This window comes from Urocampus carinirostris, chromosome 11 (assembly GCF_059441175.1).
Source record: "Urocampus carinirostris isolate Australia breed hairy pipefish chromosome 11, RoL_Ucar_1.0, whole genome shotgun sequence".
NCBI classification, from domain to species: Eukaryota; Metazoa; Chordata; class Actinopteri; order Syngnathiformes; family Syngnathidae; genus Urocampus; species Urocampus carinirostris.
In genome coordinates, this window is record NC_142359.1 from 40,997,257 (window position 1) to 41,069,345 (window position 72,089).

General features: G+C 41.2%; 1 protein-coding gene across 3 annotated transcripts; it reads right to left on the minus strand.

The window, feature by feature from the left end:
- Nucleotides 1-18,275: 18,275 nt before the first annotated feature.
- LOC148357382 (monocarboxylate transporter 2) lies at nucleotides 18,276-53,272 on the minus strand. Of its 3 annotated transcripts, none has more exons than XM_088347426.1 (6): nucleotides 53,131-53,272; nucleotides 37,309-37,549; nucleotides 28,847-28,990; nucleotides 25,165-25,953; nucleotides 23,566-23,827; nucleotides 18,276-18,435 (listed from the first exon to the last, which is right to left on the minus strand). In XM_088347426.1, the coding sequence occupies exons 2-6, from the start codon at nucleotides 37,523-37,525 to the stop codon at nucleotides 18,417-18,419; spliced, it is 1,431 nt and encodes a 476-aa protein (XP_088203552.1). In that variant the 5' UTR covers nucleotides 37,526-37,549; nucleotides 53,131-53,272; the 3' UTR covers nucleotides 18,276-18,416. The 3 variants fall into 3 exon arrangements, with proteins under 3 accessions (XP_088203552.1, XP_088203551.1, XP_088203553.1); XM_088347425.1 differs by having other exon boundaries at nucleotides 37,309-37,554; nucleotides 53,131-53,254; XM_088347427.1 differs by having other exon boundaries at nucleotides 18,276-23,827; nucleotides 37,309-37,554; nucleotides 53,131-53,254.
- Nucleotides 53,273-72,089: the final 18,817 nt, after the last annotated feature.

Sequence of the window (72,089 nt, forward strand, 5' to 3'; positions counted from 1 at the left end):
TCGGACATTTTATTCTGTAGAACAGGAGTCAGCAACCTTTTAAATAAATTTGTCACACCAAGATCAATGACTCGCACGACAATTTTTTTTTAATATCTGACAGGGCTGTAATTTAATGGCACCACGGAGCAGTGATTAGTGCGTGTGCGGCACAGGTCATGAGATCGAACCTTACTGTGTGGAGTTTGCATGTTCTCCCGGTGCTTGCGTGGGTTTCCTCCAGGCAATCCAGTTTCCTCCCACATTGTCAAAAAAACCCATGCATGTCAGGTTAGTTGGCCAGTCCAAATTGTCCCTCGGAGTGAATGAACGTGTGAGTTGTCTGTCCCTGTGTGCCCTGGGACTGGCTGTCAACCAGTTCAGGGTGTCCCCTGCCCACTGCCCGAAGACAGCTGGGATGGGCTCCAGCACCCCCGTGACCCTACTGAGGATAAGCGGTGCAGATGATGAATGAATGAATGAATGAATGAGAGCTGTAATTTCACACCAGTCCAAATATACAACATGTATATACATTGAATCGTATAACTGACCAATTTATCTTCCACTATCCTTGTTCATCAATAAACTAAAAAATAAAAGTGAGCAACATGTGGAAAGGCTTGTAGATATCCATGACTTTTTACCACAATTCTTCATCAACAATGAACTACAATCAAAAACAATTGATATGTACAGCTACCATACAATTCATCAATTAAATCTTATTGCTGAAAATATCAAAATTTGAAATAACAGCAGCAAGGCAGAAAGCTGCTTGAAATATGTGCAACAGAAATAACAGCTTATTTGGTCGCAGATATAATGGGTTTCCCGTGCTTTGCTATGCAGTGAGCAATGTGATAACTTGCTTCAGTGGTGGTGTTTTTAGCAGTGACAAAAGTTTTCATGGCCTGTGTTTGTTGGCCGTACCTGGACACAGCGTGTTTTAATGTCTCCGCCTTGTCAGACTCATCCTTGAATTCATGTTCATGTTTTGTCTCGTAATGACGATTAACATTTGATTTGCGAGGTACAACACTCTCGAGGCATAATACACAAACAGCACGGTTATTTTTTGGCACAAAGCCCCAGTGATCTGTCCACGCTGGCTGAAAAGAAAGATTTTTCTCTGGAGGAGCCGTCATGATTCATTCATCATGCACCAGTGTTTCTGTGGCTGGGTTATAACAGGGATTTTTCCTCCTCTGCGAGGCGTGGCACAGACACGCTCTCACACACTAAGCAGAGGAGGAGGGGCGCTACCGTAAAGCCCCTAAACAACACAAAACGCAACTGAAAATGTCTTAATTTCAGGTAAAAATACGCTTTTATAAAAAATAATCATAATTATTTGTATTATTTTGCCGTGCGCTCGCGTGCCAGCAGTGGAACGCGCGTCATAGGTTACCAACCCCTGCTGTAGAACAAACCCAGATAAAAAGCTTGAAAAAATAAATAAATAAAGAAGCAACTCTTTGGCATTCAGAAACACTAAAGGAAATGAAAACAAACTTGTGGTGGTCAGTAAATGCTACTTTCATAGACAAAGCACAGGGAAAAAAAATAATGAATCATTCAATTCTGAGGAAAAACATATGGAATCATGAAAAACAGACCAAGAAATAACAATTGAAAAATATGAATAGTATTTCGGAGCAGACCTTATTGCCTCGCCCCAAAACATAAAAACAAGATGCAGGGAGATCTTGGCGGGAGAGGGAGAGCAGTTTATTCATCTTCGCCAGAGTCCAAAACAGAGTTTTCATTTGTCTAAGAGACAATCAACTTTTTATATCCTCAGACAACATCTCATGTGACTTAGCGCGTCCCCTCGCGATGACGCACTTGTTTTTACCTCAATGTGCATGCTTTTCGCGAATTGACAATGTTTTTTCAGAATGTTTTCGTACTCTTTCGATTTTCTAAAGTTAAAGAATTTCTAAGAAACTCGGTCGGCCTGACACATCCAAATTCCTGACTTGACCGCTTGTTCCACACCAAGCAGAACATTATTACTTAGTGTTATTAATAATAACACTCACTGGAATTTAAACTCGGGAGAAACAAGCCTGGAATTTCCCGTCTTAAACTAATGTGTTCTCCTTATGTCAAGCTCGACTCCAATAAACCACAACAAGTATTTAGTTGCACCACCTTTGTCTTTTATGACAGCTTTCAGTCTTCGAGGCATGGACTTGATGAGTGACGAACTGTATTGTTCATAAATCTGGTGCCCACTCTCTTTTGATTGCAGTTGTCAGATCATCTTTGCAGGAGTGTTGCTGTGGACATTTTTTTTCAATTTCCACTACAGGTTTTCAATTGGGTTGAGATCTGTGCTATTTGCAGGCCATGACATTGACTGGATGAGTCTTTCTCCAAGGAATGCTTTCACAGTTTTTGCTCTGTGGCATAATGACAAGTCATCTTGGAAAATGAGTTCATTATCCCCAAACATTTTATCAATTGAAAGAATAAGAAAGCTGTCCAAAATTTCAATGTAAACTTGTGCATTTATTGCAGATTTAACCACAGCCATCTTTCCAATACCTTTGCCTGACATACAGACCCATTTCAGTAAGGACTGTGGGATTTTTAATGTTTTCTTTAGGCAGTCTTCTTTGTAAATCTCACCGGAACGGCACCAAACAAAAGTTCCAGCATCATCACCTTGTCCAATGCAGATTCATGACTCATCACTGAAGATCACCTTCATCCAGTCATCCACAGTCCATGTTTGCCTCTCCTTAGCCCATTACAGTCTTGTTCTTTTGTGTTTAAAAGTCAACGATGGTTTCATTTTATCTTTCCTATATAAAAAAAAAATCACGTTTCCTTTTGGCCATTTTGCACAGTTCTGTCACATACATTGACTCGAGATTCCTCCCATTTCCTCTTTATTTGTCTTGTGAATTTTCTGTTTTCAAGACATATGGCCTTTAGTTGTTTGTCTTGACGCCTACATGTCCTCCTTGGCCTACCAGTATGCTTGACTTTAGCAACCTTCCCATGCTCTTGTACTTGGTCCAAATCTTCAATACGACTGACTGTAAACAACCCACATCTTTGGCAACCATACGAGTAGACTTACCTTCTTCAAGAAGTTAGACGATCCTGTCTTTGGTCTGACGAGGCATCTCTCTTGTTGGAGCCATGATTCTTGACAATCCACTTATCCCTCCAAGGTTTGATAACTACTGTTATTAACTACAGACTAACGAGAAGATTTAAACTAAGCCAGGTGCCCAATCAAGGAAAGGAAATTGAGTGGGTGTGTCCTTATTTTCTACTCAAAATGCACTGATTCCATATTTATTTCCTCAAAATTGGGTGATTCCATATTTATTTCCCTGAAGTTGCTCCAAAAAAGTAACATTTACTGACCATTGCAATGTTTTTCCTTAATTTATTTTTGTGTGTCTAAATGCCAATGTGTTGCACTTTGAAATGAACTAACGATGGTTTCATGTTTTTGATCTGAGTTTTTTTTCTACAGAATAACATGTCTGAGTGAGAGCTTGCCCAAGACCCGAAGGGGTTGTACATGACCCATTAATACCCCATTTCATTGCCACATTGACAATCAAAACTAACAAGGTATTATGACCAGTCTGTGACATTTCTTGCCTGCCATTGGTCCGTTGCAACATGTGGATTGCCTTTGAGATACAATTGTGCAAAGTAGCTGCCACCTTGTGGTGGTTTTGGAGAACCACGTTGATTGATTTTTTTTTTTAATTTTCACAAAGCCTGTCTTCTCTTCTTCCAGGAACTGTTTGAAATTTCTGTTCAGCCCAATGGTCGCAGTGTTACAGTAAATTTTATAGCGCTTATCAGACGGGGCACCAGCGCCTCCATGGTAATAAGAGGGTTAATCGACAAGCATTAGCGATTAATCATTCATCTTTCTAAATCATGGTCTAGTTGGGTGTTATTTATTCTAAATTACGAACTACAGACACTCCCCTACTTACGACAGTCCGACATACGTAAAACGATAGATATATTTTTTTCTGGGATGCCAAAATATATCCGGACATTGCTGTAAGTTATATTTTGTATGTGTGCACCTTTTTCCGAGTACAGGATATTACTGTAGTGCTTCTTTCCGCCGCTACCGGCGTGTGGCGTTGTTTGAGGTCACCCAGCATCCATCAGGAAGTGAAAAAATCCGCTCTCTCTTCCTAATTCGTATGTAAACATCTCTCCTTCACCTGCTCGTAATCCCACCGCTGCCACCAATACAGGGTGTCGTTTTGTGTGGGTAATGGATTGCTCATCGTTCATGAAAAAATACTCAAAAACACTTAAGGTCTCTTTGTAAACACACTAAACTCTCTTACTCGCCTACACTCTCGTGACATTCGTCGCCCTACTGACATCATTCATGTGCACCTCACATCCTACGCCTCCAGTGTGCAAAAACTTTGACATTTTTATAGTTTAATATTTTGTGCATCCATTCAATATGGTCGGTGTAAATTGTCAAGGCGAGCCGTTTCTTTTTAAATTAAAGCGGAAAAAGAAAGCTTGATGCAGTTAGGAAAATGGTCGGATTAATTTTTCTCTGCAAATTTTTTACCATGGAAGAGGACCTTTTGAAGCGCATCTCTCAAAAATAAGTTAAACCTCCTTTGATCTATCTTTGTACAGCATACATTATGAAATGTTAATTTTTTTTTGTACAAAATAATACAGGTTACTTATACAAGCCTTGAATATACTTTTATAAACCTTAAACATAAAAAATATAGCACTGAATTGACTTACGAACAAATTCAACTTACGAACAATCATCCGGAACCTAACTCATTCTTACGTCGGGCAGCGTCTGTATTGACTAACTTTAGGTGTGGAAATACATACATACATACATATTATACATATATATATATATATATATGTATATATATATATATTCGTTTAATTCGTTTTTAATTTTTATTTATTTTAGGCTACACTAATAAAAAAAATAAAAAAACGGGGAAAAGCATGAAATCATTCTCAAATCCCCAGAGACCCCATTTCCTGCTTCCTAACATGTTGCACGTCCTGGAAGAGCAGTGCTAAAAGTAAGATAAAAGCAGATAGGTAGGAAAATTTAAAAAAGGCTCTTTAAACTCAGTTGGACGTTGTTAACACATACTTAGTAGAGGAAAATATTCAAATTTCAACTTTTTAAGGACACCTCAAACACCAATCCTACCTGTAATTTGGAAAATATTGTTATGACATGTTTTTAATAACAAAATGACTACTACATATTTTCTGGTCTGCTTTTTTATGCCAGTTTTTTTATATATGTTTTTTTAACATTTAAATATAACCATGTATATTATGGACCAATTCAAATTAACCAAGTGTTTCACAGCAGGTTTTATCATGTGTTATTTTTTCAATTAGCAAATATTCCGAAATATTTTGAAATTACTGCTATGTTATTTAATATCTGTTTTTAAAATCTGATCTTTTGATTACAAAAAAAATTCTACTTTCTGGACCCAGGAAAAATTACCATCCATTATCTGCACCGCTTAACCTCACTAGGGTCATGGGGAAAAATGTTCTTTTGCACCAATTTTTTGTTTTAAAGTGTTTCTTTAAAGGACAGTGTTTTATATTTAGTGGTTCATTCAGGCAAAAACAAAACAACAACAATGGGTCGGTCGGATCCTTTAACAACTATGTCATGATTGCCGAAGTGAAGACACCTGTGGCAATCGTTAGGCGCGCTAGAGCGCGCTCTCTGATTGGCTGACGTTCTCTTATTAAGCGGTCAGCGTCCAGACAAGGATGTCAGACCGTACTTCTGTGTTCCTGTGTGTTTTGCCAGATTACCAAGTACCAAAGACTATTCTCCTGTTTTGATTCCTGCATTCGGTTCCGACCTGTTTCTGCCCCGCGTTACGATCTACTCTCCTGCCCTGGCCATCCACCTGCCCGCCAAGCCGTATTGATTCTGCCTACCTGTCACGGAACTGCCGTTCCGTCCAAAGCTGCTAGCGACCGACAACCATCGGCTTCCAAAGCCAGCTCTGTCAGCTCAATCCAATAACGATTCCTTTAAAACGAACGCAATTGAATCCGAGATTCCATTCTGGGTCGTGACAAACTAGGCTTGTGGTGTGTCTTGGGCAAGTACAGTCTGGTGGCGCCCATCTCTCCCGAGGTCAACATGTTTGAAGACTAGACAAAAATGCATGAACTATCACATAGATATTATTTTTTATGAAAAATAATTGGTCTAGAAATGTGTTTCTTTTACATAGCAGAATCCTTACCTATAAGTCGCCACCATGTTTGTCTGGCATCTCACGAACGAAAGACCAGTGCCACAGAGCATAACGTAGCAGCTTAGACAACAATGCCATCTAGTGTTCCAATATTACGCACTGTAGCTCTAGGAATTGGAAAATAGCATTTATACGTATTCCCGGATCAATGAAAATTACCTAAGTGTTTTCTTACAAAGTGAATTTAAAATTAATACTCAGTTTTATGAGAGCGTATGAATTTTAGATCATTCGATCTCAGCACGGAAGTGGCAATACGCCAAGCGTAGCCTCGGGCCTTTGGCCAACTTGTGACGGCTTTGGCTGTCAAAACGTCTCGCTTGGGAGCGAGCGCTTGACACAAAAGTTAAATGAAGGTTAAATGGCCGCACTTCAAAGTCGACCGTCTTCGCAGGAGGAAAGACAAATTTTATATATATATATATATATATATATATATATATATATAAAATGGCATAAAGGTCAATGCGTATCTTGTTGGGACACGGGCGCCATATCTAGCTTTTGGGTATAACAATGCGAGGTTCCACTTTAGGTCAGAGCTCCTCAGGGCTGCATGTTTATTGGCACCGGGAAAGGAAGGGATGGTTTGTCTGCATTTTCTCTTCGAGGGAATTAGCAGTTCGAGCTCACTGCTCGGGTTAATTTCTTATCCTTTTAACAAGGTAAATACCTTGGCATTGCCAGAGCAAAAAAATATTGGAGTCGGCTGCTTGGAGTTGGCAGTGGTCTGTAGATGCAGTTAGGGCTCCATGATTGTGGGGAAAAAAAGCCCAATTGTGATTTTTCAGACGAGTATCACAATTTTGATGTGATTTTTAATATTAAAAGAAAAGTCAATTTTCTGTGCTAGTTTTTTTTGGGTGGTAATTACTTTACCATTGTAGCATGATCTATTACAAAATAAGTTCTTCAATGAATTAGGTCGAAAATTAGTGGGGAAAAAATAAAAAATACTGATGGCATCATGCCACGAACATGTTTAATGAGGAATACCTGGAATATGACAATATAACAATGTTTTATTGTTTAAAGATTTTGAAGAATAAAAGCCCAAGGGATCATTTTTTATTCCCTCATGGTTAATATTAGTGACAGGGCCTTCAGATTATTGAGAAGCAAAGATTGCTGGGATGGGCTCCAGCATCCCCGCGACCCTACTGAGGATAAGCGGTGTAGCTAATGAGATGAGATGAGATGTGTCTGTATGATGTTACAAGTCACTAGTCCCTTTGGGTTCTTCAAGTGGGGATTTTTGGAAACGTACAGACATGACCTAAGAAAAATGTGTAAACTACTTAGGTTGAGTTTTTTCAGATTGTGATCAAATTTGACCTGGGACTATGTAAAGCTTTATGCTTTTTTCTAGCTAAGATGCCCATGCTACACTCATCTGCAGGCATGTGAATGCAGAAAAATAAAAAAGCAAAAAAAATAAAAATAAAAAAATAAAAAGAAGAAGCAACAATCAAAAACATCTATTTCTGTGTGTTCCAACTTATATTTCTATATGTAAGTAGCACTTACACTGATTATTTCATCCATCCATTATCTGCACCGCTTATCCTCAGTAGGGTCGCATGGGTGCTGGAGCCCATCCCAGCTACATCCGGGCAGTGGGCAGGGGACACCCTGAACTGGTAGCCAGCCAGTCGCAGGGCACACAGACACAGACAACTCACTCGCTCAGTCACACATAGGGACAATTTGGACCGGCCAATTAACCTGACGCACATGTTTTTGGAATGTGGGAGGAAACCGGAGTGCCCGGAGGTCACCCACGCAAGCACGGGGATTTCAGTTGGGGACAAAACTTCCCAGTGTTATCTTTCAAAAGAGACCAAAGTTGTCCAAATTCTACAAATGGTTCAACAACATTAAATTTACTTTCGGTATGTCTTCGATTGGGACTTTAATTTTAGCGGATTCATTGCGTTAAATATAAGTAAACAGCGTCCTCTTTTAGAGACCTTTGTTGGAGTTGCTGTCTATAAATCCTTGAAAAAAAATTACTTGCAATTACACAAAAGTAATATGTCACATTGCCGTATCAACTAGATTTTGGTTAATCCTGTACCCTAGCTACAGTAACCAATTATCATATCAATGTCACCACACTTTTTAAATTGAAAATATCGTGCTTGTATGGGATTTATTTTTTTTAATGCATGGAGTAGGTATATTTCAAACTCTGTATGGAGTCCATTAATGCAAAGAAAAAAAACACAAATAATACACACAGTTCCTTTAAAGTGTGGTACGTCATTTGATGTGTCCTTTTATGTGTCCGTCTGGAATACTGTAATGCACTACTCTACGGTCTCCCGAAGTCCAAAATCAAGAGTCTTCAGCTAGTACAAAATGCTGCAGCGAGGCTTTTAACTAAGACAAGAAAGTTTGATCACATTACCCCGATTTTAGCTAACCTGCATTGTCATTTTAGCTTAAGATGTGGTTTTAAGGTTCTGTTGGTAGTATACAAAATCATGCATGGACTTGCTCCCTCATATCTTTATGATTTAATTTTCCCCTATGTTCTGATCCAGAGCCTCCGCTCTGAAAATGCTGGTCTACTAGTGATCCCAAGAGCCAAGAAGAGATCCGCAGGTTCAAGAATGTTCTCCATTCGGGCCCCGGCGCTGTGGAATGCTCTCCCCCCTGAGATTCGATCTGCAACCTCAGTGGAAATGTTTAAATCTAAGCTTAAAACAGACTTCTATTCTATATCATATGAATAACCTATATTTTATGTTGACAATATCTGGGTATTATTTGCCCTCATGTAGGTTTTAGATCAGGGGATGGTGTCATAATAGTCCGTAGTTTGCAATAGTCTTTGATCTGTGCAGCCCTTTGAGACTCTTTGTGGTTAAGGGATATACAAATAAACATGAGTTGACTTAAAAATGTTAAAAAGTAAAATATGTTTCCTTTTTTTTCTATTCAGTATGTGTTAATGGAATTGATTGCTTTTCAAATTACAGTAACAACAAAATTTAAAGGGAAAAAAATACGCTAAATGTGGTAGATTTTGTTCCCATTGTACTTTTTTGCTAATTAAATTGCATTTTAATTTTTATTAATTCAAATGTTTAAATACATATTTTAGTCACAATTTGGCTTTAGTTTTTTTCAACTGAGTGAAAATGTCAATGGTGAAAGAAACTTCCATATCCCTTGCACTTAGTTGTGAGTAGCGCCATTCTCATCACTGAGCCACACGGGAAATAGAAACTCTGTTTGAAGGTCATGTTCATACAAGGCCCCCATCAGTGTTGCTGTCCCCCTTCCTCCCTCAGGGCCCGAGGTCCATCTGATCATATAGACCTGCAGGAGCTATTGTTCTCGCCTCCCCAGTTGACCCTTACTGTCCCATTAAAATCTAGCCTCAAACTCTGCCTGAGGGTCTCCAGCCGTCATCTAGGTGCAGAGGCAGTGCATACAAATGAGGGAGAAGAGCGTGTTTTTTTTTTTTTTTTTTTGCATCTTCTAAAATGTTAACTGTGGCTCACGGAGGTGAGAGGTGGTCACCGGGCAGCATTACTGACAGACGGACGCTTGATTATTAGCCAGTTTAATGCAGCCAAAGAGCAAGAGAGTCAGACTTTGAGTCTAACAAGAGTTCCCTGTGAGCTTGTGAGAAGACTCTTTTGGGAATGTTCTGGTTCATGACGATGACGCGTCACTTACAATTAAATGAGCGATAGTGTAACACAATTAGGTCTTAAATTTGGTTTATCATCGCTCTGAGGCCACAATACATGGACTTGCTCCCTCTTATCTTTCAGATCTGATCTGCCACTATGTCCCGGTCCGAAGCCTACGATCTGAGAGTGCTGGTCTTCTGATGATCCCGAGAGCAAAAAAGTCTTCTGCTGGTTCGAGAGCGTTCTCCATCCGGGCACCGGTGCTGTGGAATGCTCTTCCCCCTGAGATTCGATCTGCAACCTCAGTGGAAATGTTTAAATCTAAACTTAAAACTCACTTCTACTCCATTGCATATGAATAACCTACTCCTCTTGTCGGTTGAAAATAGTTTGTGTAATATAGTGTAACAATCTGTGAAGCCCTTTGAGACTCTTCGTGATACAGGGCTATACAAATAAAAATGACTTGACTTGACTTGACTTGACAATTATGCATTAGGCCAGAGGGGGCAGTCAAGAGTAAAATGACAATCAGTTTAGGGACTTTCAAAGTACAGTAATCCTTTTTTTTCTTGTTTTTTTTCAGGGGTTGCATTCAATGACAAAAAAATATATATATAAAAAAGGTTAGTTAATTAAAAGAAAGCACAATTCTGATGTTTTCCAATTCAAGAAATCCTAAATCCAAGGGTATCTGTAGTTTTTTAAGGTTCATGAGTCTGCAGTCAAGATGAAAGGTGTAATCCAATTTCTGCAACCTTGATCACCTAAACCTAAAAAAACCTATAAAGGTCAATAGTCAAAATCCATGAATTAGAATCTTTTGTTTTTGTAATCATTTATTAAACACCGTATTTTCCGCACTATAAGGCGCACCTAAAAGTCTTAATTTTTTTCAAAAGCTGACCATACGCCTTATAATACAGTGCACCTTATATATGGATCAATATTAAGTCGCAAAGTCTTGCAACTAATGCAAGCAGCCGCCGTCTAGATTTTCCCCCGAACGCGAAGCAGACCGCGGTGTATGCTGGTATTTATATACCGGCGTTTCATTGGCTAACCAATGTGTCAATCATAATTTGAATCGATCACTATTGGCTAAACTTATTCGGAGGTAAAGGGGGCGGATCCTTTTTATCATTTACAGGCTCGCATAGGCTAAAGGGGCAAAACAAAGCCTGCAATTGGCCGAAAAAGATGTGTCAATCATCAGTTGAATCGATCACTATTGGCTAAAGTTATTCGGAGGTAAAGGAGGCGGATGCTTTTTATCATGTACAGGCTCGCATAGGCTAAAGGGGCAAAACAAAGCCTGCAATTGGCCGAAAAAGATGAATGTGAATAGCACGTTTGGTTGTCTACGGCATAGAGCAAACATGTTTTACCATTCTGTATTTGTATTATATTTTACTCTCCTGGATTTACTACACTCACGGATATAAGAGGACCATGGTTGCACATTATTATTGAACGTAACGACTTCGGTGAGCTACTCCGGCTATATATTTTCCCAGTATCTTGTTTCAGAGTGATCTAGATGTTTCTGTGATGGGTCTTTTTTTAAACTAAACTCAATTCCAACTGTTTATTGTCATATGCACAGTAAAGTTGCGAGCGAAAAAGAAAATAGAAACTAAGGAATGGTTGGCATTTATGGAATCCCAAGACTTTAACCTTCCGAATTATATTTAGAACGATGCATTTGAGTGACATTGTACGGACACCGCATCTGCACGAGTCTACAACACGTATTTGCTTCTTTGCAAGCTTTCGGAATGTTTAGGGGGTCATAAGTTTGACTGAACTATCTGACTGTTTTGTCGACGTTGCCATTGTAGCGCCTTATAATCCGGTGCGCCTTATGTATGGAAGATATAGGACCAAAAACTATTTTTGGGGGGTTTGCCCTATAACCCGGTGCGCCTTATAGTGCGGAAAATACGGTACTCTTCTCGAGCATTAAAATTGTTAAGGGCTTAGAAGGGTATGGAGAAAATACCATATAAGCGTATAAAACACACACACACACACACCTATTCTTAAAAAAAATAAAAATATGTACAGTGGAACCCTGGTTCTCGACCATAGTCCGTTCCAGAATCCTGTTCGAAAACTGATTTGTTCGATCACGGAAATCCTTTTTCCCATTAAAAATAATGTGAATCGTTTTAATCCGTTCCAACACCCTGAATGTTTACCATGAATGTTTAACGTAAACATAAAGCTAACCCAGGCTAATCGTATGTTCGCGTTATCGTAATCTTCCATACGAAAGATTACGCTAACATGAACGTGTAAAAATAAAAAATCAGGTCGTTTACAAGTCATTTAGCACAAGCGGTGAGCGGTTCATTGGAAAGGGGGCTCGCTTCCAACACCCTGAATGTTTAACGTAAACTTAAAGCTAACCCAGGCTAATCGTACGTTCGCGTTATCGTAATCTTATGAATAGGATTTCTTACCTTTGTGGTGGTCAGCAGAAGGCGCTCGCACACCTTCATATTTGGCTATTATTTCTTTCTTAAATGCAATAGTTGTACGCACTACTTTTCTTTTTTCACCTGTAGCAACTTTGCTGCTTGCACTGACTTTCTTCGGAGGCATAATAAGGGGCTAAAACACCCGTACGCCGCTCAGTATCGCACCCTAGCGTACGCACCTACGCATTACCGGCGTTCGAACTCCGATTTTTTTACCGAACAGCGAAGCAAGAATTTCTCGAAATTTTTGGTCGGACTCCGATTTGTTCGAACTGAGAGGCGTTCGAAAACCGAGGTTCCACTGTATAACATTTTGTTCGACGGTTAGCGCGTGTGGCACAGTTCTGAGGTCATGGATCGAACCTCCCTGTGTGGAGTTTGCATGTTCTCCCTGTGCTTGTGTGGGTTTCCTCCGGGAACTCCGGTTTCCTCCCACACTCCAAAAACATACATGTCAGGTTAATTGGCCGGTCAAAATTGTCCCCAGGGGTGAATGAGCGAATTAATGGTTGTCTGTCTGTGTCCCCTGCGACTGGCTGGCAACCAGTTCAGGGTGTCCCCTGCTCACTGCCCAATGATAGCTCGAATGGGCTCCAGCACCCACGCGTACCTACTGAGGATAAGCGGTAAAGATAATGGATGGATGGATTTTGTTTCTCAGCTCAAAGAATCGAAAGTGACAAATGTTGTTGAATACATGCAGCCATGTTTCAAATTATTTATTGACAATTGTATTGTGTTCATATAACATGAAAACATATTCAAAATGAATGAGAAGACAGGCGATACAAAAGAAAATGAAAGTCATTAAAAGAAGTTTAATGACGTATATGTACCAGCTTCACTGCAACCACTGTGTTGGACGAGGGAATACCTGTTTGCTTGCCATGTTTAAAAATGTTGACAGCCAACAGCATGACGCCAAATTAACCTATGAATAAACATCAATTCACAGAAATCCCGAAAATAAATGAGACACACTGGTGAAGCTGAAGTTAACAGAATGGTTCTTATCAAACATAATTAACTAAAGAAAAAATGTGTTTGAAAAAATGAAAAATCTCCGTACTGTAACCTTAAAAAACAACAATTAATAGTTGAAATATGAACATTTAAAAGGGACTGTGTGTTATTTAGTGCCTTAAAGTGGTAAAAAAAACTTAATTCATATAAAAAACATTGCGTACAAAAATACACTAACTATTAAATGAATTTGTTTTTATTAAAGTATCAGTAGATTGAGAACTTTGCATTTATCGAATCTAAACTACTTGACAAATCCCAATTTGTGTGTGTGTGTGTGCTTGTACAGTGGAACCTCGGTTCTCGACCATAATCCGTTCCCGAACCTTGTTTGAAAAAAAGTAATGTGAAATCGTTTTAATCCGTTCCAACACCCTGGATGTTTACAATGAACGTAACCCAGGCTAATCGTACGTTCGCGTTAGCGTAATCTTCCGTACGAAAGATTACGCTAACATGAACGTGTAAAAATAAAAAAATCAGGTCGTTTACACGTCATTTAGCACCCGGGATTCCACAACAAGTGGTGAGCGGTTAAAGGATAAAGAAAAGATTTATGAATAGGATTTCTTACCTTTGTGGTGGTCTGCAGAAGCCATGCTCTATGAAATGAAATGAAATGAAATGAAAAGAAGGGAAACTCGCACATTTTCTTCATATTTTGCTATTATTTCTTTCTTAAATGCAATAATTGTACGCACTACTCTTTTTTCACCTGTAGCAACTTTGCTGCTTGCACCGACCTTCTTCCGAGGCATAATTAGGGGCTAAAACACTCCGTTCACGATATTAAAAACGAAAGCAAAAAGAAGTGCGCGCTCACGTGACAACAGTTCTTCACGAGGGGTGGGGGCAATCTACACCGGTACGCCGCTCAGCATCGCCCCTAGTGTACCGGCGTCCGAACTCTGATTTTTTGAACGAAAAGCGAAGCAAGAATTTCTCGAAATTTTTGATCGAGAACCGATTTGTTCGAACTGAGAGGCGTTCGAAAACCGAGGTTCCACTGTATGTGCCTTCTAGGCTTCAAAATTACTCAACCGTTAAAATTTACATAGTTGTATTTAGGGGTTCCGCAAGTGTCTTTAGGTTTTGTGTTAAGACACCCATAATAAATACCAACGAAATCGATAAACATCTTCTTTTGTGGTGTCTTTGAGTTTTCTAGGGTCCCTAACACCCTCAGGCGACCAAATTGGGTAGTGAGGCACCTGACCACTCAAGAGCAGCCGAATCCAATCATATATCGGCCCTGCATGCAGGCTCATTTTACTTAATTCATATTCAGTAAAATGAGAGGGAGGTGTCCACTATGTTGCTGCTAAGGTTACCCCCAAAAACAAAGACATCCTGAAAGGCTGGGGGGGAAAATGAGAAGAAAAAGGGCTCAGTTTGGGTAACTTCGAATTAACTTAGTTTGTATTGTTTCTTGTGCCTTTTAATGCTAATTTTTGGTTGCACTACACTATATAGCAACATCTTTCTGTGGTGTGACTTTGGCAAGTACAACCTGGTGGCGCCCATCGCTCTCCAGGCCAACAATAGTGATAAAAAAAAAATACGGTCTATTTGAGTTTTTAAACTAGATTTAATTTGATGTGAAAATGATAATAAAAATAAAATTTTAAAAAGACAACTCATTCAGACATTTTTTCCCTGAAGAACAAAATGACTACTATGGAAACAAAATCTGTAGCATATTCAAAATTCTTGATAAAATGAGAGGGAGGTGTCCACTATGTTGCTGCTAAGGTTACCCCCAAAAACAAAGACATCCTGAAAGGCTGGGGGGGAAAATGAGAAGAAAAAGGGCTCAGTTTGGGTAACTTCGAATTAACTTAGTTTGTATTGTTTCTTGTGCCTTTTAATGCTAATTTTTGGTTGCACTACACTATATAGCAACATCTTTCTGTGGTGTGACTTTGGCAAGTACAACCTGGTGGCGCCCATCGCTCTCCAGGCCAACAATAGTGATAAAAAAAAAAATACGGTCTATTTGAGTTTTTAAACTAGATTTAATTTGATGTGAAAATGATAATAAAAATAAAATTTTAAAAAGACAACTCATTCAGACATTTTTTCCCTGAAGAACAAAATGACTACTATGGAAACAAAATCTGTAGCATATTCAAAATTCTTGATAAAATGAAAAGTTTGGATTTAATCTGCATTCAACTATAGGTCAAAACAATGATTTAAAATACCACTAAAATACACCTAATGATTTTAACTTCATTTTACTCACCACTGCAAAACAAAAACACTTTTTCTAGATTTGCTAATTTAATAGATTTGTTTTTTTAGTTTGAATTGTTTTGCAGAAAGATAATTTAGCCCATTTTGAAGAATGTCTTTATAATTGTAATGTAGTAAAAAAAACATAAAAAGCATAAAAGTAAAAACGTAATTTTGTTCATTTTTAAGGACTATTTATCCTATTATATTCAGAGTTCATACACGTTTTTAATGGCAAAATTCAATCACCTTTTAAGGACTTTCAAAGCCAATACAGTGGAACCTCGGTTCTCGACCATAATCCGTTCCAGAACCCTGTTCGAAAACTGATTTGGTCAATCACCGAAAATCGTTTTTCCCATTAAAAGTAATGTGAAATCGTTTTAATCCGTTCCAACACCCTGGATGTTTACAATGAACGTAAACATGAAGCAAACCCAGGCTAAACGTACGTTCGCGTCAGCGTAATCTTCCGAAACGAAAGATTACGCTAACATGAATGTGTCAAAATAAAAAATAAAGGATTATGAATAGGATTTCTTACCTTTGTGTTGGACGGTGGGGAGAGAAAAATCATCCAAAGTTTTTCAACCTCTTCCAAAACGGCAGTTGCTTGCTTATAGCGCTAACTTCCTTAGCCGCATCACTCGATTTCACAGCCTCCTTATTCTTTACTATCGTAATGATAGTAGATTTAGCCATGCTGTATTCACTAGCAAGATCGGAAATTCGTACACCTTTCATATTCAGCTGTTATGTCTTTCTTAAAGGCAATAGTTGGACGAACAACTTGTTTTTTTTTCACCTGTCCTGCTTGCACCGACCTTCTTCGGAGGCACAATTAGGAGCTAAAACACCCGTATGCCGCTCAGCATCACACCCTAGCGTACCGGCGTTCGAACTCCGATTTTTTGACCGAACAGCGAAGCAAGACTTTCTCTAAATTTTTGGTCCAACAACGATTTGTCCGAACTGAGAGGCGTTCGAAAACAGAGGTTCCACTGTATTCCAATTTCTCTTTGACTCTGAAAAGGGACCGGAAAGTATGTCCTTTGGAATGAAATTAAAGTAAAACAAGACTGTATAAAACTGTAGGGTTTAAGGTGTCATCTCAAGGCTGAAAGTTGCTGACAAAAGCTTTTCTTGCTTGCGCAAGGCTTGCCCGCTTTGGATTTGTCCAACCTTTCGCTACTAAATTGAAACAACAGTGTGTTTCCTTTATTTTACGGCTGTTGGTGCGATTGTTTCAGTGAATTACCTCTGAGGAAGCGGTAACCTTTTCCTAGACATTCCAGAATCCAAATTTTAACGAACTTGGAATCTGATTGGCAAAATCAAGTTTTATTTTCACATGTCCAGTCTCACAAGAGCCTGCAGATCCGGTTCTGCAGGCTGCAGGGTAGATTTCTGAGCCCAGAAACAAGTAATCTGCTGAAATCTGATTGGTTAAATGCTTAAATATGAAGGCACACATCTGGAGGCAGTGTAATCAGAGGGAAAGCAATAAAAAGAAGGCTAACAGAAACAATGGAATTATTTAAGTATTGATGGTTGGTTGATGTTTCCACAAACATCACATGATTCAGATATTTTTAACGCCAGCAGAAAGGCCTCACTGGCCCTCATGGCCCACCACTAATACACATTTCATAGTGCCCTGTTTAATTGTAGCATGCACCTGTCGTCCTGGGCGTGACCAGTAGGGTGCAATAATTAGTAGGACAATGCCATACATACAAACTAATACCAGCTGCAATTAATCATGAGGGAAGAAGAAATTCAATGGCCAAGTGAAGCTACCGGAAAGCAGTGTCGGCGTCATTTTCTATGCATACTTTTTTGAAACATGGCAAAGGTTATAAGCACTTATAAGCACTTCCCCTAAAATTCAAGCACTTTTCAATCTTTGAAAACACAACATTAAAATTCAAGCATTTTAAAGGATTTCAAGCACCCGTACGAACCCTGTACAATGCTATTTTTCTGTTGAAATTCAATAAATACTTTAGAATAAGCAAAATTCAGTTCTTATTAAAAAATATAACAAGAAAAATATTCAAAAATAAACATTATACATTATTTTTTTGATGTGCAAATTTTGACAATTTTTCTAGCAAAATTTAAATCAAATTTAACATTTTTGTGAAAATAAATTTACCTATTACTCATTTAAGTCAAGTCAGGTCATGTTTATTTGTATAGCCCATAATCACAAAAAGGTCTCAAAGGGCTGCACAGACCTCCATCCCCTGATCTGAAACCTTTTCTAATGTAAAAAAAAATTGATCCTTAAAAAAAGGCACAATTATCTTATCTAGATGATGGGAGAATATTTAGGCAGTAAATGATCTTATTTATTTATTTAACAAGTTAAATATCTTAAAATCTGACCCGTTTACGGCACTACCATCCTGAGAATGCCTGATTTCGGGAAGCTAAGCAGGTTCCGGTTAGTATTTTGGATGGAAGACCCACTAAGAATACCAGGTCATTTGACGCACACTCTGCCACGAAGACACTGACTGTCCAGTCAGTGCAAATGAATTTCTCTAAGTAATTTTACCAAGGTAACTTCAAAAACTCTTTATAAAAAAGTAGGCAATCCAATGACATTCAAGGGCTGTATATATACTTTATTGAGTTGTATGCTACATAACAAAAATAATCTGTCCATTAGTGTGCAAACCCGTGTTGTATATTTGTCCTTAGTGGGGAAGGACATGTGCGGAGGTAGTGGAAGGATACAATCTGATTCAAGTGGAAGGATACAACCTGAATCAAGTGGAAAGAAACAACCTGAATCAAGTGGAAAGAAACAATCTGAATCAAGTGTTTGAACAGCAAACAAGAAAATACAAAGAGTTCAACACAATGTGCCTGATCTGAAAGAACTGGTTGCGCAAAATTTGCAAAGAAATCGGCGTTAGTTTCACACAAAGAAATTTAGAGAAGAATATAAATCCAAAATGGACACTAAGGACCAAAATCCAATTCATGCAAGTTATTGATGATTATAAGGCACTAAATAATGACAAAGCAATCACAATCCTCCTAAATTTGTTTCAAATGTGCCAATTCAATCCTAACAGAAAAAAACATTCACTAGATCGGAAGACTGTTTCCTGTACCATAATATAACAGCAATCTTGTTCAGAAAATAAATACGTGCTTCAGAGCAAAGAAATGTTTGACTGTACAACAAGGAATGAGGAGAATTTTTTCAAACAAGGTTTGTAAACCTTTATCGCGGCAAAATGCATGAACTTTTTAAAGACCTTCAAGGCCAATTTTACAATTTATCCAGGACCATTAAAAGAAAAAAATCTAGTGTGAAATAATGTATTTTAAAAAGCCGCAAATACTGCATATATGCGATCTGTATATGCGATTTAAAAGCCTGCGTGTGCATATCAAGACATATGATTTTTAGATCTTGAGTAAATCGCAAATATTTTTGTTGTACAGACAACTCTCTCACCCTCTAGGTCCTGGGCCGGGAACCTTTTTGACCAAAGAATCCATAACAGCAATATACAGTGGGACCTTGGTTATCGCGGTTATCGGGGACCAAAACCACCCGCAAAAAGTGAAAATCTGCGATGTAGCGATGACCCTTCAAAAAAAAAAGAAAAAGAAAAAAGAGAAAAAAAAAATCTTTTTTTAAATTATTATTTTTTAGACCCGATTAATGGGGACCAAAACCGCCCGCTAAAAGCGAAAATCTGGGAAGTAGCGACACCCCTTCAAAAAAAACAGACGGCCGCCTGTCGTCGCGCCGCGCTACTGGGGTCGTCGGACGAGCGGGCTACGCCCGCCGCCTTTTCTCGCGTTGTGACGCCGCGTCCGCCGAACTCGCTCCGTTCCGCGGCCCGGGAATGTTGCTTACATTTTCAGTTGCAAGAAGTTCTTCCCATTACAATTTACCACTGGGAAACGCTACCTTATTTTTTTGCATGGCCCATAATTGATACGTACATCTTGCAGTAATACACATTTCATAGTGCCTGGTTTAGGTGTAGCATGCACTTGTACCCTTAAGCGCAATAAGTAGGGGGGTGATAATGCTTTAAAGGACAAAGTTGTATAAACCAAAGCCAGCTGCCGATGCAATGCAATACAATGACCAAGCGAAGCCAGCTGTTCGGCGTAGCATCAAATAGTCTCTAAATGGGCAGCAATGATCTTCACAAACAGCAAAGGGCAGTGTTACAAAGCCAAACTGTTTTAAAAAAAATTAAAAATAGCTTGTGTAGCGGTTTGCATAGATTCTACTCAGAAACTTCAAATACATAAAAAGCACAGTGAACATTTGCTAATCAAATTATGTGCAACACTGACAAGCTTTAAAATATCGAATTGCATTTTTCCAATACCTCTTTTTGCGCGGCTGGAATAAAATGACAAGTCCTCAATTCACATGTCAGAGAAAATGTGTAGCAGCGGTGTCATGTTAATGATGTATTACGCGAACGGTGTTAGTCAACAGCATTTGTTTTGGTACAACCCACAAAATAGGCAAATCCATTTCAATAACAATTTTCATTCATTTCATCACAATTAAGGCAACGGCTGTCAAAGCTAAAAGCTAAATTTCAAATAAAATTGTGTCGTAATCTAAATGTTTTGGCTAAATCCATATACTGGATTTTCGCCTGAAGTCACATTTTGGGAAGCTAAATTAATAATGTAACTTCATTATGTCACTGAGATTGTAAATTTAAAAAAAACATACTGAGAGGGAAAGAAAACTCACAAAATGATTTTCCTCAAATCATTATGACAAATAAACAGTTTTACTTAACAATCTCTCGGTTATTCCTAGTTAGATAGATTTGGTCTGTATTACCTCCTTAAAGGGACATTGTGTATTATTTAGCGCCTCCTAGTGGTAGAGAAACCACAATAAGCGGAAATACATTAATTATTACATAAACAAGCATATTTTGATATACCGCAGGTCAAGGAATGTGTATTTATTTTATATAACAAGCTCACCAAAAGGGAGCTGACATAATTGTCCGCCATCATGCTGCCGAGGGTGCCCCAAAAAAAAGGCTGGAATAAAAAAATATTAAAAGTCTTAAGATTTTATCAGGAGTGTCAAACTCATATCTGGGGGCCACATGCTAGGAAAAAAACTCAGGGGGCTCAGGCTTGTAGGTTTAAGAAAAAGAGAAAGAAAGAGAGATAAGAAACAAGGGAAAGAAAGAGAGAAGCAAAGAGAGAGAGACCGAAAAAATGGAGAAAGAGTGAAAGCGGGAACAAGAGAGAGAGAAACGGAGAAAAAGAAAAAAAGAGAGAAAGAAAGAGAAAGAAGGAAACACAAAAAATGCGAAAGAAGGAGAGTAAGAAGGATATAAAGAAAAAGAAAGTAAAGTGAAAATGAGAAAGATCAAAAGAAAGAATAGAAAAATACAAATAGGGAAAGGGAGAAAGAGTGAACATAAGAGACAAGAGAGTGAGGGAGAGAGAGAGAGAGAAAAGAAGGAAAGACTTAAAGAGAAAGAGAAAAAATAGAAAGGGAAAAGTGACAAAAAGAGAGCACACAAGATAGAAAAAATAAAAAAAAGAAAGAAAAAGAGCGTTAGAGAGAGAAGGAAAAGAAAGAGCAAGAAAGAGGCAACTACAGAGAGAATGAGACATAGAGTATAAGGGAGAGAGAGAGAGAAAATATAGAAAAAAGGAAAGAGAAAGGAAAAGAGTGAAACGAGAAAGAAATATCACAGTTGCTTTGCAAGTGCTGCCAGGCTTGGGTGACATCAAGTGGACATATTTAGAACTGCAGCTCATTTTTCTCTTGCACTTCTCTGAGTGTTGTCTTGCTGCCGGATTTAAACCCTTGGCGGGCCTGATCCCGCCCACGGGCCGCCTTTTCGGCACCTGCGACTAAAGAGTCTCTGTAGATTGCATTCTTTTTTGTGCTTTTCAGCACTCATTTTCAGTTGGACTACACAATACAGCGACATCTAGTGGTCAAGTATTACATAGTGTCCCTTTTTATTTTAAATAAGATTGTAATGAAACTGTTATTCCAAAATCCAGATTCTGGAAGTTAGCATTGAAGTCACATTAAGGAAAGATAAATACATTTATGTTACCATATAATTTGTTGTATACTGAGAGAGGGGGAAAAAAACCTTACAATGGGATTTGAGTTACCTGAAATAACTGCAAATAAACAGTTTTACTTTACATTTGCTCAGTTGTTCCTAGTTTGATAGATTTGTTATTACCTTCTTAAAGGGATGTTGTGTATTATTTAACCTCCTAGTAGTTAAAAAATAAATAAAAACACTATTGATTTGATTAACAAGCAAAAGTACAAACTATCACAGAGCCGTGCATTTTTTTTTAAAACTCGTAGGTCAAGAAATTTGTATATGTTTTACGGGCTGACGTAGCATGATTGTCCTTTATCTTGCTTTTAAGGGTACACACAAAAACAAAAACTAGTAGTAAGGTCCTAGGCTCGAACCCGCCCTGAAAAAAAACAAAACACCCCTTATCCTCCCAAGTCCTTACAAATAAAATATGAAAATTAAGGTTTTCTTCAGGCTCGGTCCTCAAATCAAGTTAATTGCCCTGTCTTGGGCTGGGTGGGCTTTAATATTAGATTTTTTAGGCCTGATCTTACATCTAGCAAAACATTTTGAAAGACTGGGGGGGGGTGTTATAAATAAATTGTGCGATTTGGTCACTTTAAGTCTCCTTTGTTTGTAATCTTCCTTGTGCTTTCAAGCACTTGATTTTGATTGCACTACACAATACAGCAATATATACTGCTCAGATATTCACAGTGTCCCATTAAAGCTTGCACAGGAGTATACATTCACTCCCACATGAGTTTAGTTTTCCTTTTGGAATAAGAGCAGTTTATAACATGAGCAAAATTGGCACCAGAAAGCAACCTGCCAGTCATATCTTTGGCGTAACAAAAGAGACACTACATTTCATTTTCCTTTCAGCGTCGTAATAAAGAAGGTTGCTCGCTAGCGTAAGAGACAAAATGGATAACAATACAGAGAGTTTTATAGCTTAAACAGACGTCAACGCCGTTAAATTATTAAAATGTGTCGCTAAATATGTAATCATAATTGAGTTTTCCAGTTGTATTACTTTAATCATCTATTCATAACATTATTACTTTGATAATCACATTATTAATTTAGTGTTAAAAATGCACATCATATTTATCCACATAATTTCATAAAGTATGTATTTGCTATATTCATAAGAATGTATGCTTTTATATCAGTGTACTTTCCCAGCAATGGTCTTCCGAATAGTTAGCCTTATCATACAACCTTGACGATTCAGCTGTGTGCAGTTTTAATATCTTGTACGTTGAGGTTTTTTTTATTGCCTTGTAATGTAAGTTCCCAAAAGGGTCTGTTAAAGCTCCATGTTCCATTTTGCAACTCCTATAAGAGAGGAGGAGAATCATTTTTACATACCTTTTAGAGGAGACCATCTCCTCATCAATAAGGAATGCACTCAGATTGAATTAATTTTGTAATTTTGTAACAAATGTCCTCAACTAAAATGCTCCCTCCAGCTTTAGATTTGTTCATCCAAATACTCAGTCTGGTCCTGGAAGTTGAACACGCTGCGCGACAGATTGTCTACGCCGAAAACGAGTTCTATTTTGGGCATAGTCAGGACCAGTTTTGAACATTGTTTCAAGACTTCCTCATTGAGCTGGTGCAACTTTTGGATTGAATTGGAGTACACAACTGAGTTTTGTTCCAATTTCATAATTTCTGACGAATCTTTTTACTATTTTTTCCTTACATTTGGTTCTTTTCCAGACTGGCAGAGCCAGGTGCAACACCACTAGGCGCTCTTAATAGTTTGGTTTGATCATTGCGGAGTATGTTGAGGCCCTGATAAAAAAGTTCTTACATGTTGGTTTCCCTTTGCATGGGCTCCCTGCCTTTTTCCCTGTCTGGCTCCGCCAATGCCGGTTTCTCGATTTCCTCCTGCTTTCGCAGCACGTCAGAATCATCTGATCCGGCCGGCTTGTACTGCTCCAGTTTGCGCTCGCGATCCAGAATTCTGTAGTTGATGAAGTTGCCGATGAAGAGCCAAATGCTCGCCAAAGTTACCACGGTGCCGCAGCAGAAGTACATGATTTTGTAGTTTTTGGTGACGTCGACGAGTTTCCCTGTGAGGCAAAATAGATTTAAATTTATATCCTAATAAAAAACGAAAACGAGGCCTAGGGGATTAACCAAAATCTAATCAATATTGCAATGTCGCCTAGTGCGATAGTGTAATCGACGACACTGCAGTTTAAGCCTTGTGTGAAAAGACAGCAACCATGACAAAACTCCCCAGAAGAGAGCGCTGTTTTCTTAAAGTTAAAAAAAAAAAAACATGTCAATATGATTAACCCTTGTTTTGTCTTCATTTTAAGGGCCATTTTTGTACCTTTTTTGGAGATGTGAATAAAAACAAAATTTCATTTTTCTACTGCTTGGACCCATCTAGGAAAAGTCACCACATTTAAGTTAAATAAAATATAATTTAAGGGGAGTTTTCTGGGTTTTTGACAGCACAGTGGTGGGTCATTTTGACAAGAGGACAACAGGAGTGTTAAATATTCAAAAAAACAAAAACTAGCACAGATAGTACACTTTTCTTTTAAAATTGGAAATCGCATCAAAATTGCAATACTGTTTTGAAAAATTGTAATTGCAATTGGAATAATCACAATCATTTAAAATGTTTATTTTTTCCTATTCAGTGATATATTTCACAATTATTGACTAATATAAAGCATTGAAAATACAGTGAAAAAAAATCTTGGATTTGTGTGGTCTCCCAAAAGTGATATTTAGTAGGAATCTTAACGCTTAAATTGGATTATTGAGAGGTTCTTGATTCTATACGTCAAACTCAAAAAGACATTGTGTAATTTTTAGCGCCTTAGTTGTAAATATATATATTTTTTATCTTACGTAACATGAGGCTCACCTTAAGAGAGCTGACATGAATATCTGCCATCTATCTGCTACAGGTACCCCCAAAAATCAAAAACCTTGTGAAAGGCTGGCCCAAAAAAATGAGAAAAAAAACCTCGGCGGTTTGGTCACTTTGCGTTTCCATAGTTTTTATTCTTCCTTATGCTTTGTGCCGCAATTCATTGGTTGAAGTACACAATACAGCGTTGTAGTATAGTGGTCAAATATTACCCAGTATCCCTTTAATCCTAACAAATGTATGTTATTTGTGTGAATTTAAAATATTTTTCAGATAAGAACCTTAAAGAGACAGTGAGTAATATTTAATGCCTAAATGCTCAAGACACACCACGGGAAATGGTGCCCATTCAACCGTAGTGGTTGAGGGATCCAGTCAGTCAGCTTTAAATATACCAAAGTCCTTCATTAATTAAGACAATAATCATATGATTAACTAAAAAATAGCTGCTATTTAGCAGCAGCCTGAGTGTAAATCAAGTATTTCTTATTCTTTGAGTTTATAACATGGCGACAGTACCTGCAATGGGTGGCCCGAGCAGAACTGGGCAGCATTCCACGATAGTAGTAAGTCCAACAGCACTGGAGAAGCGGGGCGCCCCGACCAAGTCCACGAGACTCTCGAAGAGCACCGAGCTGACCATGCCGAAGGCAAAACCAAAGAAGATGACGTACACTATCAGCCCCGTATAGGACTCTGCCAACGGGCACAGCATGTGGCACACACCATTGTACATCACGGCAAAGCTGAAGAAATACTGAATCTTGGGCCGGACCCAGCGCGAGTTGGCCAGCAGGCCCATGGAGGGTCTGGCGAACATGTCCACAAATGCCAGGACAGAGAGAAGGAAGGCGGCAGAGTACTTGTCCACGCCCATATCTTTGGCGTAAGCGGCCAGAAAGACGATGGGCGCGAAGAACCCGAGGAACATGATGACATTCCCCGACAGGTAAATCAGGAAGCCACGGTGTTTGAAGAGCGATAGGTCCAGATACTTGTTGATGTTTTGCCATGGTGTGAGCTTCTCCTTACTGCTGGCCAATTGGTCTTTCTTCAGCTTGGAGGGTGGCAGGCCCAGGGGTCGCATGAGCGAGCCGGCCACGCAGCAGTTGAGCAGCAGGCCACCCAGGATCAAGAAGCTCCCCCTCCAGCCAAAATGGTTGAAGAGGAATTGGTTGAGCGGGGCCAAGGAGCTCAGAAACACTGGGCTGCCAGCCATGGCCAGGCCGTTGGCGATCGGGCGCTTTTTGTAGAAATATTTGCCGATCATAGTTAGAGCTGGCTGAAGGTTGAAGGCCAATCCGAGTCCTGTGTGTAAAAAAAAAAAAGTACTCAAAATCAGGAATAAAACTACAGCAGAAACCCGGCATACGGCGACCCTGCCTTATGACCAATGTTCCCTGTAAGCTTCCACGGGTCTGAGCGTTATACAGTGGGACCTCGCTACTTCGCGGTTCCACGTTCGCGGGTTCAGAGCTTCGCGGGTCTAAGAAATAATAATAAAAAAATATATATATAAATATATACCAGTGCATCCGGAAAGTATTCACAGCGCTTCTTTTTCCACATTTTGTTATGTTACAGCCTCATTCCAAATTGTATTAATTTAATCTCTTATCTCAAAATTCTACACAAAATACTCCATTATGACAATGTGAAAGTTTTTTTTTTAAACTTTTTTTGAATTTATTAAAAATAGAAAACTAAGAAATCACATTTACATAAGTATTTACAGCCTTTTTCCATGAAGCTCAAAATTGAGCTCAGGTGCATCCTTTTTCCACTGATCATCCTTGAGATCTTTCTACAGCTTAATTGGAGTCCACCTGCAGTAAGTTCAGTTGATTGGACAGCTCATTCATCAAGTACTTGCATTTCTTAGACACGCTCGAATAAACTCCTTTTTTCATCTTTTGGGGGGTTTGGGTTGGCGTTTGGACTGTATTTGAAACAGGCCTTTCTTTCCCGTTAAAATTGTTATGCTACTCTAACAAAGAATTGTGATTAATGGAACCATTTAAATCTAGGCTTAAAACACACTAGTGTACTATAGCTTATGAACAGGGTTGGGTAGGGTTACTTTAACTTGATTACTTTCAATTACTTTTGGATTACTCAAATACCAAATATGCTAATAAAAGACAAAAGAAACTAAATATGAATAAGATTACTAAACTTTGTGCAGGCTTGGGGAGTAACGGAATACATGGAACGGCAAAAATGATGTTGGACAGCTGTTTGGATTTATTTTCATTTCGTTTCTGTCGCATTTTATGTTAGTTTTGCCGGAGATCAAAGAGATCAAAGCCTGGAGAGAAAGCTTACCACGTGTTGTGAGTCATAATTTTATTCATATTTAGTTTATTTTGTCTTTTATTAGCATATTTGGTATTGGAGTAATCCAAAAGTAATTGAAAGTAATCAAGTTAAAGTAACCCTACCCAACCCTGCTTATGAATAACCTAAACTCACTGGCCACTTAATTAGGTACACCATACTAGAAATGGGTTGGACCCCATTTTGCCTTTAGAACTGCCTCAGTTCTTCATGGCATAGATTCAACAAGGTGCCGGAAGTATTCCACAGAAAGTTTGGTCCATATTGACATGATGGCATTTCACAGTTGGCGCAGATTTGTCGGCTGCACATCCATGATGCAAATCTCCCGCACCACATCCCAAAGATGCTCTATTGGATTGAGATATAGTGTTCTGTGAAGGCCATTTGAGTACAGTGAACTCTTCAGTCTGAAAAGATTACAGCTGTATGACATATGGCACATTATCCTGCTGAAAGTAGGCGTCATATGTTGGGCACGTTGTGGTCATAAAGGGATGTACATGGTCAGTAACAAAACTCAAGTGGGCTGTGGCTTTGCAACCATGCTCATCTGGTATCATAGGGCCCAAACAGTGCCAAGAATATATTCCCCACACCATTACACCACCACCACCACCATCAGCCTGAACCATTGATAAAAGGCAGGATCCATGTGTTCATGTTGTTGACACCAATTTCTGACCCTACCATCCGAATTTCGCAGCAGAAATCAAGACTCATCAGACCAGGCAATATTTTTCTAATCTTCTATTGTCCAATTTCGAGGCGCTTGTGCAAACATCAGTTTCATGTTCTTAGCTGAAAGGAGTGGGACCCGGCGTGGTCTTCTGCTGCTATAGCCCATCTGCCTCATGGTTCGACATACTGTGCGTTCAGAGATGCTCTTCTTCCTAGCTTGGTTGTAAGGGGTGGTTATTTGAGTCACTGGAGCCTTTCGACCAGCTTGAACCAGTCTGGCCATTCTCCTATGACCTCTAGCATCAACAAGGCATTTCCGCCCACAGAACTGCTGCTCACTGGATATTTTTTATTTTTCAGACAATCCTCTGTAAACCCTAGAGATGGTTGTGGGGTAAAATCACACTAGATAAGCAGTTACCGAGATACTCAGACCAGTTCTTCTGGCACCAACAACCACGCCATGTTCAAAGTCACTCAAACCTCTTTTCTTCCCCTATACTGATGCTTAGTTTGAACTGCAGGAGATTGTCTTGACCATGTCTACATGTCTAAATGCACTGATTTGCAGCCATGTGATTGGATGTTTATAAATTAAGTGTTAATGACTGGTTGGAAAGGTGTACATTATAAAGTAGCCAAAAAGTGTATATTTCATGTTGACGATGTCTGTGTATTATTTGTTAATGCCCTTGCAACATCCATTGCAGCCTGTGATACTGGAAGGGGGATCGCCTCATGTGCTGTCCCTTGTCAAGGTTTTTGTTCATTTCCCCTCGCTAAGGTTTTTGAGTTTTTCCCTTACCCTCATGTAGGTTTTAGATCATGGTATGGTGTGATCACAGTCTGTAGTCTGTACACCCCTTTAAGACTTGTTGTGATTAAGGGCTTTACAAATAAACATAACTTGACATGCCTTTAAATAACTCTTAAAATAAACGTTTGATTTAGACAAGAACAAACAAAAACATATTTTGAAATGTTAATAAGATTTAGAAATCAGTTTAAGCGTGAAAAACACTTATCTGGATCAAGCCACCCTTAATGAACGAGAGAACTCTAAAAATTACAACTTGTTTAGGTTATTTCCGGTGCTCTTCCCTCCCGATTTATCTCAGGCCGTCCTATTTGCAGCCAGAAGCTAATCAGGGAAAGTCAGTTAAGTGGATTGCCAAGGACGTACCACCAATAACGCCGATGCAGATGTAAAGCTGCACCACACTTGTGCAGAAGGAAGCCAGGATCATGCCCACGGCACATAAACATCCCCCCATCATGACGATTGGCCTGCAGCCATACGTGTTCACCAGGATGCTGCTGACAGGACCTGAGGCACACACATAACCAAGATTGCATTAGGTTATGGGTCAAAAGGAAGAAACGTGTTGGGTATCCTTTCAGTTTCTAACCAAAGAAATTCAAGAGACAATGTGTTGGGTAAATTATGCGTAAAAATATTATTTAGGGGAGCATATTGTCATCATTCACCGCACTTGAGTCATTGTAGATTCCGTCAACAGTCTGTCTTTGCTTGGATTCTGCCCTGCCCAAGGGCAAGCTATCATTCGTTCCCTCTTTTCCAGGATTAACCACACTGATCTCACACTGGCTCGCAATCTGTGGATTGCTTACCTCAAGCAGTTGTCTAAAATCATACCAAGAAGAACTTTGTGATGAAATGTGGCCCGTCTTGTTTTTTTATAGTATAGAATTGTCTTTATTGTAATTTATAACAATATAATGTACATCAGGAGTCGGGAACCTATGGCTTGCAAGCCATATATGGCCCTTTTATGAGTACATATGGATCTGAGATAAAAGTTTGAGTCGATTCCATGTTGCGGTCATGTATAATTTTTTTTACGGTTTGTTTGACTTTTTTTTTTAATGGAGGATTTTGAAAAATGACAAATCACACTTTTTTCCAATTTATGCTATGGCACGCATTTTCATCCTCATGTTGTTCCGTAGCTTTTGCCTTTCTGTTTTTACTCAAGCTAGCAGAGCATTTCTACAGCCAAAGATGAGTAATATGTTTTAAGAGTTTCTGGATGTCACTGGCCTAGATTCAGCAATTGCTTGTGTCATATTGTAGATAGCTATTGGGGTTGCTAATGCGACCGCTAAAGTTTTCAGATGCTAACTTTAGCAGCTAAGATCAACAAAAAATATATATATTAGCAGAAGCAAAAAACATCACCAGCGCTACCTGTTATTTTCTCAGGCGGGATGTTAGCAGCAGCAAATTATCTCATCTAGAATATTCGATCCAAAAAATACATTATTAATCTCTGTTGTCGTTAGAACGTAGTGGGGGTATATGGTAAATGTTTTTGTGAGGTTCCAAAGTCGAGGATTGGGCCTCGATTTTAGTATATGCGAAGCCAAGAAAACACTGATTGTAGCATGGTAACACTTTTCTACTTCAGTTTATAGTCAAGGTGTCACACCAACATAACCTGTTTTGGCAGTAGGTCGCTAAGAAATCCTTTAAATGAAAACTCTTTAATCCATATTTGTTCACTGTTGAGATAATTTATGATGAAAACCCACAAACAAACTGTTAATAGGTAAAAACGGCAGTAAACCACTCAGAGCAATTTGATTGGGTGAGCAGATCTCTGCACACAGCGCAAGGCACTCCCGTAGTTCTCTCCATCAGTGCAGTCTGTGCCGAAGGTAAATACGAAGATACCCTTCTCGTCTGCAGTATTTTGTGACATTTGTGCAAAACAACTTTGTTTGCACATTGTTTTGAAACCATTATTTAGGACAAAGATTACGGTCAAAATAAGTTTCAACACTCTTAAGTAACTGAGGGAGGGAGAAAAATTCAAAGTGGTATATTATTGAAATGGGACACATATTATTATTATAAATTCATAGATTTTATCTAATTATCATCAAACATCGCACAGTGAAATAAAATGTGCTGAAGAATTATAGACACTCCCCAACTTACGACCATTCGACTTACGAAAAACAGTAGATACGAACATTTTTTCCGGGATTTCAAAAATATATAATATACAGTGCACTCGGAAAGTATTCACAGCCTTTGCCATGAAGCTCAAAATTGAGCTCAGGTGCCTCTTTTTTCCACTGATCATCCTTAAGATCTTTCTATAGCTTAATTGGAGTCCACCTGCAGTAAATTCAGTTGATTGGACATGATTTGGAAAGGCACACACCTGTCTATACAAGGTCCCACAGTTGAGTGTGCATCTCAGAGCACAAACACCAAGCATGAAGTCAAAAGAACTGTCTGTGGACCTGTGAGACAGGATTGTCTTGAGGCAAAAATCTGGGGAAGGATACAGAAAAAATTCTGCTGCTATGAAGGTCCTAATGAGCACAGTGGCCTCCATTATTCGTAAATGGAAGACATTTGGAACCACCAGGACTCTTCCTAGAGCTGGCCGGCCTTCTAAACTAAGCGATCGGGGAAGAAGGGCCTAAGTCAGGGAGGTGACCAAGAACCCGATGGTCACTCTGTCAGAGCTCCAGCGTTCCTCTGTGAAGAGAGGAGAGCCTTCCAGAAGGACAACCATCTCTGCAGCAATCCACCAATCAGGCCTGTATGGTAGAGTGGCCAGAGGAAAGCCACTCCTTAGTAAAAGGAACATGGAAGACCATCTGGTATTTGCCAAAAAGAACCTTAATGACTCTCAAACCATGAGAAACAAAATTCTCTGGTCTGATGAGACAAACATTTAACTCTTTGGTGTGAATGCCAGGCGCCATGTTGGAGGAAACCAGGCACCGCTTATCACCAGGCCAATACCATCCCTACAGTGAAGCATGGTGGTGGCAGCATCATGCTGTGGGGATGTTTTTCAGCAGCAGGAACTGGCAGACTAGTCAGGAAAGAAGGAAAAATGAATGCAGCAATATATAGAGATTTCCTGGATGAAAACCTGCTCCAGAGCGCTCTTAACCTCAGGCTGGGGCGAAGGTTCATTTTTCAGCAGGACAACGACCCAAAGCACAGAGCCAAGATCTCAAAAGATTGGCTTCAGAACCACTCTGTGAATGTCCTGGAGTGGCCCAGCCAGAGTCCAGACTTGAATCCGATCGAACATCTCCGGAGAGATCTGAAAATGGCTGTGCACAAACGTCTCCCATCCAACCTGATTGAGCTTGAGGCTTATTGCAAAGAAGAATGGGCAAAACTTCCTAAAGATAGGTGTGCTAAACTTGTGGGATCATATTCAAAAAGACTTGAGGCTGTATTTGCTGCCAAAGGTGGATCAACAAAGTATTAAGCAAAGGCTGTGAATACTTATGTAAATGTGTTTTCTTACTTTTCTATTTTTAATAAATTAAAAAAAAGTAAAAAAAAACTTTTTCACATTGTCATAATGGAGTATTTTGTGTAGAATTTTGAGATAAGAGATTAAATTAATACAATTTGGAATGAGGCTGTAACATAACAAAATGTGGAAAAAGTGAAGCGCTGTGAATACTTTCCGGATGCACTGTATAATAATAAAATAATAACATTGCTGTCAGTTAGATTCTGTATTGTGCACCTTTTTCCGAGTAGAAGGCAGAACTGCTACCGGCTTGTGGCGCTGTGAGACATCACCCAGCATCTACCCCGAAGAGGAAATCCACTTCCTCCTACTATTTCGTGTGTAAACATTCTATACTGAATATCCAGTGCGCTAAGAACTTTGACATTTTTATTGTTTAATATCTCAGGCATCAGGCAGCACAGCAGAGCAGTGGTTAGCGCGAGCGTGGCACAGTTCTGAAGATCGAACCTTCCTGTGGAGTTTGCATGATCTCCCCGTGCTTGCGTGTGTTTCCTACGGGCACTCTGGTTTCCTCCCACATTCCAAAAACATGCATGTCAGGTTAATTGCACGTTCCAAATTTTTCCAAGGTGTGAATGAGCAAGTGAGTTGTCTGTCTCTGTGTGCCTTGCTACTGGCTGGCAACCATTTCAGGGTGTCCCCTGCCCACTATCCGGAGATAGCTGGGATGTTCTCCAGCACCCCCTCTACCTGACTGAGGATGAGCGGTGCAGATAATGGATGGATGGATCTCGTGCATCCATTCAATATGGTTGGTGTAAAGTGTAAAGAAGAGGCTAGCCGTTTCATTTCAAATCAAAGTCGAATATAGAAGCTTGATGCTGTTGTGAATATGGTTGGATCACTTTTTTCAGCCCTGTCCACTAAAAAGTGAACTGCACTGTTTTGGCTGCAATCCATTATACCTGGCATTTTTGTCAGGAGGCGTGCCATTCTTACCCACCTATAATAAGATGCCACAATAAATTTTCACAGGTCAACGATTGCTGAAAGCAGGGGGGAGAAAAAAAGCACTTTTTTGGGGGGGGTTGTGGCCTGCCTAAAATAAACTGCCCTGTTTAAGCCACAATCTATTACCCCCAGTTGTTTATTGCTGAGAGCAGCTGCTCTGAAAGCAAGTCATGTGTGGCAGGCCTTTTTTACTACTTATTTACACTTAAAATGAACAGCACCCAAGTGGCTACAATGCATGATTGGAGTTGTACCTCAGTCTTTTAAGAAAAGTAGATTGGGAATGAATGAAGTTGTTATGGTCTTACATACATAAGGTTATTATATGGTAAGCATGATAAGCATATTTTTGTTAAAGCAGTCTTCTCTTTCCTTTAATTTTCAATTGTCAGACATGAGTGTTTCCTCTTTTGTCATTAGAATCACTTCCCCCTTTCAACTGTGTTTTGACTTGTCAAAAGACAATGACTTGAATTTAAAAATAAGCGCTCCTCACTTGCAGTTGATTGTAATTCTTTCCACTGACATAAACACAGGCTTTAATCCATGGCTATTCTTCCAATTCTGGTCAAAATATGCTTTCAAAGGGTGTCACCTGTTGTATTTTCCACATTGGCTAAAGGCCTGGAGCTTTGTGAGAGGCAACGCAGCAGCTGCCATCTGGCCACGCTGTAATCCTGTTGCTATCTAGTGCAGTTATCGCCATCGGAATTTATCTACAACGGCAGCTTGGAAAGACATTTTACTATTGAGCTGCCAACCTGCCGCACGATAGTCATCAACTCTTCGAATCAATTGAATTCGGGATTCAGTTTTTTGTTCTCTACATATGGATTCTTACTAAACAATTACAGCGTGGCTACGGGATAACGGTTAACATGTATCCGGTCGATCAGAACAGTCACATGTGACCTATAAGATAATCAAAAGATTGAGTGCCACAATAAAAATGTGTGATTAAAGCAAGCTAACGACCTGTCATCGCTGTATATACCTCATAACGAAACAGCTGCGTTGACTTCAGACAATGGCAGCAATGCTCTCGTCCAAGAAATAGTAGAATAGATGACATTCATAGGTAATTGGTCAAGGACAGGGAATAGTGGCCCAAGATGTTAAAAGACCAACAAAAAGTTAGCCAAATAGCAAGGTAAAAAAACTGCACAATTTTTGCTCATTCGCTTCATAAAATCCATAAAGTGGATATTAGTTACATGTATTTCTTGTAAAAAAAAAAAGGCTGAATAGATACATTTGTTTGACACGCAGATTCGCAAACTATTCTCTTAATGAGTTTCAAAATAATTAAAATTATCAATACTTGTCAAGAATATTTATTTGAATTTTTACTTTGAGGACAGGTCCGCGCAGGGTGCCCCATACGGACAGTTGAGGTGCCCGAAGTCACCACGTTGGAGATCCCTGCTCTAATATGTATAAGAAATTCTGACTTCCACAGACCATTTAGACCAGGGCTCGGGAACCTATGGCTTGCAGGCCAAATATGGCTCTTTTTGTGAGTATGTATGGCTCAGAGAAAAAAAAAAGATTCCATGCACATTTTCTCCATTTGGCTCCAAACTTTAATGATCAAAGCCTATTGAAATGCATGCCAAGCCAAACCACACTGAAATCAAATACGATACTGTCCAGTATATAGAAGAGACATTTTTAACTACAGTTTACAGTCAGGGTGTCACACCAACAGATCCTGTTTTGACTGTACATCACTAAAGAATCCTTTGTATGGAAGCTCATTTAAGAATCCAAAAGTAAATACGTCGGGAACCTCGTTTGCAGATTTTGGTGATGTTTTTACAAAATAACTGCTTGCACCTTGTTTTTAAACCATTATTTATGAAAAAGAAATTAAGGTAAAATAGAGCCTCGACAATTTTCAGTTATTGCGGGAGGAAGACATGTTTAAAGTGATTTATTTATTGACATTTGGGACACATTATTTTTTTTCAAACATTTTAACAGATCATGAAATGTCACACAGTAAAATAAAATGCCTGAAAGCTTTTGTCTTGAGAGCAGTTTAGCATTTTTGTTTATTATTATTATTACAATTTTATTTTTTTCAAAATATATGGTGCTGCTTTTCCCAAAATCAAATCTAAATATTTTGCTTTTATGGCTATTTGAGTAAAAAAGGTACCCGACCCCTGAGTTAGACACTCACAATCAACTGGTTAACTGAATTCAAGACACCTGTTAACAGAATCAAACAATCAGATTCCAAACCCTGAACCTGGGTGAGACAAAAGAGCTCTCTCAGGACCTCAGAGACCTTTATTGTTAATCTGTACAAATTTGGAATGGGCTACAAAAACATCAGCAAGATACCAGGAATTAAAGTAACAGCCATTGGTGCAATTGTGAAAAAAATTAAGAAGTATACATGACCACCAATACACCTTGATCTAGTGCTCCAAAAAAGATTTCTACTCGTGGGGTGGCAATGATCATGAGAACTGTGGGAAATTGTCTTGCAACCACTCAACAGGAAATGGTGAATGACCTCAAGGCACTTTGGACCACAGTCACCAGGAAGACGATTGCAACAATTTGCAATGCAATGGATTAAAATCCTGCAGTGCCTAAAATGTTCCCCTGTTAAGAAGGCACAAGTAGCAGCCCACCTAAAGTATGCCAATGGTCGCCACAAAATGCAAAGTGATTGGAAGAACATTCTGCGGTCAGATGAACCCAAAAACACTGTGCCCGATGACAAGCATGGAGGTGGAAACTTTATGTTTTTGGGGTGTTTCTCTGCCAGAGGCACAGGGCTACTTCACTTTGTCAAAGGGAAGATGGACGGAGAGAAAGCTGAAAATGGGCCATGGAATGGTCTTTCAACATGAAAATGACCCAAGGCAAACAGCAAAGTCAGCTAAGGAGTGGATCAAGAAGAACCAAATTGAGGTCATGGAGTGGTCCGGCCGATCTCCAAACCTCAAACCAATAAAAAATCTTTGCAGGGAGCTGAAGGTCCGTGTTGGCAAGCGACGAACCATCAATGATTTAGATAGGATCTGTAAAGACGAGTAGGCCAAATACTACATGGCATGTGTGCTAACCTTGTGGTTAACCACCACAAACGTCTGACCGAGGGTCTTTGTCACCAAGAATTAACTGCTTTCACGCATTTCACTCAATGGTAAACCAAATAATTAAAATATATAATAAAAAGCTATTTTTTTTTTTCATGTTTTGTCTCTCCATGTTAAAATGCATCTATCATTAAAAGAATAAAACAATCATGTCTGGGTGATATGTTTAAGAGTTTCTGGGAGTCGCTGGCCTGAATTCAGCGATTACTTGCGACAAACTATTTAGCAATTAGGTCACTAACGTGGCCGCTACCATGTTCAAATGCGTACTTTAGCAGCTAAGTTCAACAAAAAAGATATTAGCATTAGCTGTTACCCGTGAGTTTATCTGGCGTGGATGTTAGCAGCAGGTAAAAGAAGTTATTCATCTTGAATATTTGATCCAAAAAATAAATATACAATAATACTTGCTGCAAAAACACTAAACTCTTAATGAAAGGGATTGTAAATGCTGGATAAACAGAAGATAATGTGTGATTACATGCCCAGAAATAAAAACAAAGAAACATGCAAAAATGACAGGAAAGATAACAATACATTGTTCCAAATCGCGTGAAAAACATCCAAGCAATCAAGGAGTGGCAGCTATGTTGGATGGGTGGAGGTAAGTTTACTTCATTTTATGCTAAGTGATATTCCAAATATGGCAATGAAAGCTCTAGTTTGGCTGTCATTGAAACGTTGCAGGCTACGTTACGACAACAAATGTTTACTGATGTACAACAATAAGCATACAAACTAGAAGAAAAAGTGTTGGGTGAAGTGGTTAGGGTTTAAATAAGGCGATCTTTCGGACTGGTTTTCGCATGCCTGGCCCATCCTTGACGGTTGCATAGCATTAATTCAGAGCCTATCTCTTCTATAGAAACACTGCAAAAAAGTGCACTCCTATTGGCATGGCTATCGGGGAAACTGGGTTTTCTTTGGACCTAGAAACGGCACAATATTTTCAACAAAAGTTTATGGTGGATAATCACCATCTTTGAAGGGCGCATTGCAAGTGAGGTTCTTGCTCTGATATCCACTCACCATGTAACAGTTCTTAAAAACAAACAATGAAATCACAAAAAATAACCTTACACATCCCTCTTTCATTTGACGATCGAACAAAATTAGTGTGGATCCGTGACGACATCAAACCGCGTCTGGTGAACCCATCCAAAATGGCCAACTGTTTATATTTGGGGATGCGTGTGACGTCACGTGAAAAATGATCAATAATCAAAAATCCAAACGTTCCTAAAATAACCGCTACTGACCTGCGGCATACATGACGGCGAGCATAATGGAGGAGATCCAAGCGATTTCGCTGTTCGAGGCGTCGAAGATGACCTGGATGTCCATGAAGAAGACAGTGATGGCTTTGGGAAACGCGTACGAGAAGCCAATGGAGATGAAGGACCCCACCACCACGGCCCAGCCCCAACCGCCGTCGGGCGGGGGCACAACAGAGAGCCCGGTGACTGGGGGCGGCATCTCTAGACTGACGCTAGCCTGTCACTGCACTGAGAAGAAAACACAAACACAGAATATTTTTTACACATTGTTCTCATAAGTAGGTTTATAACTATTGTGAAAGTATTACCGCAAATGTCGGACTACAGGCCGCTACTTTTTTCCTACATTTTAAGTACCGTGGCTTGAATAGAATGCAGCTCTATGCCCTGTCCGACGGAGCCCAGCGGCCAGCTTTGAACTGGTGCGGACGATGAGATTCAAACTGTTTGATTAAAACTAAGCATTGCGAGGGAATGCGGCGGGTGATAACATGATGTGATATCTGCCAAGTGCTCTGGATGTCAGAGGGAAAAAAAATTAAATGAAGCATGGGTAAACAGCGGGAGTAACTACGACTCCTTTCACAAGCCAAATGCCTCATCAATTAGTGACGCGGATGAATGAATGAACGAGGATCCTACTGTCCTTATGGAGTAAGATCGTGATCTGCGGGGAAAAGCTGCAGCGAGGCGTTTAACTAGGACAAGAAAGTTTGATGACATTACCCCGATTTTAGCTAACCTGCACCCCTGTCAGTTAAAGATGTGATTTTAAGGTTCTGTTGGTATCATACAAAATTTTGCCTGGACTTGCCCCCTCACATCTTTCTGATTAAATTTCTCTTTATGTTACTGCTCAGAGCCTTTGCCCAGAAAAGCTGGTCTACTAGAGATTCCAAGAGCCCCAAAAGAAATCCACAGGTTTGAGAGCGTTCTCATTTGGGCCCCCGTGCTGTGGAATGCTCTGCCTTCTGAGATTCGATCTGCAACCTCAGTGGAATTGTTTAAATGTAGGTTAAAAACACACTTAAATTCCATAGTTTATGAATTATGTTGACTTCAGGAAGGAGTCGACTGGACATTCTGTTAATACCTATATTTCATGTTGATAATGTGTGCTGATGCCCTTGGGACATCAATTGCACGCTGGTCATCCTGGAAAGGGGGATTACCGTATGTGCAGCCCATTCTCAATGTCTCCATATTTTCCCATGCTGAGGTTTTTGAGTTTTTCCTTGCCCTCATGTACAGTAGGTTTCAGATTAGGGGATGGTGTAATGGTAGTCCGTACTCTGTAAAGCCCTTTGAAAGTTCTTGTGATTAAGGGCTCTCATCCTGTACATTTGATGTGACTGATCTTAAACTCTCCCATCCTTTGCACACATTACAAAGTGATGAAGAGGAGACCCAAATATTGCTACTACTACATACAAAAAAAAATCATCATACATGCCAACAGTGGTTACTAACATGATAATCCTCAAGCTCACAGTTATTAGATTGATCACAGCCTAATATGACATCACAAGTTCCAGCCTGATAAGAAAAATATACCTGATAATTAGTCCACTGCTGCCACACTAAAATATTCAATCAGCTAACACGACTTGTGAGAAAGTTTCCAAGCATTTAAGAATAATTATTTTTGTCGCACTCCTCTATATATATGTTAATAACAATTTAATTAAAATTGACTAGTGCGCCAGTTAATTGAGATTGATAGCTGTGGATACAGACCGCAAACAAGAGACTATTTGCGGCACAAAGTCATACTTTTTTGTAGTAAACATTTCCCCGCTGAATTTTCCAAAATGTAACAAATGAACGTTATTGAGTTCATTTTATGGCTGTCTAAAACTGCACCTTAAAATCTGCTTAGGCTTGTACAAAAACAAATTTGAGTTTCTTACTTAAAATAGCGTTGCATTGTTTGAGGTGTCCTTCAAAAATGAAAAGTAGATTATTTTATTTGTTTCCTATGTGTTAACAATGCCCAACTGAGTTTAAAGAGCCTTTATATATTTTTCCACCGCACATTTCTGCTTATTTTGATTTTAACAACGCTGTACCAAGACTCACAAAAAATTGTGAAGCAGGAAGGGAAAGGGGGGTTGTTGTAGAGTGACGTTATCCTTGTGATCACAGTTTTTGTAAGTGGAGCATGAAGATGGATAGAAGTATGAAAACCCTTTTTAAAATACACTCCAAATGACAATCCAAACCCCCAAATCGCAGAAAGATATGCACAATCTTGAGGAATGAGGTGACTGAGGCTGTGATAATGACTAAGCCAGGAGATGGCGGCAGAGAATAACAAAGTTTCAAATTCCAGACACCACCTTTTATTTGTGCATGTGGCTATTAATTTGGTGCACTCTGTTTTCCGGAATTTAGGTCACATATTGATGCTTTTTATGCAGGTCAGACCATAGCAAGTACATCCTTCTACAAATGTTTTTGCCAACTAGTGAGTTTGTTCAGCCTCATACGTGCCAATTTACTAGCAATAGCATTTGTAAGCAACTTTTTAGTCCCTTCAGTTCTGCTAGCCAACTTGCTTTCAAAATTCCCGGTGCTAATTTCAGACCTTGATGACCTCTTAGAACCTGCCAGCACAGTGATCTTACACAAAAAAGGGAGGAGCGTGAGAACATACCAGGGAATGCTGACCCACGTTCTGACCTGGAATTTAAAGTAAAGGCCCGCCCACAATTCACCTTGAGACCTCCCTTTCTTTTACAAACCTTCGGGGGCATTGGTGGAAGGCGTGGTAGACATGGCATTCTGATGTGCAACAAAAGCAGGCCAAAAAAAACAACAATAGTGTGGTACGGCTTGCATGCAGTAGCAGGAAAGCACAATGAGCCTGCATTTATTTACACTCACCACAAATGAAAACAAAGGTGTGTAGCACTCCAACGAGAATGCCATCATTGTCACCTCTCAATCAGCATTTGGGTGGCTGAATCAAATGTGTTTAGTCATGTTTCCACTAAAGTGCCACGAGAAGTAGAGCAGTTAACGTTGTCAAACTACAACCGCAACATCTAGGGCTTTGGGGTAGCTACCTTCATAGTCCAAACGACAGTATATCACAAATTTGACAATACTAGGTCGTGATCTGAATAGGGCTTTAATGAAGGTTTTTTTCCGTTTTCAATGAATTGGTCAATTATTTTTTAGATTAATTGATGAATCTGATTTCTTGAATACATTTTTAATTATCTCCTCTTTATTCAAATTATAGAGTCTTGGATGAATACAAAAATAGTGCTCAAAACAACAGAATATTCTATAAGATAAAACAGTAAAAAAAAAATCCAAGTGTTAGTCACTGAATTTGACGATACACATAGATACATCCAGATGTATGCTATCTAACAGCAAATACAGTATGTAAGATACTATTCTCCTACCACCTTATCAAAAGAACATATTGTGTTTGGACTTTTGGTTAAATATTTGAATTTGTTTAGCATTCCCAATATGAACATGATACATAATATGCTCAAGAATATCCCCCCTTGTGTAGGGTTAAACATGTCATTATTACTATTTTTCTTTTTACCCAATATATTTTATTTAATAACTTCTTTTTTCCCCCGCTATATTTTTGCAACACTTTCTGTTCCGGACCAGGAACGGAGACGGGACTCAAATGCGTTCATTTTACTCAGTTTTATTTAGAAGAAGAACAGGACTTGCATCCTCGATCCGATGATCGTCGGTCACGGGTAGTAGATAGCAGGAAGTGGCACTTCCGTGTCGAGCGAAGGTAGTCGTTGACATCGAGAAAAAACAGGCCGATGGCCGGGGCGGAGGAGCAAAGTAAAACAGGTCCAGAAAAAAGGTCGGCAATGGGAATCAGACAGAAACAGAGCAGGTTATATGTTCGCAGGCGATCTGCCGAGTTCTTTCAGGAAGACGGGAGTTTAAAAAGAGTCCAACAGCCAATCAGGGTCCGTGGCTGTTGGCGCCAACAGGACAGCCTCAGGTGCCCCGGATCAGTAATCATGACAGAAAATTGTCACGTTTGTTTCATAATGACCCAAAGTATACTAGAGAATGTACCAAGATCCAATTCAGAATTGTTGCCTTAACCAAGTGATTTTACAATAACTGTAAGGGCCAACAATACCCTTGAAATGTTAAACTCCAAAGATGACCAAATTTTTGAATTGGCTGGCTGTATCCGACCATCTCCATTCCTTGATCAGTCATGGAATAGCTGGTAACACAACCCCTCTAAGTACCCTGGAATTATTTACCAAGAAGACTCATATGATCGTGTCAGGGATCGCTTAAAATGCTAGTATTTGTTTAACGGCTACTTAAAATGTGAAAGTTGACCGGTGGTTAATAACTTACAAATGCTGCAGTGTGTATTGTGAATCAAGAATACAACAATAAAAATAACAGACACACCTTCATTCATTAATGATAAGCTTTTTTTTCCCTGGAACATTTGACTGTCATCCAACCAAGCAGGGCTTGTATGCCATTCCATGCTTACCAAAAGGAAATACGACCTCTGAATGTTGAGCAGTTACCCTTCCAGACTTCCCTCCCTTTTGCTACCTCAAAGTCGCATGGCGATGAAAGTTATGGCACGCTGGCTCGAAGATCATCTCAACAATTTCCTGCACTTGCAATTGAAATAAATACCCAAGCATTAGCAGCTCACAATCAAAGGCTGGCATCTACATGCCTGCTAATCCAGGAAATAAACTTGTCAGAATGGTTCATTAAAAGGTGGGGTGCGCAGTTTGAGGGGTCTTTAAAAATGTGAAAGTAGAATATTAGTAGGGTGTGTATTCTGCCTCGTAGTGTTACATTAAAACTTTATGGTAAGAAAAGAAAACATTGATTTGAATACTGGGGGAAAAAAGTACATGAACCATCATTTGAATGTTAATTTTTATATTAAAAAATAATTGGTGGTTAAATATACATTTCTTTTACATCCCTAGCTATTTGTCTGGTATTGGGTTTCCTTCAAATTAGACAAATGTGTCATTTAGTGGTCAACTATTACACACTGGGGCTTTTGGTTCGACTTAAAAATGCCCATCTGAGTTAAAAAAAGTGTTTGCATTTTTGTTCCCACCGCGCTTAACTGCTTTTATCTTACCAATATCAGAGGTGTTCAGGACTTGCAACACATTTGGAAGCAGGAAAAAGGGGGGGGGAACTGAAGAGTAATTTCATGCTTGTGGTTTCCTGTTAGTGTATCATGAAAATTGTGAAAGCAGGAAAAGTACAGTTTCCAATACAGTCCAAACCTCAACCCAAACCCCCAAAAAGATGTTTTGTGATTCCCCGTTGGGTGGACAGTCTGGGGGGTCCAGAGGGTGTCCGGGTGTGCCCTGCGCAATATCCAACCACAAACCTGACATACACAATAAGAAATGATCTAAAAACAAATAAAATATGGTAAAAACGTATAAGTTGACAGATATGTTATTGTAAAGGGCAACCTACAAGTGATGGGAATTCTGGTTCTTTTCAGCTTTCCAAAACGGCACTTCAGATTATTTTGTTGCTTTAACAGATATACCACCAATAATAAAGTATTACGCATAAAATGAATTAATAAAAAATGTATTATACTACTATAATATACGGGCCTTATTTTTTCACTCTATAGAGAATTAAAAAAAAAAAAAAAAGTCTGGGACCTTTGCAGAAACTATTGAGACCCTGGTGGCCTGTCAAGCTTTTTATATGGTATAAGAAACACTGAAAATAGTGTTGGACTTGAAAACAAAATACGCTTTTTGGAAAAGAAAATCCTGACATTCTTATTTTTTGCTTTTAAGTCTTTGTTATACGTTTTCTCTTCAGGATAATGTCTAATCTTGTATATAATGTTCACTACATTGATGGCAATAAAGACAATTCTTATTCTAATCAGTGCAATCTCCGTGATAACATGAATGCAAGCTGACAAATCAATTTTATTTTTAATTTTAGAAAAGCTTACCCAAAATTTAAATAAAAGCAAACACTACCAGGAGGTAGAAAGAATCTACATTCAGCTGACTGTCAGTTGCCACTTTAGAGTCAATAAACATTAAATTATATTTTTTCAGTGTATAATGGCAATAACGAGGTAGAAGATTTACAACAACTTCACTAAAGGTCACAAGAGCCAAGAGAATTGTAAAAATAATCTACATTCAGGTGTCAGTTGCCACATCAGAGTCAGTAGAAATTGTATATTACAGTATATAATGACACTAACAATGTAGAGGGTTAACAACAGCTTCACTAAAAGTCATGCTTGGGGTTGTCCATCGATTCGATGATGACCATCTTCTTTTAATTGTGAGTCTGCTGATGTTTGAAGAGTCCGATCCTGGATCCACAGATGCGGTTACAGACAGAGCATGTGAAGGGGGTGCTGGGGGGAGCAGGGGTGGCCTGGCGAGCATGTCTCTTTGCACGCTTTGCTGCACGGTGTTGCATGCGCTGTTCCTCCATGTAATCCACTCCATGTGAGCAGTGGGAGCGCCAGAGGTCTCGGCAGGAAGCAAGTTCCTCCAGTGAGGAGGGGTTTATCCGACATCTCTTCAGGATGTTCTTCATTTGGTCTTTGAACCGCTTCTTCTGCCCACCAGCACTGCGTTGGCCTAGATGTAACTGACCATAGAGGATACGGCGTGGCAGTCTGTGGCTGGGCATTCGAACAACATGCCCCAGCCACCTAAGTTGGCGTTGGGCCATAATGGATTCCATGCTGCAGCTGCCTGCCCTCTCCAACACCTCTGTGTGCGGCACTCTGTCCCTCCATGTGATGCCAAGGATCTTCTGAAGACATCTTACATGGAAGGTCTCGAGGCTCTTCAGATGGCGGCTGTAGATAGTCCATGCCTCACATCCATACAGTAATGTCGTGATGCATACAGCTCTGTAGACCAGCATTTTGGTGTGGAGTCTAAGGTTGTTGTTTTGAAAGACCCTTATCCTTAGTCGACCGAAAGATGCTGATGCTTGCTTGAGACGGCTCTGGATCTCATCATCCAATGAGCAGGTGTCAGACACTATGCTCCCCAGATATTTAAAGGGGGGCACCATGAGCAGGTGTTGCCCTGCTGCTGTGAGGGTTATTGGGTTTGGTAAGAGGTCAGCACTGGACTGACAGAGTACCTCTGTCTTCTGGGTGTTGATCGTCAGTCCCATTCTGGTGTATGCAGTTACAGCTGCCGAGAGAATGTTTTGCAGAGCCTCCGGTGTATGGGCAACCAGGGCACAGTCATCAGCATACTGTAGCTCAATGATGGTCTCTGAAGTCAGTTTGGTAGTTGCCTGTAGCCTCCTGATGTTAAACAGGTTACCATCAGCCCTGAAGTTGATGGTAACTCCAGCCTGCTCCTCCATCCTTCTACGTAGCAGTGTTGTAACACAGACGAGGAAGATGTTGAAGAGAACTGGAGCCAGCACACAGCCTTGCCTCACTCCAGTTTCGACGCCAAAGGGCTCTGAGCTGTGTCTTCCAACTACCACTCTGGCCGTCATCCCTGAATGGAACTGTGCAAGAATGGTGAGAAACTTGGGTGGACACCCAAATCTCTTCAGGACTTGCCACAGTAGGTCCCTGTTCACTGTGTCAAATGCCTTTGAAAGATCGACAAAGGCGATGAACAAGTCCTTGTGCTGCTCCCGGCATTTCTCTTGGAGCTGACGTGTCACAAAGATCATGTCGACTGTTCCTCTGTCCTTTCGAAAACCACACTGTGACTCTGGGATGACGCGTTCCGATATTTTAGAGATGAGTCTGCGGAGCATGACCTTGGCAAGGACCTTTCCAGCAGTGGCCAACAAAGAGATACCCCTACTGTTGGAGCAGATGGATTTATCTCCTTTATTCTTAAAGATGGTCACAATGTTCGCATCTTTCCACAGTTGCGGGACACACTCTCGTCTCCACACCTCTGAAATATATTGAAACAGTGTCCGTGTACAGAGGTAGCCTCCTACCTTGAGAAGTTCAGCTGGGATGTTGTCAGGTCCAGGGGATTTATTGTTTTTCAGGGTTTTGACTGCATGCAGGATTTCATTGAAAGTTGGCGGGAGGTCGAGGTCTGGCAATGTAGGATGTTCAGGGAGTTCTGAAAGGACAGTTGGGTCCACTGGGGTGGGCTGGTTGAGCAGGGTGTTGAAATGCTCAGGCCACCGCTCCACTATCATAGCCTGATCCTTGATTAGAGATGTTCCATCAGCAGACCTAACAGGTGCCAGTGAGCAGTGTCTGGGGCCATAGATGGTTTTTACTGCATCATAGAAACTGTGCATATCGCTTCTATCAGCGTGAGACTGGATTTCATTGGCTTTTGAGATCCACCACTCATTTTGCAGTTTTCTGAGCGTTCTCTGGGCCTCGGAACGAAGGGCTTGCCATAGCTTTTTATGGAATTGAGATTGTGGGTTGTTCAGGGTGGCTCTGTGTGCCTTGTGCATTCTGTCCAGGAGGGTTGAGATCTCTCCGGCATTCTGGTCAAACCAGTCCTGGTGTTTTTTAGTTTTAAAACCAACGGTTTGGGCTGCAGTGTCAAAGAGGGTGGTAGATATATAGGTCCACTTCTCATCCATCCCAGCCTCTGACATGACCAGCTGCTCAATGTTTGCCAGCCTCTCTGCTAGAGAGCAACGGAAGTTGTCAAGGGTGTCGCTACTGGAGAGTTTGGCACAGTTGAGTGTCTTCCTCTTTGAACCACCCTGACGTGCTAGGGGCCGGACATGCATTCTGACCTTTGTCAGAATCATGCGGTGGTCGGTCCAACAGTCTGCCCCACGCATAGCTCTTGTAATGAGCACGTCCTTCAGGTCAGCCCTCCTCACGATCGCGTAGTCGATCAGATGCCAGTGTTTGGACCTGGGATGCATCCAGGATGCCTTATATTTATTCTTTTGTTGGAAGATGGTGTTTGTGATGGTAAGGTTATGTTCCGCGCACAGACTAAGAAGTCTCATGCCATTGGAATTAACTTTTCCAATGCCATGGGCACCTATCACACCATCCCAGTTTTGCAAGTTCTTTCCGACTCTTGCATTGAAATCACCAAGCAGCATGATTTTGTCATTCCTCGGGATGTGACTGAGGATGTCATCGAGTTCCTGGTAGAAGCGATCCTTCTCTTCATCATTCGATGGCAGTGTTGGTGCATAGGCACTAACTAATGTGACATGTCTGCATTTTGCAAGTGGGATGCGAAGAGTCATTAGTCTTTCACTGACACCCACTGGTGACTCTGTGAGCTTCAGCAGTAGGGTGTTCTTAATTGCAAAACCAACTCCGTAAAGATGGTGTCCGCCCATGGGGTATCCCTTCCAAAAGAATGTATAACCCTCCCCCTCTTCATTGAGTGAGCCTTCCTCAAGGAGTCTGGTCTCGCTGAGCGCTGCCACATCCACATTATATCGCTTCAGCTCGTTGGCAATGAGTGCTGTTCTGCACTGTGGTCTGTCCAGACTGGTATCCAGGAGTGTCCTTATGTTCCATGCTGCAATTCTAAATGCTATTGTTTTTCGACCGCATAGTGGAATGTCCCGACAGGCGCGGTTTCCTGTCCGGGTACTGTGCTGAGTGGGCAATCTTTAGGCCACCTTTTCTAGGCCTTTCCCCAATTGGGGTGAGCAGTGCGGCCACTAAATAGTGCTGCTCAGACGCACAGGGGTCTGCCGGAAACAGCTGCCACTCAATCCCAGCTGCTAACGACCCTTGCCCTGTGCCGCTGACGTGCAGAGGTCCAGCTAAGAGCTTCCAGCTCATTCAAACCTGCTCCCGTCACTGGATACTCCATCGCCGCCAGACTATTGTGATCGGGGACTCAGGTAAAAGAAGATACCTGCGCAATGATGGTTTTTAAAGTGGCGTAAGGGGTGCGCTTTCCCCAACGCCACTATCTTGATTGTAGAGAAGACGGTTCCAGTGGCAAGGGAGACCCTAGACGACCGGCATCTTCCTACAACTGCAGGCGGCTGCCGGGATCCAGGTCTGTGGGAAACCGCCTCAAAGCGTGCCGCCACCAGCTTTTGGGATCACTCTTAGTCTGGACTCTACCCTTCGACCTGTTCGGCTTGGGTAACCCTGCCAGGAGTACGAGACTCCCGCCGACATAGCTCTAGGGGTCATTGAGACGCACAAAGTGCCCCACCACGATTGATGGCCAAGAAAGCCATCAATCGACAACATTTATTTCAATGTTTACTGACACAATATTCCTAGAATTAAAATTGTGTTTAATGTCATTGACGATAAGGTGAACAATGTACAAAATGAGATCAGAATATCATTGTCCAAGCTATTATACAATTTTGACCATTGCAAGTAATGCAGTAAGACTTTTGCATTGTTCTTAGTCTTCCTTCTTCCTCTATGAATAGGTTATTCTGTGTACTCACTAACCATTTTTTTTTTTTTAATCTGATCGCTATTTTCTGATTCATAAATATAGGATTTAAGGTAGTGGGATGTGTGTTACCCCCACAATGTGTTGAATAAGGTAATACAAGCGAGATTTTTTTGAGCACACACAGTTATATAAATATTTCTGGCAGATTTAAAATGTTTATTTTCATCAAGTAATATTCAGAGCACTTTGTAATTAGTCACTCTTTTAATTCTTATTCATGTGGATCTGATTTTTTTTTTTAAAAATCAAAAATATTAAGTTTGATTTTGAAAGAGCCACACCATATATTTTAAAACAAATTTCAACAAAACCGCCAAACTTGCTCTCCATACAAAAGCTAATCCTTCAGCACATTCAGACACAGAGCCTGTGTCCAATTTTAATATACTACTTAAAATGTGACTCCATCTCGCAGGTACCCAAGAGTTTTGAGGCCTTTGTCTTTCATTTTTGTACTAAATTATGTTTTCAAAACAAGGTGTAAAAATGTTATAAAATACTGCAAACAAGGAGACTAACATATTTGCCTTCAGTGCAGATGGCACTGGGCAAAGAAGGGTACGCACATCCTGTTCTGTGTATAGCTCCGCCCATTCCAACCATTCACCCAATCAATTTGCTCTCAGACTCGCGGCCCCCGGGCCAACTGCGGCCCCCAGGACGATAATTTGCGGCCCGTCTTAATATGAAAGTTATTCATGTTAGTCCGGCGTGCAAAAGTGATATGAATGACACTTGTTGTGTGCGGAGCTGAATGAACCAATCACAGTTAGGGATATGGGTCTGGTGGGCGGGAGCTGAATGAACCAATCATGGTTAGGTATATGGGTCTGGTGGGCGGGACATCGGCCAGACTGTCCGGTGCCCCGGTCAAACTGAAATTTAACAGTAAAGCCGGGTATACACTGTGCGATTTTTTTTCAGTCGCGGCAAAAGCTACAGCTCACACTGTACAAGTGAATCGCTCAGAAAATGCGTGGTTAATAAAAAACGGAGCGGGCTTTCATGTCTTGTTCTCTGTGTTTGAACATGAGCATGACAGCTCATGCTGTCACAGCTCCGGACCAATACAGAAAGTCGCCACATTTTGCTGAGGCGCATGCGCAAAGTTAAACCCGAGAATTTAAACCCGAGACTGACTGCGGTTGAAGTGGAAAAACATATTACAGAGCCCCAAACATGTCTTTTTCAAAGCCTGCAGTGAAGAGAAAGGTCGGTGATGAGCACAGACAATTTCAGGAAAAGTGGGAAGTGCAATATTTCTTTGTTGAGCACAGGGGCGCGCCAACATGTCTTATTTGCACTTAAAAAGTTGCCGTGCACAAGGAATAGAATTTGAGACGTCATTATACAACTAGACATGCTGAGGAGTACGAAAAATACCAGGGAGATGAGAGAGTCAACCAGACTGCCAGTCTTAAAACATGTTTAATGAGGCAACAAGATTTCTTTAAGAAAGCAACCAAAGAGAATGATGCAGCAGTTGAAGCTAGCTACGTAGTTAGTGAGATGATTGCTAGAGCAGGAAAGCCATTCACAGAAGGTGAATTTGTCAAAAAGTGCTTAATACAGGCTGCACATATTGTCTGTCCAGAAAAGAAAGGGCAGTTTAAAAACATCAGCCTTTCTGCCAACACCATGGCAGAGCGCATTTCTGAACTGTCAAGTGACATTTATGATCAACTGCATGAGAAAGCAAAATGTTTCAATGTATATTCAGTGGCTCTTGATGAGACCACAGACATCACAGACACTGCCCAGCTCGCAATATATGTCCGTGGTGTTGATGACAATTTTGAAGTGATAGAGGAACTTCTCACAGTAATTCCAATGCATGGCCAGACCACCGCTCAAGAAATATTTCACCAGCTATGTCATGCTATTGAGAATGCCGGTTTGCCATAGAAGAGTTTTGTGGGAATAACAACCGATGGAGCCCCATCAATGACAGGGAGGAAGAATGGACTGGTAGCACTTGATAAAAAAAAAACTGGAAGCGGAGGGTCTGGAGGCGGCCATAGCTCTGCACTGCATTATCCATCAGCAGGCCCTTTGTAGCAGATGCCTCAAGTTTGACAATGTGATGCCTGTCGTAGTGAAATGCATCAACCAAATCAGATCCAGGGTCTTAAAGCACAGAATGTTCCGTGCTTTATTAGAGGAAATGGAGTCAGAATATGGGGATGTGCTCTACTTCACGGAGGTGCGTTGGCTCAGCAGGGGAAACGTACTGAAGAGATTTTTTGTGTTGAGAGCAGAAGTGAAAGACTTCATGAAGAAGGAAGGGGTGGCTGTTCCTGTGCTAAGTGATCCCAAATGGCTCATGGACGTAGCTTTTCTTGTTGATATCACACATGAGCTTAACGTACTGAACAAGAAGCTACAAGGCCAGGGGCAACTTGTCAGTGCTACCTATGACAATGTGAGAGCATTCTGCACAAAACTTTTGTTGTGGAAAGCCCAGCTCTCTCAGACAAACCTTTGCCATTTCCCAGCATGCAAGGCACTCGTGGATGCAGGCACATTATTCAGTAGTGAGAAGTATGATGGGGCCATTTTGAAGCTACAGGAGGAATTTGATAACAGATTTGCAGACTTCAAGACGCACAGAGCCACATTTCAAATTTTTGCGGACCCCTTCTCCTTTGATGTGCAAGATGCCCCTCCTGTGGTTCAAATAGAGCTCATTGACTTGCAGTGCAACTCTGCACTCAAAGCTAGGGTTCAGGGAGGTGAGTGGAGAAGCAGACAAGCTTGGGAAATTTTTGAGAGAGTTGACACCCAGCTTCCCTGAACTTTCAGCGTTCAAGCGGACCATGTGCCTTTGTGGAAGCACATACTTGTGTGAGAAGCTCTTCTCCACCTTGAACTTCAATAAGTCCAAGTACAGGTCCAGACTTACTGACGAGCACCTTCAATCCCTACTGAGGGTCTCCACTGCTTCCTCCCTCAAGCCAAATGTGGCTCGGCTATGTGAGAAGAAGCGCTGCCAGGTCTCTAGCAGCAAGAAGTAGGCAGGAGAAGCCTTATTTAGAACAGTTCAGGTTTAATGTTATATTCATTTTCAGAAAGTTTAAGGTTAAATAATCTTCTTTATCTGCTGTATGATCATTCTTTTATTTAATTATTATTTTGTGTTAAAAATAAAAGTATTTGAGAACATTGGAATGTTTTATCAGCGCTTTTCTTGTGGAAATCCTGATGCGGCCCAGCCTCATCCAGGATCTGCCTCCAGCGGCCCCTAGGTCAATTGAGTTTGAGACCCCTGCTCTAGGTGCTTTGATAGACCTTCTGGGTGAAATGTTTGTTTTGGGTTAACGTTTGTTCTGTGAGTTTTCATCATAAGGTGAACCTAAATTGTTTATGGAGCTTCCTTACAAAGGATATTTTTTAGCAATTTACAGCCAAAACAGGGTCTGCTGGTGTGACACACAGATTGTAAACTGTAGTTAAACTGTGTTCTACATATACTCGACTGAACCCATAAAATAATGGTATTCTCTCAGGTTCATGTTTGACCATTGGCTCAGCATGGAACAATATAATAAAATTTGTGCGATAACATTTTACCTCCGAGCCATAGGTTCCCATTCCCTGTTCAATGTCATTAAAATATAAGAGAAAAAGCTTTGGTCCCAAAAGGGATCCCCGGTGGGAAGCACACTTTATTGATTGTCGATTTGATGTTTAACCATCCAAGGTATTGTATTGTTATCAGTTACTAATAGATCTTTTTAGGCAACGCCAAACGCCACTACTGCTTTTACCCCCGCATTAGGGGTACCCAGTTACCAGGGAAAGTTACCAGGGTGATGTTTTTGACTTACGGTAGCTTAACTTGGCTTGCGTTAGTCGCATTTCTAGCCTCGATAAACACAACAGGATAGAAGAAAATCAAGAGAAATATAGTTCGGGAAAGACGTGCGCCGTTCCTGGATGCCAAACTTCACAAAAGGGTATAAACGAGTGGCTTGATCGGGAATGTTTTGACCTCCGACCAGCCACGAAGCGGAGTTTTACATGCGATCCATTGTTTGCGTTCCTCAAGAAGCCAAATGATGATTAAAAATCGCAGATGTGGCATTGAACCTGAAGAAACCACCCCAAAACGTTTTTTGTCTGTTCCTTCAATTTTGTAGGAGAAATAAATGACAAAAGAAAATCCTTTCCCAGAGCTCTGGCTGGGTTACAATCGCTCTCCCCGGAGAACGAGACGCTGTCTCGAGAGTCCAACCCCTCTCCGTATAGAAAAAGGAGCGATCTTTAATAAGGTAAGTTTAGCTTCAGTTTGTCTTTAGCCAACACAATTACATTAAACATGTGCTATCACAGTTGTTAGATTTGATCTACCTGTAGTTACCCAGTATATTGTTGCCATGAACATAGTAGCTTTGAAAGTTTAGCAATACGTGTCTGTTTTAGTGGCACAGCAGGTTGTCAAACCATAAAATATGATTTAGTAGGCTACACACTGGAATGACAGAAATATTTGTGATCAGATTGCAGTAATTAGACCAGACGGTGTCCTGAATGTAACAAGTGTATTAACACTTATGAAGCATGTTACTGAAGTAGAATGTGTACAGCCTTGCCATGTGCCTCTGAGCGATGTATTGGTCATAAGGTACTTGGATTTTGATGTGTTCTGTGTTGTTCCAAAACACCAGCAAGGCACGATGAAGCCCTGTGCAGTGTATACCAAGTTGCACCTGCATGTAGGAGCCTTATAATCTACTTTGATCACAAGAAACCGAAAGTAAAGAACATTACTTCCGGTGGTGCTGTGTACAATGCGCCGCTCTACAATTTGGTGAGTAAAATCGTGTATAGGTAGCTTTTTAGCCAGTTTAATGCAACACATCTGATTTAAATGTTTCTGAGAATAGCATCTTGTTTAGACAAGTGAGACAGAGTAGAAAATATTTTGAAAATTGAATTTGACTCTCATCGAAAAAGATATAAATCAAACAAATTAGAGTGAAGAACATTTAGCAGAAATTCTTATTCAATCTTTTCTTATCAAATAGTACGTTGCACGCAAACAATCGACACAAAGCGCTAAAAGTGTTATAAGTTGTAACCACGTGATGCAATGTTGCTGATGTAAGGATAGAGAAAGGAATAAAAAGGCCTAGCAAGCTCTAAGAATAGCATCACTCAATTAACTTTGGGCGTCAATGGTGTGCTGCTGGGATTTTCACTTACACTTGAACGCACGACAGAAACATATTCGGTCCACCACAGCGAATGACTTCAAGCACTAATCCTAGCGCTTTGGGATACATTTCTCATCCATGCCTACACATGTTGCTCCACCGGGGAGAATTAAAAAAATGCAGCACAAACTCGGTTGGAAATTAAAATCCAAGCGTGTCAAACGTTGATTTACCTTGCCTGAGAATAAAATCGCTTGTGTATGTGTCTGCAGACAAGGGGGGGCCTCAGCTCTGTGACCTTGGAGGAAAAAGATGCCTTCGCTCCCCGTGAGAGTAACTCCAGTGTGTGCGTGACTGTGTGCACTTTGAATTTCCTGAGAGTGCGTGACGTTGACTGGTGGCGCATCGAGGGAGGCAGGGCTTCACTACGTCACAAAACACTACTGTTGGCTACTGTAGGCCACTCCCACGCACGATCGCAAATAACCAACTTTAATATTTTTTTTATTTGTTCTGTTCTAATTGAAAGTCTTTGATTTAGTGAAACATATTCAGTCAAACGGATTCACACAAAGAAGATAAAAGGGAAAAAGAAACAACACTTACTAAAACAAACCAAAACCAAAAAAGTACAGTAATCCATATTATGAGGTTCACCTTTCACGGTCTCCTTTCAACATGCCAATTCCATACCTGTCAACCTCCACGGCTCCATGCCCTTACAAACTGTCGTATTTTCCATTACAAAATACAAAATAATCTTACACCATTTTTTTTCAAACGTGTTTATTTGTGTAGTTTAACGTGTTATATTGTACATGTGTTTCGTTATATCATATACATTGTTAATTAACATTTTATTGTGAGATCCTGAGTTGCTCGACATGAATGAGGTTTATTGTAAAAAAAAGTTCAAAAACTAAGTAGCTTGGAAAATACATGCAAATATAATTAAGTAGAATAATAAATTTTCTTATTCAAATTATGAATTCATTTTCTGCATTAAATTATTGTTGGTAATATACTGATTAAAGGGATAACCACAAACCTGTTTTTTTTCATTTTCTCATTTTATACTTCCTTTTGTTCTTAACTTCTTTATACAACATAATAATTTGTAATATAATGCATCAAAGCAAGTGAGCCGTTTGATGAGTTGAGCCGAAAAAGCCGGTTCTCTAAAAAGAGACGGACTTCCTTTCACTACATCAAACCGCTCGCTTCGTTTGGGGAGGTAGAGCGCTCGTCTTGGGATCAAGAGATCGCAGTTGGAATCCCGGCTCCTCCGTGTTACATGTCAAAGTGTCGTTGGGTAAGACACTGAACCCCTAATGCCCTCAATAAGCAGGTTAGCGCCTTACATGGCTGCTATTGGGAAATGTAAAGCACACTGTAAAGCGCTTTGGGAAGTCTTGACTTGAAAAGCGCTATATAAATGCAGATCATTTCATTTCATTTAACAAAAAAAAAGTTACCGACATAGAGGCTTCCGCGGCGAACTCGTATGACTTGATTGATTTGCCGTTTCGTGGTAGTCGGTGTACACCGGATGGTATCCATAATTGACAAATTTGCGTTTTTCCGTACACATTTTCTTGTACGTCGTACACGTCTTTAAATGCATAATAAACGTACTTTGTATGGCAAAACCGTACAGGTTGACAGGAATGCAATTCAAATCATGTTTATCGTGATAGCCTAGGTGTCAGGAACATATGGCTCTTTTCATGAGTAAATCTAGCTCTGAGACAAAATTTAACTTTTCTCTGTGGCGTTATTGGGTTGGGTTATGCCGTCTTTGGTACAGACAAGGCCAAAGCAACTGTCTGACAATTCTTAGTTCAGTCCAGTCTATATTTCACAGTCAGGGTCACACCAACGTACCCCATTTTGGCAGTAATTCACTAAGAAATCCTTAAAATGGAAGCTCATTAAACTATTTATGTTCACTGTTGGGATACAGTATTTATGAGGAATGAAACCTCACACAACAAACTGTAAAAACCCCAAAACACCAGCAAACCAGTCAGAGCAATTTGAATGGGTAAGCGGTAGAGGTCGCAGACCTCTGCAAACACACACCCTTCGCCCTCCTTAATAAAACCTTATTGCTTGCAGTATTATACGTTTTTACAGAAGACTTTTGCTTGCACCTTGTTTTGAAACCATTATTTAGGACAGAAATGACAGTCAAAAGTAGCCTAAACAGTCTTAAGTAACTGCGGGAGGGAGACATATTTAAAGTGGTACATTTTTATATATATATATATATATATATATATATATATATATATCAGACATGGGACCAAGTCACACATGTGCAAGTCTCAAGTAAGTCTCAAGTCTTCACCTTCAAGTCCCAAGTAAGTCCCAAGTATTTTTTTCTTGGGCAAGTCAAGTCACAAGTCAAGTCCCGAGTCTTAGATTGCCAAGTCCAAGTCAAGTCACAAGTCATAAAAACAGCGACTCGAGTCGACTCGAGTCCAAGTCACTAAGTCTCAAGTCCCCATGTCTGATATATATATATATATATATATATATATATATATATATATATATATATATATATATATATATATATACTATCATTTAAGAGATGGAATATGCTGAAGAATTAACGTTTGTCTGGATAGCGGGTATGGCAGATTTGTTTACTTTTGTCTTATATATAATATATGGTGTGTCTCTTTCTAAATAGTTTGATTTTTATGCCTCTTCACAAGAAGTCTCAAAGGGCTGTACAGAATCTAGACCAATATTCCACCATCCCCTGAGCTTAAACATGCATTAGGGCAAGGAAAAACTTAAAGGCCGCTGGAACAACACATGAGGAGGGCAATATGTTGATAATATTTCAAACTGAAGGTCCAAGTATCCCAGAAAAATCTATATCCAGCAAGACATGAAGTGGGTCAAGTTTGGCCGTACCCACCAGCTCTGTAAGATTTTTAAGTGACAAATTGCTAAAGCGGGAAAATAAATCACAGAACAACCTGTACCATCCCGTGCATCTCCTATAATCTTCAGAACTTCAACATGTGGCGTGTTTATGCTAGTGTTGCCAATTGGGGTCATACCAGAGAGTTGGGGTCATAGGCGCGGGTTTGCATTTTGTGCCCATAGTCGGCCAGTATGGCCACTTTCAGGGCGGGGTAACTTTTCACAACGCTGCTTAAGAGATCTCTGCAGGCCCTCTGAGCTTCCTCCGACAAAAATGGAGCGAGGATGCCGGCACATTGTTCTTGAGGCCACCTCTCCCGACTGGCCGTGCATTCAAATACCTCCAGGTCGCCTTCAGCTTAGTCAGAACTTTGCCAGATCCCTGTGCCTCCCAGCGGTAACCATCGTTTGGCAGACCTGGCCTAAGCGATCCTTTTTTTGTCTCCTAGTGTAAAACCTTGGCAGGCCGCATACTCCACCAAATCTGGCAACCCGGGAATGAGGTAGGTTTTACACTCTGGGAAACCTGTTATGATTTGTCCATTGCTCTCACCTGCGCTCACTTGTTTAGTCCCAGCTGCTGCTCGTTTCCTGATGCTTCCCCTCTTATTTAAACACGTCTTTCTCATTTACTCCTTGTCAGTCCGTCTGCGAACCTCAGCGCATGCAAGGCAAGCACCTTTGACTCTGGCTCCCGTTTTGATACCGACCTGTTACCTGTATCGATCCCCGATCGAAGCTCTGTTCTCCTGTCTCGGCTACCCGTATCCTGATTCTGTTTCCTGTATCGGTCACCGATCCAAGGTCCGTTCTCCTGTCCCGGCTACCCATATCCTGATTCAGTTTCCTGTATCGATCCCCAATCCAAGCACCCTTCTCCTGTCTCAGCTACCGGTATCCTGTCTCTGTTTCCTGTATCGATCCCCGATCCAAGCTCCGTTCTCCTGTCCCGGCTACCCGTATCCTGATTCTGTTTCCTGTATTGATCCACGATCCATGACTTCCCACTCAGCCCAACGGCACGACTTGTTTCGATCTCCGACCTTGCTCCGTCTCCCGTCCCGGCTGCCCGACTTGTTCCGATCTCCGACCACGCTACGTTCGCAAGGTCTTCCCCTTCTTCCTGCCCAGTGAGCACCAGATTGCTGTCTTTTTCCTCTCACCCTGAATTCTTCGATCCCATTATAAAGCATTGTGTGAAATGTTACGCGTTTGTGTCTACTGTCTGTTCTGGTTCTGACAAAACCACAACCAAGAGAATGTTTTAAAGGTAACTCCAGAAACGTTTTTTCTTCCCATTAAATTGGGTGAAAATCTTGATGAATGAAATATATACAGGATTAAAAAAAATAGCATTAAAAGAGAAATAAAGCCAGCGGTTTGAATGTTGGAGACAATGGGGACAACAGTTATACTATTAACCATTTTTTTACATTTTTATACAGTTTCCTCCAAGCACTTTAGGCTTTCTACTAAAATGCACATGAAACGAAGGTCCGGATGACCTGACAAAAAGTATCTCATTCTAAAGAAAATCAAATCATTATGAAAGGATTATCTTTTTCATGGGAAAATTCTTTTGAAATAAAACACCCCAATCTCCCTTGTATCTCTTCAGTGTTTTCATCATCATATGTAAATATGATCGCTTTCACACTGTGGAGGAAAACACCAACATGAGAGTTGTTGAAAGCTCCCAGTTTGGTTCCAAGCATCCGCTTCCGACACACGAGACCATTCCCCACTGTGAGGGTCAGATTGCGCTTTGCAAATAAGAATTGTTGTTTTTTTTGTACAGTCGAGAGGTCATTAAAACAAAGATATTCGAAAACATTTTCGAATTTCAAGCAGAGATCGTTGAAGCTAGGATCCGGGTGAGATTTGTCCAAATGGGGTTTTCCACAAAAACAATGCTGGGAAAAAAACATTCTGCTGTTCCTAAAGGGACAGTGTTTCATTTTTGTCCACTAAATGTCACTGAATGTACAGTGGAACCAAAAATGAGTCAAAGGAAAAGTGAGCAAAAAGTACCCTTTTTCTTTAATTTTTTTACCCAGTCTTTCTCAAAGAAAGACCAAAAGAAGGGAAACATTTTTTTTTAAATAAAGCAATAAAGAGTCCATGCAAACATTTGTATGTGAGTAAGATAACCTTAAAGTCACATCTTAAGCAGCCTGGGAGCCGGTGCAAGTTAGGCGTGATATGGTAAAGCTTTCCTGTCTCAAAAGTCTCGCTGCTACAAAATGTGTTATTTATGTGAAATGCGGCTGACGGGCTTGATCCGGGAGACATGAAACGTGGGGTGCACTCTCGTAGAACTAGGTAGGCAGAGACGGACTGCTGAGTGGTTGATAATTCTTTCTATGGGGAACGGGCCTAGAAATCGAGGAGCCAGTTTCCTCGACTCAACCCTCAGTGGCAGATCAGCGGATGAAAGCCAAACACTCTGGCCCACATGGTAGTTCAGAACAGGACTCCTCCGTCGATTAGCCCAGACTAAATGAGACATGCCTGCCCGGAGGAGTGCGGCCCAGGCACGAGCCCAGGAACGTTGACAGCGATGTGCGTTAGCAGTAGCTGACGGGCAGGAGGCTTCCACTTCCTGGCTAGGGAACATAGGAGGTTGGTAGCCATATACGCACTGGAAGGGGGACATTCCCGTGGAGGAGCTAACCAGAGAATTGTAGGCATACTCCACCCATGTCAATTGCCAACAACGGTTCACGAGAGACCATACAGCGGAGTGCTGTTTCCAGATCCTGGTTAACTCGCTCTGACTGACCGTTGGACTGAGGGTGGAACCCCGACGTTGGTGAGAGGCTTTGTTCTGGGCACACACTTGACAGGCTGACACATATTACCGTACGTCTTTGTCCATGGAAGGCCACCAGAAACGTCGGGACAAAAAACTGTGGGTCCGAGCCGACCCCGGGTGGCAAGACAGGCGAGAATCGTGTCCCCATTGGAAGACCTCGGACCGCAAGGGTTTGGGGACGAATAGTCGACCCTCGGGACAGGAGCTGGGACCGGCTTGATCAGGTAGCGCCTCTCTGACTCGGGCTTCAATATCCCAGGAAACAGCCGCTACCATGCGGGAAGCCGGGAGAACCGTCGCAGGGCCCTGAGGTAGCTCGTCGGGCTTCTGGAATTGCCGGGAGAGGGCGTCAGGCTTTACGTTGCATGACCCGGGTCTGTAGGACAGGGTAAAATTAAAGCGGGTAAAGAACAGGGACCAACGTGACCGACGTGGGTTTAGTCGCTTAGCCGATCTAATATATTCCAAATTCTTGTGGTCTGTCCAAACTATGAACGGCACCGTTACCCCCTCCAACCAATGCCACCATTCCTCCAGGGCTAGCTTGACGGCCATCAACTCACAATTCTCCACATCGTAGTTGCGTTTGGCCGGGGATAACCGCCGGGAAAAGAAGGCGCACGGGTGCATCTTCTGGTCCTTGTTCGACCGCTGGGACAGGACGGCACCCACTCCCACATCTGAGGCGTCCACCTCCACTACGAGTTGGCGTGCAGGGTCAGGTACCTGGAGTATAGGAGCCGTAGAGAAATGGTTCTTTAGACAGTTGAAAGCCTCATTGGCCACGGGGGACCACCGGAATGGCTCCTTAGGGCTGGTGAGGACCGTGAGGGGAGCTGCCACTGAGCTGTAGTTCCTGATGAACCTCTGGTAAAAGTTGGCAAATCCTAGGAATTGTTGAAGTTTCTTGCGAGACTCCGGGACAGGCCAAGAGGTAACGGCTGATACTGATACAGAGAGATGGTGGTGGACTTCAGGAGAACCAGAACTCACCCGGTTCCTGTAACCATCAAGGGAGAATGTGTAGAATTTGTCCAGACCTACAAATACCTGGGTGTGCAGCTGGACAACAAACTGGACTGGACTGCCAACACAGAAGCTCTATGTAGGAAAGGGCAAAGCAGACTTTACTTCCTCAGAAGGCTGGCCTCCTTCAACATCTGCAAAAAGCTCCTGAAAATATTCTATGAGACAGTAGTGGCAAGCGCCCTCTTCTATGCGGCAGCGTGTTGGGGAGGCAGCGTCAAGAAGAAGGATGCCTCTCGTCTCAATAAACTGGCTAGGAAAGCGAGCTCTGTTGTGGGCAAAGAGCTGGACAGCCTAACAACAGTAGCTGAGAGACGAGCACTGAAAAAGCTGAGGTCAATCATGGACAATCCATCGCATCCACTACACAGCATTATCTACAGACAGAAGAGCAGTTTCAGCGACAGACTGCTGTCACTGTCTTGTACTACGGACAGACTGAAGAGATCTTTTCTTCCTCATGCCATGAGGCTCTTTAACTCCACCCGGCAGAGTAAAGGCCCACATTAAACCACACCACCTACATTGGATATTACCGAATCTTACTGCAATATGTATTCTGTGTAGCACTATTTAGTTACTCTATATAACACGCTACAGTGGGCATTTGCACGTCACACTGGGTATTTGTATATTGTATTCTTTTGGCTTTATTATTGTACTGTTCTCAGCTCAGGGATGCTGCTGGAAATGTGAATTTCCCTTAGGGGATGAATAAAGTATCTATCTATCTATCTTTGGCAGAGTCCTTCTCCGACACAATGTAGCCCAGGAACGAAACAGCCTCAGCATGGAACTCGCACTTCTCCGCTTTAACAAATAGAAAGTTCTCCAGGAGACGACGGAGAACGAGCTAGACATGCTTTTGGTGCTCCTCGAGGGACTTCGAAAAAATCAAAATATCATCCAGGTACACAAATACAAAGCGATTGAGCACATCTCGTAAAATGTCATTAATCAAGGATTGGAAAACGGCGGGGGCGTTGGTTAAGCCGAATGGCATTACCAGGTACTCGTAGTGGCCGGTGGGTGTGTTGAACGCCGTTTTCCACTTATCTCCCTCCCGGATTCGGACTAAATGATAGGCGTTTCGCAGGTCAAGCTTAGTGAAGATCGTGGCCCCCTGTAGAAGTTCAAAAGCAGAGGCAAGCAGTAGCAAAGGATAGCGATTTTTACCTGTGATGTCATTAAGCCCTCAATAGTCTATACAGGGTCGGAGTGACCCGTCCTTCTTTCCGACAAAGAAGAACCCCGCCCCCGCTGGAGAAGAGGAGGGCCGAATAATACCAGCCGCCAAGGCATCAGAAATTTACTCCTTCATAGCCTCCCTCTCGTGAACTGACAAGGAGTAGAGGCGGCCCCGAGGAGGAGCGGACCCTGGCAGAAGGTCAATCGCGCAGTCGTAAGGTCTATGAGGCGGTAGGGAAGAGGCCTTAGCTTTACTGAACACTTCACGTAGGTGGTGGTAACAAACTGGGACCTTGGACAGATTAGGTGGAACCCTTGTAGAAAAAGAACGATCTGGGTAAGGAGCGGCTCGCAGACAGGTTTGGTGACAGTCCATGCCACATTCCAGTATCGACCCAGTACGCCAGTCAAAGTGGGGGTTGTGTTTGACCAACCACGGATGACCCAGAACAGGGGTTGGCTCGGGGAGTGAAGTAAATGGAAACGGATCTTCTCTCGGTGATTTCCAGACAACTGTAATTCTAAGGGTTCAGTTATTTGAGACACGGTGACTAACAGGTGACCATCTAAAGCCCGGGCTGACACCGGATTAGGAAGGGGTTTAACAGATATCCCTAATTTGTGTGCGAGGAACAGATCAAGGATATTAGCTTCAGCGCCAGAATCGATCAGGGCATGTAAGGACTGAGATGAACCGGAAAGAAGGAGATGGGCCTGGAGGACCGGTCTATCAGTCTTGGGGCACGAAACTAAAGCCGAGCTCAATCGGACGTCCTCTATGTCCGACGAGCGTTGGCTTTTAACGGGCAATTGACCACCCTTTGAGCTTTGCCGCCGCAGTAAAAACATAGCCGTTCGAAACGCCTTCGCTGACGTTCTTCGACCGAGAGGGAAGTACGATCCACCTCCATCATCTCATAGGATGTGGTGGACGTGGTTGAGGGGTTCGGTACATTACTTGCTTCTTGAACTGGCCTGGTGACGAATCGGCTGGGACTTCCCCTCTCCGGCGTCTCGCCTGAACCCTAAAGTCGATCCGGGCGGTCAAGTCGATAGCTTCGTCAAGTGTTGCCGGAGGAGCGTGGGATACTAATTCATCCTTGAGGTAACCGGCCAAACTGTGGAGGTAGGCGTCGACCAGCGCCTCTTCATTCCAGTGACTTTGAGCTGCTAGCGTACGAAAGTCAATAGCGTAGTCGGCAATGGAACGTCTCCCCCAGCGGATGTTCATGATCGAACGGGCGGCGTCGGCCGACGAGGAACCAGAGTCAAAAACCTTGGTCATTTCCTGGGCCAGGAGGCTAAGGAGATGCATGCCGTCGCTCCCCGTTCATATGCGGCCGTTCCCCAAAGGCGGTCTCTTCCAGACAAATGATTTATTACATAAGCCACTTTCGCCGCTTCGTCCGCGAAATTGCGGGGCTGGAGGTCAAATATCAGTCGACATTTTACAAGGAAGGGGCGGATCTGGGCGGGGTCTCCACAGAATTTCTCCGGCGAACCCACTCGTTGTTCAACAATGCCGGTGCCGAACTGATCGGGAAGGGGCGGAGTCGGATTTCGTGGGCGGGTAGTTGAGGAAGTGTTGCTTTGCCCAGATGATGTTGTTTGCTGTGGAAACATACCGGGAAAACTTGCCCAGTGTTGCTGGTGCTGCTCGAACAAGTGCTGGTGTCGTTGTACTTGCTGAACCAGGGTGGACACGTCATGGGCTATTTGCTGTACCGCGCCTTCAGTGTGGAGTAGGCGCTGTAACGCGGATTGCTTCTCGGCATTTCAGCATTCTCCGGAGGGGAGAGAAACCTCTGCTGGATCCATGTTATGGTTCAAGTGTTCTGTCAAGGACCAGAACAGACTCTCGGATCCAATAGCGTTAGTTTCAGAGTTTTTATTTGAAATAGTTGTTGGAGCTGGCTTGGGACGTCGGCGCTTGTTGGTCGTCAGCCTCTTTGGGCGGAATGGCAGCTCCGTGACGGGAGACGGAAGGTGCAGCTTAGCGGGTAAATCAATGGCCGGGGCGGGAGAGTAGGTCGCAAAATGTGGAACGGTAATAGGTCAAAAAACGAGAGGCAGGCATAAACCAGGCAAGAGAAGTCGTGGGTACTTTGTAGTCTGGAGAAACAGTCAGGGATACGAAGAGTACACTCGAACGTCTCTGGACGCAGACAGTTTAAGTGGAAAACGTCAGCCAATCAGAAACCGCGCTCCAGCGCGCCAAACGATTGCCCCAGGTGGCTCCACTTAGGCAATCACGACAGCATAGCCCTTAATCACAAGTAGTCTCTAAGGGATGTACAGACTACTATTACGCCATCACCTGCTGTTCATACTTTCATGTTTTGTTCAGTTAGACCTCATTAGTGGTGGAACACTATCTCGTTTTTTTATCCACATGTGAGTATGTTCCCTGTGTTCTATTGCTTTTATGTTTGATTCGTTAGAACGAGCTGGTATTCAAACAAAACTGAAAAGTAAAAAATAAAATGAAGAAAGAGAGACAATTGCATTTTTAATTGATCTTTTTTTATCTTGAATTCATTTCTTTTCTTTGTTCCTTTTTCTTTCTATTTCTTCATTTCTTTCTGTTGCTCTCTTTTCCCCTTCTTTTGTTTTTATTACCGTTTTCCCTTTTTTACCTCTTTTTCATATGTCTTCTTCCCTATTTCATTCCTTTTTAAAAAAAATCATCTTCTCTTTTTATCTTTCTCTAATAAAAGCTGGGTAGAAATAGGAAGAAACGGGTGCTTTTTGGTCACTTGAAGTCTCTAAAGTTCTTTGTGTCTTTCGTGGACTCATTTTTGGATTTACTACACATTATAGCAACATAATTTGAACAACTATAAAACACTGTCAGTTTGAGAAAAGCAGAGTGTTTTTACCAGTGCTGTTTTTGTGGAAAACAAGCTTACCTAAGTTCTTGTAATGGTAATGTAGTTTGCCTCTGTGCGATGGGTAAAAGTAGTTATGAGTGATGCACTGAACACTGGTGAATAGCAACACCCAATGGCTGCAAGGGCTCTCAATTGTTACATCTCAAATGTTGCTTATGAAAAGGCAAACTACCTAGTTAATATAGCCACAAGCATTAACCACCATTGACGCGAGAAATTGCACCCTAACGGCTAACAATATTATCTGTACTGGTAATAAAAAAATCGTACTCAAGAGTAGGTAACGCTAATGCTGCTAGCTTTTCTTCTGTTGGTAAAATTAGTGATTAGTGACGCTAACACTAGCAATTACGATGTTCAATGGCTGCAAGTGGTCCAAATCGTTACATTTCAAAGGTTACTATGAAAAACGCAAACTACCTAGATAATGTGGCCACTAGCATTAGGCACTAGTGACGCAAGCATTTGCACCCCAGCAGGCTAACGGAATTATTTGTACTTGTAATAAACAAATATTACACGAGTGTAATTAATGCTAATGCTGCTAACTTTTCTGTGGTTGGTAAAATTAGTGATTAGTGACGCAAAAGTTATGCACAGGTCATCGATTTAAATGTGTTAATATGTGTGCCAATAACCCCCTCCCACCCTCGTTCCCTGAATATCCTCACCCCACTGTGTTGCGTCCAACTTCTTTATCACCACTGGCTTGAGTTGGCGGGAGGGGTAAAAGCGAGGGTCCGTGTAATGGTCGGGGGGGTCTTTGCGTTATGGAGCTCTCGGCGGGGGAGAGGGTCCTATCGAGACTTGACTAACGCCCAGTTTACCAGAAATCAGATTCAGTGAGGGCAGTTCCCAAAAAACCTTTCTACCTTTCAGAAGACCAACAAGGTCTACAGCAGGGAAATTAAGGTGTACAAGCGCTAACATCCAGTCTGGTTTCATGTTAAAGACAAGATTTACGCTGTATTTTCTCAGCTTTAGGAGGCCCAGCCTGGTAGTTGATGTTATTGACCGTTCAATGATGAAACTCTTATTTTAATTTTTTTTATTTATATAAAAGCTGTATGACAATTGAGGCAAGCATATTTTCATTCATATCTTCCACTTGAGTTTCTTTATGTGTGTATTGTTTGTGGTGAGTTGGTTCACATGTCTATTCCTTTATCTTCCTTGGTCATATCACCCAAGAGGGGTGAATGACAGAAAGACAAACACATACAATAATAAAGAAAATAAAAAGGGAAAAAAAAATAGCAAAAAAACACGGACAAACATTTTTGGACCATGGCCAACCCAAATGCCCAAACACCCAAACAAGTTAGGCGCCTCGGCACCTAAGTTGGTCATGCTTTCATCCCTCCAGATGAAAAGGGGACACGAGAGCGGCCATGTCACTCGGGTCAGGGTGACACAGCACACTCTTTAGTTCAACAGCAGGGCCCGACAGCTTTTACTGGTTTACCCCTGCCGCATCATACAGGTGCCCTGCCCATCCCTTAGAACGCGTCCAAACATCCCACTATCCTTTTAGATAGATAGATAGATAGATAGATAGATAGATAGATAGATAGATAGATAGATAGATAGATAGATAGATAGATAGATAGATAGATAGATAGATAGATAGATAGATAGATAGATAGATAGATAGATAGATAGATAGATAGATAGATAGATAGATAGATAGATAGATAGATAGATAGATAGATAGATAGATAGATAGATAGATAGATAGATAGATAGATAGATAGATAGATAGATAGATAGATAGATAGATAGATAGATACTTTATTCATCCCCGAAATTCACATTTTACAACACCTTCTACTAATTCCTATCACCATCAAGAGCTCTAGCTTCCACTAGATTTAGACCTCTTTCCTGCAGTGCACTCATAACAACATCCATCCACGTCAATCGCGGCATTCCTCTTGGTCTCCTTCCATTTACTTCTGCTCTGTAGATCCTCTTCAACGTTCGCTCCTCATCCATCCTCTCCATGTGTCCAAACCAACCGAGTACTCTCTTATCCAAATGCTTGCTCAGTTCCAAGTCAAGTCAAGTCAAGTCAAATTTATTTATATAGCCCTTAATCACAAAAATGTCTCAAAGGACTGCACAGGATTACAGTTACAAAATTACACAATTACCTGATCTTAAACCAGCATGCGGGCAAGGAAAACTCAAAAACCTCAGTGTGAGGAGAAAAGAGAAACCTTGAGAAAGGACCTCACATGTGGTAATCCCCCTTCCAGGATTGACCAGGGTGAATTACAATTAGCATTACTGTACACATAATAGTAAACATAAGGTAAGATGTTGAAAATGTCCGGAAAGTGCATGACATCAACGACGCCCCCAGCCTGCAAACCAGTCCAGAAAGTCTATGACGGCCACGACGCTGCCTCCCGTCTCTGCCAGCCGGTAAATGCAGGGGTTGACATGCTGCAGGTCAGACGCCGGTCCGCTGACCCATCCCAAATCATCCTTCTCCTTCGTATCAGCCAGGCAGGCGTCGGAAAAAGACAGGACAAAACAGAATATGAGGTGGGCATCAATCATATGCTTTGGAATAGAAGTGTGTCTTAAGCCTCGATTTAAAAACTTCCGTTGAGGTTGCAGATCTTATCTCCAGAGGCAGGGCGTTCCATAACACCGGGGCCCGGATGGAGAACGCTCTCGAGCCCGCAGACTTCTTGGCTCTTGGAGTCACAAGTAGACCGGCATTTTCCGAGCGCAGACTCCGTGCAGGAACATAGGGGGAAATCAAATCGGAGAGATAAGAGGGTGCAAGCCCATGCAAACATTTATATGTTAATAAGAGAACCTTAAAGTCACATCTTAAGTGGACTGGGAGCCAGTGCAAGTTGGACAATACAGGAGTAATATGCTCAAACTTTTTGGTCTTAGTCAAAAGTCTAGCTGCCGCATTCTGAACCAGCTGCAAACTTTTAATGCTAGACATCGGGAGACCAGAAAGCAATACATTACAGTAATCAAGCCGAGAAGTAATAAACGCATGAATTAAAATCTCTGCATCTGATTGGGACAGCATCGAACGAATCTTCGCAATATTACGGAGGTGGTAGAAAGCTATTCTAGTAATATTTTTCACGTGTAACTGAAACGACAGATTATGATCAAATATAACACCTAGATTTTTGACCGAGTCACTATTGGTGATATTACATTTGTCTAGGTTTAGGGTATTGTTTGAAAACAACTGACGACAGTGAGCTGGACCAATAATCAACATTTCAGTTTTTTCTGGGTTAAGGCGTAAAAAATTATTTGACATCCATCTTTGAATCTCAGTAAGGCAAGCCTCCAGATTTCTAAAACTTAAATGTCCAGTTTTTTCAAGTGGCACATACAGTTGAGTGTCATCTGCATAGCAATGGAAACTAATATTATACTTGCGGATAATGTCACCAAGCGGGATCATATAAATACTAAAAAGAAGGGGGCCAAGTACAGAGCCTTGAGGAACACCACAAGGGACATTAGATTGTTTAGAGGTCAGATTGCCATAGTTAACACATCGCATCCTGTCTGACAGGTAGGACCTAAACCACGAGAGTACAGTTCCTGAGATACCAATGCGTTCTAGACGAACCAATAATATGTTGTGGTCGACCGTATCAAAAGCAGCGCTGAGATCCAGCAGCAGTAACATTGATGAGGCACCAGAATCTATTGTTAAAAGGAGATCATTGGTTACTTTAGCAAGGGCTGTCTCAGTAGAATGATTTGCCCTAAATGCTGACTGGACAGTTTCAAAAAGGTTATTTTCTGACATGAAGTCATTTAGCTGCTGTGCAACGACCTTTTCAAGTACTTTCGCAAAAAATGGCAGATTTGACACTGGCCTATAATTACCTAGGCTTTCTGGGTCAAGGTTAGGTTGCTTAAGCGTGGGTTTAATGACGGCAGACTTGAAGGCTACAGGAACAATACCCGAGGATAGCGATATATTAATAATATTTAAAACTGATGGTCCTAAGATCCCAAACAGATCCTTCACCAGTGAAGCTGGAAACGGATCAAGCAGGCACGTAGTTTGTTTGGCCCTACTGACCATCTGTGTTAGATTATCAAGGGACAAATCATTGAAACTGGAGAATGTTTCTGAACAACCGCTGACACAGTCCATACCTAGCACCTCCACATCTTTGATATAGGAGGAGGAAACAGAGCGTTCTTTTAAAATTTCATTCCTGATTAGTTGAATCTTTTTATTAAAAAATTCCATAATGTCATTAGCAGAATAAGTGCAACCATTTGGGTTAAGTTGTTGTCTGGTAAGTTTCGCCACTGTGTCAAACAAAAATTTCGGATTATTCTTATGTTCAACAATAATCTTAGAGAAATACGAAGCTTTAGCTGAGGCAAGAGCTACTTTATATTTCAGCAAACTGTCACACCAGGCCAGTCGAAAAACCTCCAGCTTAGTAGTGCGCCATTTTCGTTCAATTTTTCTGCAACTTTGTTTGAGTAACCTAGTTTCTTCAGTAAACCAAGGTGTATTCTTCTTGGGTCGGAATTTATACTTTAGGGGCGCTACAGAATCAAGAACATTTACCAAAGCAGTATTGAAGTTGTTTGTAAGTGAGTCAACAGACCCAGTGTACGAAGGGAAGGCTGCAGTTACCGTAGGTAATAATTTTTTTAAGGCTAACACCGTTTTAGGGCGGATATTGCGACTGCTAAAGCCTAAATTTTCCTTATCACAGTAAACATTAAACAGCACCTCACATTTAACAAAATAGTGATCAGAGATGGCATTAGGATACGGTAACACTGTAACATTTGAGGCTACTACGCCACGGGTCAGGACAAGATCTAGAGTGTTCCCATCTTTATGAGTGGGCACATCAACAATTTGATTGAAACCAAATGTATCAATCAGTGACTTAAATGCAATTGCAAGTGAATTTGATGGGGAGTTTATGTGAACATTAAAATCACCAATAATTACAACATTGTCCGCCTAAGTTACTAAGTCTGTTAACAGTTCCGAAAATTCTTCCAAAAAATTTCCACTACTACTCCCGTTCTGTTTCTCACAATTTCATTTCTCAGTCTATCCAATCTTGTCACTCCTAACATACTCCTCAAACACTTCATCTAGAAAACATTTAATTTCCTTCTCAAATCTGCGTTCAGGCTCCAAGTCTCTGCACAATACAACACAGTCGGCACAATCACACTCTCATACAGTCCCCTCTTAAAATCCACTCATATAGATGAGATATATATAAGTTGATGTATATATATATATATATATATATATATATATATATATATATATATATATAATCTCATCTCTCATCTCATTAGCTGCACCGCTTATCCTCAGTAGGGGGTCACGGGGGTTGCAGGGGTGCTGGAGCCCATCCCAGCAATCATCGGGCAGTGGGCAGGGGAAACCCTGAACTGGTTGCCAGCCAATCGCAGGGATATATATATATATATATATATACATATATATATGTATGTATATATACTGTATATATATATATATATATATATATATATATATATATATATATATATGTATATATATACTGTATATATATATATCCATGTCCATTCGGGCCCTGGTGTGGAGTGCTCTGCCCCCTGCAACCTCAGTGGAACTGTTTAAATCTAGGCTTAAAACACACCTATATTCTATAGCTTATGAATGAACTATATTTGATGTTGACAATATCTGTGTATTGTTTATTATTGCAACATCCATTGCAGCCTGGTCCTCCTGGAAGGGATTATCTCATGTACTGTCCCTTCTCAACATTTCTTCATTTTCCTCATGTTGAGGATTTTGAATTTTTACTTGCCCTCATGTAGGTTTTAGATCAGGGTATGGTGTAATAATAGTCTGTGGTTTGCAATAAACTGTTGTCTGTGCAGCCCTTTGAGACTTCCTCTGATTAAGGGCTATACAAATAAACATGACTTGACCTGACATGTTTGTCTGCCGTCTTGCTGCTTGCTGTGGCACTGGTTTCGCATTAGACAACAGTGCCGTCTATGGTCGAATATTACACACTGTGGCTTCAAACAAACGACTCAAATGCTCCCTTAGATGATTTATTGATGATAGATTAAGGGTCTGAAACCCGCGGAGAGATGTTATCTAAGTTAACTAATAAGTGCAAAAGGTTGTTTGGAAGTTAAATTGGGTATTGAACAAACTTTCGGTTGGAAAAAAAACACATCTTTTCAAAAAGAATTAACAAATAAAGGATGATTGCCCTCAAAACGAGCTGCAATTCTAGTGCTGGGTGAAGAATAATTAGAATCAATACAAAGCCCTAAATTCTTTGACCTTCTGGTGGAATTACTGTACAGTGGGGGGAGTATTTCATCCACCATTAATTGGGCAAGTTCTCCCACTTAAGAAGATGAGTGAGGCCTGTAATTGCCATCAACTTTGAGAGAAAATGAGAGAGAAAAAATCCAGGAAATCACAATGTTTGATTTTGAAATATTTTATTCTTGCAATGTGGTGGCGGCATGCCAGCTGGGTGGTTATACCTCAGCTCTACAGTACGGAGGGCTGTAGTTCAATTTCAACTACCACAGCCTCCACATGTGGGGTTTGCATGTTCTCCCTTTGCCTGTGTGGATTTCCTTGGGCATTCGGGTTTCCTTCAACATTCCAAATTTTTGGGGGCCGGGTTTCGGACATAAAATGTCAATTATTGAGTCGGGCCCGGCTTCTCTCTCGCCGTTTTTATTTGCACTTACGTTTACTCAAGTAATTATTTGTATGACTTATTTGTCATACTTACTTCGGCGCCGTGCGTATTACTGCACTGAACTGCAGACTTGATTTGAGGAACCGAGAAGTAAACCCAAAGTTGAACTTCTATCTGCACTATCTATCTGCACTATTGAGCACTGCTCTCTTTTTCAATAAAACTGAGTTAAACGAAAGCTGTCTCCGTTTCTGGCTTGTGTCTGTCTCTCTCTGTCTCTCTCTGTCTCTCTCTCTCTGTCTCTCTCTGTCTCTCTCTCTCTCTCTCTCTCTCTCTCTCTCTCTCTCTCTCTCTCTCTCTCTCTCCAGCTATCTATCTAAAACATGTTTGGTGAGGGTGTTCAGCTTGTGTTTTTGTAGTATTTTTGCAGTTGTTGTTTTTTATAATATTCCTGTATTTTATTTTGTAGTATTTAAATAGAATATTTTTGTCGTATATTGTGGTATTACTTTAGTTGTTCTCTTGCAGTATTCCTCTCATGTGTTGTATCCTGTCCCTCGGAGTCCAAAGCCTACTGAGTATAATAGTGCTTTGGCATCTTCACTTCTTAGTTGAGTGAGTTATTGATCACGGGTCCTGTACACAAGCTCGTTATGCATCTATCAACACCACACCCTGTCATGATTACTAACTCTGATCACCTGGAGCAATCATGTGGGTGCCTTCTGATTGGCTGGCACTTCGCTCTTAAGCACGCTGCGCCCAGACCTCCTCGTCAGAGTGTACTTTAGTAACTCTATGTGACTCTCCTGATTTCCCGTTCGTCAAAGAACTCTGCTTACCTGTTTCTGCCTGCCTCCGATCCGACCTGTTTTCCATCCCACGCTTCGATCTCCTCTCCAGCCCCGGTAAACTTGACCTGCCTGACTTCCGCACTCCGATTGGCCACTTGATCCGAAGCTATCGCTCCGGCTCCGCTGCTGACGTCTGACGACCATCACGTTTCCCGCAAGCCCTGAACGCTTCCTTAAATAAAGAACTGAAACGAATGCTCTGGGATTTCCTGCTCTGTTCTGGTCTCATGATAGAACACTCTGACCAGAATGAATCCCGCGTTCGTTCCTTTGCCCCTTGACGACCACGGAAGCGAGAACCAGCATGGCGCATCCCAGCACTTTCCTTCTGCCGAAGGTGCAGTTCGGCAAGTCGCCTCCGAAGTGGCCAGCCTGGCTCAGCAAATGCGCCAGCAACGGCATGAGTTGGATCAATTAGCCCAGGATTGGTCCAATCTCTCTCAAATAATGGCCGAACAGGCCATTTCATCGGTGCCCAACACCGACAGCGCTCCTTCAAGCTCCCAGTGGTGAATTCTAACCCCGCGCTCTCCAGGTTCATTCGGCGCCGGATTTACTGAGCCATGAGTGGGCGAGCCAGAGAAGTTTTGTGGAGATCCCGTCCAGATCCGTCCATTCTTAGTAAATTGCCGGTTGATATTCGATCTCCAGCCCCGTAATTTCGCAACTGAAGCGGCGAAAGTGGCGTTCGTTATAAACCACCTCACTGAGAGCCCGTCTTTGGGGAACGGCCGCCTACGAGAAAAGTATGACGGCGTGCACTTCATTCAA

What these genes read in the sequence shown, in the direction of transcription:
- LOC148357382 (XM_088347426.1), bottom strand. Translation starts at nt 37,525, where the DNA reads ATGCCGCCCCCAGTCACCGGGCTCTCTGTTGTGCCCCCGCCCGACGGC. An exon ending in CTGCATCGGCGTTATTGGTG is followed by an intron (nt 25,954 to 28,846) that starts GTACGTCCTTGG and finishes TTTTACACACAG; the next exon opens with GACTCGGATTGGCCTTCAAC. An exon ending in GCTCGGGCCACCCATTGCAG is followed by an intron (nt 23,828 to 25,164) that starts GTACTGTCGCCA and finishes TTTGCCTCACAG; the next exon opens with GGAAACTCGTCGACGTCACC.